Source organism: Pinus tabuliformis, chromosome 8, assembly GCF_031772625.1.
Source record: "Pinus tabuliformis cultivar Carrire ecotype Pingquan chromosome 8, CPIR1, whole genome shotgun sequence".
Lineage (NCBI taxonomy): Eukaryota > Viridiplantae > Streptophyta > Pinopsida > Pinales > Pinaceae > Pinus > Pinus tabuliformis.
In genome coordinates, this window is record NC_142294.1 from 68,427,305 (window position 1) to 68,499,393 (window position 72,089).

Consider the following 72,089-nt stretch of genomic DNA (forward strand, 5'->3'; position numbering starts at 1 on the left):
TTCTTTAAAACTCATAACCTCTTTGCATCATGAACTAGGTAGATAATAAGAAATCATGACAAAATCTATGGGATTTATACGCAACACAAAACTACTAATAATTTCCATTTCTTATGCAGGAAAAGGGAAAAACGAAAGACTGTCGTCCCAAAGAAAAAGGCAGGGCAAAGTTGACTATTGTCCCTTTGGTAGGGAACCACATGTAAATAAGGCGATCCAAATTGAAGCGTATCAGCCAAGGAATGGAAAAGGAGATATCAAATTGGCACAAGGAAACAAATGGATAACTGGGAATTAACAGTTTGGCGAATCCCTCAGGATTCTTTGATCCTAAGGGATCGCTATCTTAACTATTTTCGCATCATTGATATCTCAGCTCAACTGTTATAAAAAGGGGCAGCGTTGCTAGCCTGTGGGGGATGATCTGCTGTTATTTTCTATGTAACTTTCCCTTGTATTTGAAACCTTGATCATCGACTCTCATTGAGAAGTGATCCACTGTAACTCTGCTTTGATGCTTTAATATAAATCTGGTTGTTGTTCCATCTTTGATCCTGGAATAATCTCAAGCGGTGTGTCTCTGGAGGCTAAGGGCCCGGCCCTGGTGGAACACTTGCTCCTGTACCATTATCCTTAATTTGTTCATGGTTTTCATTATCAACTTTCTTCGGTAATCTGATGTGTTTTTTTATTTTACATCACAGTTCTATTATATTTGATTTATGTTCGACTAAGTAATATCGTTCTCTATGACAGGAATGTCGTATTGTTCATTCTGACTTTGTAATGCATTGTTGTTCCTTTAATCATTGATATAACATTGATGGTCCTTATAGAATGCTATTGTTGTTCAATTGCAGAGTAACCGTGTTGTAACATTCATAAGTTGGTATTACTATATTCATCTATGGTTAACACTTAATTGTGATTGTTGTTCAACTGACATTGTTGTTCCATTACAAATTACAATCGTTATTCTTTGTAACTGAGATTGATATTTGTGGTATCGAAGTCAGATTACTATTTCTATCAATATTAAAGTGTGTCATGTGTGTTATTTATTTTGGTTCATTGTACATTTACATTTGGGTCTAAGTGTTGTTCGATATTTCATTGCTAATCATTTACCATTCTATTTATGTTTGTTGTCCGAATTATTCTTAGAGTAAAGATTGCTATCTGATTTCTGTAGGATATGTTTGCCGTACCTATTTCTGTAGATTAAGGTTTTGCTATTTATAAGAACTAGTTGTTGTTCCATTTCCTGTTATTTGCGTTATGATTGCTTTGGTGTGCAGAACGATTTGAAACTATAGTGAGCATTGAAATTTGTTGTCTAGTTCCCAGGTTGATGATCTGTTCCTTGATTATCTTTAGTTACATCAGTTTGCAGAGGGATGAGTTACTGTTACTGTACCCTTGGCTGATAATTTTCTTAGTTTTCTTAATGCACGATTTAAGTCTTAAAGTGCTTTGCTGTAAGTAGATCTTGTTTTAAGCATTTGTATACTCTTGTATTCTGAGCACTATACTACTAGCATTACTCTGACAAATGACTGCCTCAAACTGAGTACACTCTTTGAGATAACAAATCGTTCCTAGATTGATAAGTTAATGTGAGGTAGAGAGAGGTGAAAAAGACCCTTTTTACTGCTCAACATTTTGGCACCATTGCCGGGGAAGAGTGTAGCCATTTGTTTCTTTTCCATAGTAGTGTAAGAACCTGTTAGGAAAGAATTGCATTTTAGAAACGGAAGGTAAGAACCTATGTGTAGAGTATGTAATAGCCCTGCTCCCCTGCCCGCTTTCCTGCAGATTTATTGTTGTTTTGTTTGGGTAGAACTTAACAGTTGATTTGTACACTCTTTGAGATAACAAATCATTCTTGGATTGATACGTTAATGTGAGGTAGATAGAGGTGAAAAAGGCCCTTTTTACTGCTCGACAATAATTACTTCCAATGCTTACAAGATATGGTCGGATTCATTTCTTGATGCTCGATGTGATCTTTCACTTCTTGAACATTTTTCTTCTTGATATGTCGTTGTATCTTGATAGTTTGAGGAGTGGTAATTCCGGCCAATGCATTACAAGATATGGTTGGATTCATTTCTTCTTTCTTGATGTGATCTTTCACTTCTTGAACCTTTTTCTTCTTGATATGTCCTTCTATTTTGAGAGTTTGAGGAATGGTAATTCTTGCCAATGCTTTACAAGATATGGTCGGATTCATTTATTCTTTATCTAGGGTTGGTTCCTAGTGTATATCCTCTTCTTTTGATGTTTCTTGATCCTTTTCTTCCTCCTCTTCATACTCTATAAAATAATTTCTTCTCAACACACTTATGACCTCTAGTGCATTTGCTATCACAATTGTAACAAATCCATTTTTCTCTTTTTTCTTCCAATTGTTTTCGTGTAAACCTTGTACGTTGTGGAAAGCTAGGAGAAGAAACACTTCCATAATTATAGTCGTGAGTGGTGGGATTCCTTGTTTCCATAATTTCGCTTTCAATTTTTCTTTCCCACCTGAATGCCTTCTCCAATGAATCAGGTTCCCAAAGACGAACCTCATGTTGAATGTTATCCTTTAAAGTACTTATGAAGATATCAATCCTTTGCTTTTTTGGAATATCATTTACCATTATATTCAATTTTTGAAAGTCCTCAATGTGCTCTGCCATTGAACACTTTTGTTTGAGATTTATCAATTGGCTAAAGAAGGTGTTTTGCTTTGTATCCTCATAATGTGTTATCATTTCCTCCGTGAAAATTGACCACGTAACAAGTGGTTTACAAGAACAAAGCCCTTTATACCATAAAAATTGATCCGGTTCTAAATATGAAGATGCAATGTGTACCTTTTGTAACAGTTGCACCTCATGTAGATCAAAATATTGCTCCATCTATAGTATCCAATTTACCATATCCTTTCTATCAAACTTCCTCATATCACATTTTCTTGATTTTAGGAGCTCGATCTTGAAACGACTATAACTCTGTAATTTCGACTCCTCTAATTCTGAAATTGTGACCTGCAGGAGCCCTCTGTGTCCTATTTCCAATGCCACCAGTCAGATCGAAATTGGATTCTCCAAGAAAGAGTTATGCCAATCTCCCAAGATGACCTGATTGTATACCATTTCAGAAGAGCGAACTTGTATGAAGTGCCATGTGTCACTGTTTTGACCTTTGGATCTAAACAATATACACAAGAAACTACAGTCTATCCTCTTTCTGCAACTTCTTATGGAATTTCAATTTGGTGCTCAAAGAGACAGTTATGACGGTTTTCCCAAGGTGACCTATTCGGAATGTAATTAAGTGGTCTGCAAAAACCATAAATTCATCAGACTATATCTCTGAAACTATAGCGAGACAGGATCGGAAATTTAGAGCCGAGGTTCAGACCGACCTCTTCTCAAATGAGTTTTTGTTTTAGCTTCTGAAACTTCATAGCGAAATAGTTATAGTGAAAATCCCATGATGACCTATTTTAGTTGAAATTCTGGAGCTTTCAAACACGCTAAATTTCTTAGATCATATCTCTGTAAATATAGAGAGACAAGCTCTGAAATTTGGACCCAAGGTTTAGAGCAAGTTCGTCTCAAATGGGTTTTTTTTGCTCTTATGAAACTTCGCAGCAAAAAAGTTATAGCGAATATGCCACGATGACCTATTTGGAGCATCGGAACCTTAGAACCCAAAGCTCTGATACCAAATGTTATGAAACTAGCTCACAAAAAGATAGAAAAGATAGATGAACGCCTTATAATCAACCTCTTCAAGGGGGAAACCTCCTTTACATTACACAGATGAAAAATTCTTGGATGATAAAAATGAAAATACCTCCTTCTATATATAGGAGTCTAAGGGGTCATACTATAATCAGAGCTGACATAACAATAATAATGTAAGGGCACAATAATAACAATAATGGGCTTCTATGGGGCATAATAATAAAAATATGGGGGCTACATGGGCACAACAATATAATAAGGGGGTTGTACTAATAACAATAAGGGGTTACACTAGTAGTATAGGGGCCTAACAAAAGTTATGAAACACTATGGAACAATTCAACTTAGAACTTATAGCCAAAGAATAAAAAATATATTAAATATGTTTCACATATATGACATGATATTATAATATGCGTAACATCTAATGTTCAGGTGATATCAAATCCTCATAGGATTCAAAACAATTTCATAAAAGTCTATTACTGCTATGTTCATAATGTACATACAAATTACTAGATAAACAACTTGATGTCCAAGTTAAATAATGGTCTCATAAGTTCAATGTATATGACCCTGATAATAAAAAATGTATATACGCATGAAAATTTAAGTGTTCAACTAAAGGAAATGAATCATCTTCTAATTATCCAACACTTCTCCTTGTAGGTATTCTTCATAATGTATTTGACCTAGTTCTAAGCCCACTGATTCCATTTTGGATAATATGTCAACTTTTGAATTTAATTCCATGTGAATGTGATCAAAGGATATAACCCTAAAAATTTTAATAAACTCCATAACTCTAATCATCCACTGATCCACTAAAAAAGTGTTTAAGAAAGTAAAACCTTTCCGCTAATCTATAACAACATTTGAATCTCCTATCACTTGTAAGTTTCGATTGTTGAAGTGACACAATTCAAATGACTAACATAAACGACTAATTCATATTATTGTAGTACTCCTTAGGTTGATCAGGTGCTCATGTCCTAAGTGTCGTAAAATGCTCAAAATTTAAAGTGCTCAGAACTGGTTCAAAGTTGAACGACTAGAATGTGCTCATCTTCCCGATTCCGGTGCCACAAACGGTTTGAAAAACGGTCGCCGTATGAGGACGTTATGGCAAAAAGAAGAATTTGCCCATAACATTAGAAATTTTAATTAAAAAAGGAATATTCCACAGAATATTCCAAGGAATATTCCGTTTTCAACAGCCAATCAGAAGTTGCCACGTGGCAGGCCCAGAGGCCGCCACGTGGCCCCCAGATGACGTCAACAACTCATGGGCGGATGTATTAAAATATTTTGGTTGAATGGGGGATCGAACCCCTGACCTATGGTCTGCTAACCAAGCGATTTACCACTGGACCACATGGTCATATGCTATTAGAAGGGCGAACACGCATTATTATAAATTTTAAAGTTGCATGGGGCGGAAACCAAAGGGGGCCAGCCCCTAAGGGCCAGCCCCCCTCTCATATGACCATGACCCAGGAACCAGGGGCTTAAGCCCTAACTGCCAGCAAACCACCAGCGTGCAATCCGAGGCAACCACCTAAACATTAAATATAACTGCAGTTAAGTTGGCGGAATTTTTGCAGGAGAGCCAAATTTGGTGGACCCGCCATAATTGGCGAAGCTAACTGGAGTTAACTAAAGTTAGCTGGAGTTTTTCTAGGGGCAAACTGGAGAAACTTTAAATGGCCATAACTTTGGCTAGGAAAGTCAGTTTTGGACGATTTTTTATTTTTATTTTCGGTATTTTCGACCTTCTGAAGCCATTGGTGTAGGTCTTACAGCCATCTAAGGTCATTTGCAGAGGTTCTAGAGCCCTGAAAGTTCTAGGAGCCACTAGGGCCCAGTTTTGTGAAGACTGTATAGGGTTGCAGGTATCCATTGGAGGTGATCCAATAGTCAATCCTGAAGGATTCAAGTGTTCTGAATCCATTTTTACCATCTATTTCTCCTGTAGATGCTTCTATTCAGCTGTATTTTCAATTTGATCATTTAATAAAAACAGGACAAGCCTAGTTGGGAGCTTTGGACCCAGCAGACGTAGCCCTGGAGGGGGTGAACTGCTTTATCAACTTCTTTTGCATTTGTGGTTGATTTATTTTGCAGAAAAAATTCATTTTAATGTGTTAAACAGTAAAAGGAAATAAATCTGCTATGCTTAAATGGGTCATGAACAGCTGAAAATTTCATGTCTTTTCTTTCTGCAAGACATGGAAATCTTTTAAACATGTTTAATTCTGAATTGAATACCTTGCAAACAAATTTCAAGTAGTTTCAATTCAGATCAAGTTGGTATCAGAGCTCAGGGTTTTGTGCAAATATCTTCTAACTGTCTTGCAAAGTATTGATGCTTACCAGGTTGAAACTCAAAAGAGGGGAAGGACAGTTGACTAGAGAATGAGAGAATCCTCAGTCAAGGAAGGCCAGAGAGCCATCACCTCCACCTTCAATTTCACCCTCAAGAGTCTGAGCAGAAGCTTCAAGGATGTCTGAACATGAAGGAGAAATTCCTATAGAGACAGATCCAAGAGAAGAAGAAAGAGTCTTCAGAAAGGCTTTCTTGGACCTCACTGAAATGGTGAGGATATTGTACAAGAAAGAAATGAGAAATTGGATGGAGAAGGGTCCAAACATCCACATGAAGGAGAGGGCTCTTCAGGAGGTAAGAAGGATGATGATCATTCCAAGAAAGGACATGGAGGAAATGGTGATCCACCGCCCCCATCTTCACCTTCTTCCTCTTCATCCTCGTCTTCTTTTGTTCATAAGCATAGATTCTCTGGAAAAAGTGCCTTTTTTGAAGCTTGATGTAAAATTCGAATTACCTATGTTTAATGGTGAAGTGAATGCAAAAAAGCTTGACAACTGGATTAGGCAGTTGGAAGTTTACTTGAGGATCCAGAATATGCATGATGATGCCACAAAGATTCAGTTGGCTTCTTTGAGAATGGATGGAGCAGCATTGGTCTGGTGGGAGGCCAAGACTAAAGAGGAGATCAAGAAATTTGGTAAGGTCACCTTAACATGGCCTAAATTTCTGTTAGCCATTAAAAACCAGTTTTATCCTCTTGCTCACATGCAAAAAGCCATTATGAATTGGAAAAATTTCAGACAACTTAAGGGTCAGAGTGTCCAAGACTACACCCAAGAATTCAGGAGAAGAGCTCTCTTGTTAGGGGTAGATTTACAGACCCAGGAAACCTTGCTGAAATACATTGGTGGCTTGCATAGCTACCTTAGACACACCATCTTGATGTTTAACCCTACTACCCTGGACGAGGTTTGTGTCCAAGCTACCCATTTAGAGGCAAAGGGAAAAAACACATTTGAAGAGGGCAGAAACAAGCCCCCCAAGGGGGAAAAAAAAGAGAAAACCTCCAAGGCAAAGAGAAAAAAGAATGCATCTGTCAAATAGGAGAGTGAGAAAGTGATCTGTAAACACTGTTCTAAACCAGGCCATGAGGAGAAAAACTGTTGGAAATTATATCCTGAAAAAAGACCTCAATTTAACAAATCCAAAGGGAAACAGAAAATTGCTGCTACTACATCTACACCACAAGATTTAGGGGAAGATTCAGGTGATGAAACCAAAATTTCAGCCATGGGTTTGAAAAACTTGAAGGGAAAAGAAATTGAAACTCAAGCCAGCACTAGTACCTCAAACTGCCATGTACAAGCTCCTAATGAGGAAGAAAGAATTGAACTGTTTCATGTGAGGGTGATTTCAAAACATACTAAAATTGACACACATTTTGATAGTGGGTCACAAGCAAACCTTATATCAGAGGACTTGGTCAAGCAGCTTAAACTTGAGACTGTTCCACGTCCGAAGCCATATCCACTTGGATGGATTTGCAAGGATGCAAATTTACAAGTTTCAAGAAAGTGCACATTGCGCTTTGCAATTACTGCACATTTTATTGACACAGTTGAACTTGATGTGGTACCTTTTGATATAGCAGGAATTGTTTTGGGAAGTCCTTACTTGTTTGACATGAAAGCTATCTTTCATCACCATGAAAACAAATATCATATTTTCAAAGATGGCAAGGATTTCATTGTTAGAGCTCATCGCAAGAAGACAAATATAGCGATGGTGAATGCAGGACAAGTAAAAAGGCTGGTCAATTCAAGTAAGAATTTTTTTCTTCTTATGATTAAGCCCAAGGTTGATGTGAATCATGAGTCATTTGACAATTGTGATCCAAAACTTAAATCAGATCTGTATGATGTAGTTGATGCATATCATGAGATGTTTCAGGAGCCAACAGGTTTGCCTCCTAAGAGGGAGATTCAGCATGAAATCCATTTGCATCCAGATTGTCCTCTTCCAAACATAGGCATGTACCGCATGTCTATTATGGAGAATGCTAAAATAAAGAAGCAAATCAAGGACTTGTTGGACAAGGGTTTCATAAGGTCAAGTACTTCGCCATGTGGGTCACCGATTGTATTGATTCCAAAGAAAGATGGCACTTGGCGTATGTGTGTTGATTTCAGGGCCTTGAACAAGATAACGGTAAAGAATCGTTACCCACTCCCAAGGATAGATGATTTGCTAGATCAGCTGAAAGATGCTCGATATTTCACTAAGCTAGACTTGTGCAGTGGATATCATCAAGTAAGAATTGAAGAAAGTGACATTTGGAAGACAACCTTTAAAACCAAACAAGGACTCTTTGAGTGGCTTGTGATGCCGTTTGGTTTGTGCAATGCACCTGCAACTTTCATGCAGGTAATGGATGATGTCTTGCATGCTTTTCTTGATGATTTTGTTATTGTCTACTTAGATGACATCTTAATTTTCAGCAAGTCTAGAGAAGATCATGTCATGCACGTTAGAAAAGTACTTGATGTTTTGAAGAAGAATCAGTTATTTCTTAAAATGTCAAAGTGTGAATTTGGAAAGACTTCTTTGGTTTATTTGGGACACATAGTAGGAGGAGGTGCTTTGAGAATTGATCCTGCTAAGATTGGGGCTATTGTGAAGTGGCCTACTCCCAAATCCATAACAGAGGTAAGAAGTTTTTTGGGTGCAGCTCAATATTGGAGGAAGTTTATCTCTAACTTCTCTTCTATAGCAGCTCCTATGCATGCAATGACAAGTGTGAAGCATGCTTTCCAATGGGGAGGCAAGCAGCAAAAAGCTTTCGAATATTTGAAAGAGAATATTAGTTCAGCTCCAGTCCTTGCATTACCGGATTTGAGACAGCCATTTGAGATACAAACTGATGCTAGTGATTATGCTATGGGTGCAGTTCTTCTACAACATGGTAATCCTATTGCTTTTCATTCTGAAACTTTTAATGGTGCTGTTGTAAATTATCCTACATATGATAAGGAGTTGTATGCATTGGTACAAAGCGTCAAAAAGTGGAAACACTATTTGATGGGCAAAGAAACTGTTATACATACCGACCATCAACCCTTACAGTACTTGCAATCACAAAGCAAGTTACAACAGTCACGACACTTCAGATGGATGGGCTTCTTGCAACAGTTCCATTTGGTAATAAGGTACAAGAAAGGTACTTTGAATAAGGTTGTTGATATGCTTTCAAGGCCTATTATTGGTGCTGTTACTTTACTTAAGAATGATTCCATTGTACATGATAGTTACATAGAACAATATGTATCTGATGATGACTTTAAAGATGTGTATGCTAACTTGAGTAAAGGGAATCATGTAGAGGAAAATGACTATCACATGCATAACAATTTGCTGTTTCATTTGGGCAAGTTGTGTATACCACAGGGGGAGAGGATAAATGTCATAAGAGAAGCTCATTCTTCTCTTATTGCTGGCCATTTGGTGTGAGCAAAACAGTTGCGCATCTACAGAGGTATTGCTATTGGCCTCGCATGGTAGATTCTGTTTCAAGGTTCATAAGAGGTTGTTCATTATGTGCTACAAGCAAGCTAGCAATAGGAAGCTTGGCTTGTATACTCCTTTGCCGGTACCTTCTAGACCATGGGAGAGCATCTCTATGGATTTTGTAGGAGGTTTTCCAAAATCTAGAAAGCAGCATGATTATTTATATGTAGTAGTTGATCATTTCAGCAAAATGTGTATACTTATGCCTTGTAAGAAAACTATAACTGCTGAACAAACTGCTGAATTATTTTTTCATCATGTATGGATTCACTTTGGTTTGCCTACTTCCATTATTAGTGACAGGGATTCCAGATTTGTGGGGAATTTTTGGTCCAACCTATGGGAGATGATGGACACAAAGTTGAAGAAAAGTACTGCTTTCCATCCGCAAACAGATGGACAAACCGAAGTTGTGAACAGAACCATTGTGCACCTCTTGAGAGGTTATTGCAGCAAGCATCCCAAGCTTTGGGACGAACATTTGCACTACATACAACATGATTACAATCGTGCCAAGCACTCTTCCACAAACACCTCACTGTTTGAAGCTTGTTTTGGTTACTTGCCAAAATCACCTCTTGATTTTGTTCTTGAGAAAGATGTTGCCATTGAGGGACATAGTGATATTGACAAAGCTCGTTCATTCATTGAAAGAATTCAGCAAATACATCAGCAAATTCAAGAATAGCTTGAGAAGAGTCAAGGCAAGTACAAGGAAAGACACGACAAGCATAGAGTCGATCACAAGTTTCAAGAAGGGGATGAGGTATGGCTGTACATTAGTAAGGAAAGGATGCAAGGAGAAGGTAAAAAGCTGAAACCTATTCGTTATGGTCCATTCAAAATCCTCAAGAAGGTTGGAAATAATGCTTTTCAACTAGATTTGCCTTCCTACATGCAAATGTATTCTGTTATCAATGTGGAGAACTCACGTTTGTATGAACCTACTTTGGTTGCTGATCATGAAAGTGTTGTTCAGCTTCCATCTATAGAAGATTTATCACCAGAATTCATAGATGAGCTGAAAGAAGATACAATCCTTGACAGAAGGACACGCACTTCAAGGAGGGGCAGTGTAGATTATGTTCGGGTTGGTTTCAAAGGCAGCAAACTGAACAAGGCAAAGTAGATGGAGGTGGACAGAGTGAGGGAGCTATACCCTCACCTCTTTAACAGGTAGTTGAAGGCTTTTAGGATCCAAAAGCTTCCCAATGGGGAGGCGTGATCAGGTGCTCATGTCCTAAGTGTCGTAAAATGCTTAAAATTTAAAGTTCTTAGAACTAGTTCAAAGTTGAACAAATGGAAAGTTCTCATCTTCCCAATTCCGGCGTCGCAAATGGTTCAAAAACGGTCGCCGTATGAGGAAGTTATGGCAAAAAGAAGAATTTGCCCATAACATTAGAAATTTTAATTTAAAAAAAAAATAAAAAAGGAATATTTCCCAGAATATTCCAAGGAATATTCCCTTTTCAACAGCCAATTAGAAGCTACCACGTGGCCCCCAGATGACGTCAGCAGCTCATGGGCGGATGTATTAAAAATTTTTGGTTGAATGGGGGATCAAATCCCTGACCTATGGTCTACTAACCAAGCGCTTTACCGCTGGACCACGTGGTCATATGCTGTTAGAAGGGCGAACAGGTATTATTATAAAGTTTAAAGTTGCATGGGGTGGAAGCCAAAGGGGGCCAGCCCCTAAGGGCCAGCCCCCCTCTCATATGACCATGACCCAGGGGCTTAAGCCCTAACCACCAACAAACCACCAGTGCGCAATCCGAGGCAACCACCCAAACATTAAATATAACTATAGTTAAGTTGGCGGAATTTTGGCAGGAGAGCCAAATTTGGCGGACCCGCCATAATTGGCGGAGCTAACTGGAGTTAACTAAAGTTAGCTGGAGTTTTTCTAGGGGCAAACTGGAGAAACTTTAAATGGCCATAACTTTGGCTAGGAAAGTCAGTTTTGGACGATTTTTTTTTTGATTTTGGGTATTTTCGACCTTCTGAAGCCATTGGTGCAGGTATTATAGCCATCTGAGGTCATTTTCAGAGGTTTTTGAGCCGTGAAAGTTCTAGGAGCCACTATGGCCTAGTTTTGTGAGGACTGTATAGGGTTGCAGGTATCCATTGGAGGTGATCCAATAGTCAATCCTGAAGGATTCAAGTGTTCTGAATCCACCATCTATTTCTCTTGTAGATGCTTCTATTCAGCTGTATTTTCAATTTGAGCATTTAATAAAAACAAGGACAAGCCCGGTTGGGAGCTTTGGACCCAACAGACGTAGCCCTAGAGGGGGTGAACTGCTTTATCAACTTCTTTTGCATTTGTGGTTGATTTATTTTGCAGAACAAATTCGTTTTAATGTGTTAAACAGTAAAAGGAAATAACTCTGCTATGCTTAAATGGGTCATGAACAGCTGAAAATTTCATGTGTTTTCTTTCTGCAAGACATGGAAATCTTTTAAACATGTTTAATTCTGAATTGAATACCTTGCAAACAAATTTCAAGTAGTTTCAAATTCAGATCATAGGTAGTCATATTTTTGTTCCTAGACTAAATTAGTCATTCATGTTAGACATTTTTAGTTGTATTAATTATTATCTAGTCGTATATTTTAACCCGAGACTAAATTAGTTGTTTATGTTAGTAGTTTTTACTTGGGTCAGTTAAGATTGCTCATTTTTGGTAGTATTTCACTTGCAAAATTTCTGGTGACTAACATTTTTATTCACCTAGTCACTAATTTCTCATTTTCCACTAGTGCACCAGCTAAATCATCTTCACTTGAATCACTTTGTTCTAGTTTCTTTATAATGTGTCTATCATCAATAATAGTGATATATTTTTGTACGACTTAGACATTTTTCATCCTTTTGTAAGCTGGAAATCATGTACAACACAACATTTTGCATCAAGGCATATAGGTGTGCTTGCATCCCAGATACATTCTACAATCATTGGTCCCAAGGTAGGGAGTATGAATTAAAAGTGATAACATTCTGCTTTGCAATAAACTTAAGGCATCCTAGAGCTCTTCTGTTCACATCGTTGGCTATATATTATAATGTTTTTTAAACTCATTTGAAATACCAAACTTGATAGTAGATGCACCATGAAATCATACTACCAGTCAGATGCAGATACAAAAATTATCTCCATAGAAATTGTACAAAAAAAGAGTGTGAATCCATAAATGAAACATCTAGACGTTGTTGATATTAACCATCATAACTAAAAATTCGACACCATATATGGAAATGCATATGAAATATAATGAAGGGAAAAGAGAAAGTGAAAAACATTGTTGTAAATTATCTCAGAGTCCAATTTGAAATTCCACAACTCAATCCATCCCAAGTTGCCACACATATTCAAACATTTTTATATGAATATTCTTATGTAGTTTCAAAGTAAAACCTGAAGGTGTTTTACTTTTGTGTTGAACATAAATGGTGGTTTGAAATTATACTCCACTTTCAACTAGAAAAATAATTTTGTCACTCTATCCTGATTCAGTGACCCACTTCTCTTCATAAGCTTGAACATATATGTCTTTGGTGACAAATTATAAACATTTGAAGAGTTCTTTCCCATGAGTTTTAAAAGAAATTTCACTTGAGCTGCCACATGGGCAGTATTCATGTGAATCTTAACCATTTTTCTGCAAATTTATCTTGGTTGCAAAAAATTAAAATTTATTTCTTCATTAATTAAACTCTTTGTACCCTTGTTGCAACAGAGGCTAAAAGATCCTTATGATATCTAGAATATAGTATGAATTAACCATTTGCCCCATTCTTCATTTCTAGCATTGTAGTTTGTTTAGTAAAATAGCCAAACACATATGTAAGAACGTACTTTAAGAAGGAAGTTTTACAATCGTTTGGTAGTATAGGGAATTTGATAGGTGTAAAAGTGTTCCCAAGCCACATTCCAAAAGACATGTAATCTATCGAGTCACATTCTTCAAAATCTTGTACACACTTCCTTCACATCCTTTGAACTCAATCGATCCACTAGCTTGGAGTATTTAATTTGGAGACTCATAAATAGATCAAACCAATGAGTTACATGACCAGATACATGTGACTCCAACAACCCAATCAACAAAATGACCTTTGACCAAATCAAGGATGATAGAAATCAATGAACAAATGTGCTTAACTTAGACCATATCAAAAATATAATCTTGAAATTAAAGCAATCCAGTACTAAACTCATACCAGAACTTTCAACGCATTCTAGATGCTACACTCTCCATTTCAATCGATCAAACCTTCTTTGACCAGATCAATGCACACATATTCAAATCAATATTCTCATAGTTAATTAGACTAGGAACCATACATATACCATATCAATGCATTCAAAGCATTCCATGACTTGTATATGACTAGATCAATTCCAATACAATGATTAAATAATTAAAGCATGAATTCCACTCATTAGAGACCAATTCAAACAACCTTCAATGATTATTTTGTTAATAGATCAGCACCATCAAAATTCATACATTCTTTATTATCCACGTTGGTAGTTTCATTCCTTTCAGATCGATCTCTTCATAACATATGAACAATGCCCTTATTATTCTTATTGAATTTGGGACTATACATGTGATTCCATCAATTAAATCAAATTCCTCATGTCGCAACCATGATTCCAAAGTACATCATGCAATTAAATAACAACGCACACTCACCTTCTATTTAAAATGTTAAGCACCGATTTCTTTGTGCATGTATCCAATTGCATAAACCCTCACTAATTATTTTTATTTGTATTTTTTCTCCATTGTTTGTAGATGCAAGTGTGCATATTGAGATTTCAATAATATTTTACTGCCAACAGTCTCAAAATTCTCCAGATCACATCAACAAAAAGAAAGTTATTAAAAAATCTTTCAAGAGCATGGCATATCAAATCATGGTGTTGCATACTCTCATATAGGGCCATAAAGAAAACATTCTACAACTCAATTCAAATGATAAAAATGAAACACGAAAAACCTTTTACACTGGAACAACTTCCTTTTCTTAGAGGAGATCTCCCTGAGCTTATGCATCTTTTGTTACAAGATCCCTCTAAGGCTGAGCCGACCTCTATTTTTCTTTGGGATTTCATAATATTACTTCTTCTTATAGACTTTGATATGTTGTTTTATATTTTGATCTATTCCTTCATTTTCTTTTCTTCTCCAAATTCTTCTTTGACCAAATTCCTTTAGAGCTACAGGCAGCTTGCAATCTTTGGCCATATGGCCAATATTATCACATGTAAAGCATATAATGTGATGAAGGAATGGTGGAACATTATTAGATATTTTATTGATCAACCTTATATTCATTTTCTTCACTTTTGCATTAGCCCTGCAATTCTTAGCCTTATGCCCAAAATCATTACATAAATAACAATAACCAAAAAGGAAATTTGTGTACCTAAACATTGGTGAGAGTGATCTTTCTTGACTAATTGTTTGAGAATGCTCTTTATTCATTCTCTTACTTTTCTAAGAAAAGTTGATCTTTTTACTCCAATGGTTAGCTAAAATGTGTCAATATTTTTGACACCTTAAACATGTAATATCCCTTTCACCTTCTCTTGACACATTCTTTGGCTCCTGGTTTCCTTTCTTATTGTTGCAAGATTTTGCTTTAGGATTTTTGACTTCTTCCTCATTAGCTCCCTTTGAGAAATATATACTCTTTTAAAACTCTTCTCTTGATGAAACCACCTCAACCTTTAATTTTCACAATGGTTGATATGATCTTTGAGCTAGCTGCCAATATCCTCTTCAGTTTTCATTTCTTCCTCCAACTGGGTTTTTAGACCCACAATTTCTTTCTTGAAATTGTGACTCTCTTTCTTCAATTATTTGGAGAAGCTTTTCTAGATCTTAATTTTATGCTATGAGTTGTTGTATTTCTACCAATGTTGAGCTACGTTACGTTTGATCTTCAATCGATTTCTCTTTTTCTTCATAATTTTTCCATATTTATTCTCCATGTAGTACATGCAACCTATTCTACATATCTCTTTAATTATTGAGATCCGTGATTTTCTCAATGTCCTGATCATGAATATTACCATACATTACACATCTGGCTTGTACATCCAATAGTTGATCTTGTTGTGAAAATTATTTACATTCATAACCATTTATCACCATTTTCTGAACTTCAAATACTCGAGTAGATACTTCTAATTTCACTTTCTCTCTCCATGCTCAATAATTTGTGCCATTGAGTCGCAGAGTGTCTTGATAACCCATGATTTTCCTAGATCCACCTTCCAGCAATTATGTTTCAACATAGGCACTGACTCTAATACCACTTGTTGCAAAATGATATCACTACTAAGAGGTGGGGGGGGGGTGAATCGGTAATGCCAAGGGGTTATAAAAAAATAAAAATATTTTACAAAAATGATAAATGATTAGTAACCCAACATATCAAAACATATCTAAATATGTAAAATCAACATAAATTTAACCCATAAACACTATAATAAAATCATGCACAAGGAGACACAAAGTTTTTTGGTGAAAACCCTAAAGGGGAGAAAAACCACCCTGTTTTTGTTGCACTGCTTTGATTTTATATTATTTATCAAGGAAATATTTGCATAGATCAGTTAGCCACTACTAGATAGGACATACGACCCCAACTACACTTTGCTAGCCACCACCAGCTAGAAAGCCTCAACTTTCTGTCAACTGTTAGTTGGCCGCTACTAGCAAGAAGCCATACTCCTATCTTGAAAAGCCACCATTTACTGGAGACCCCTACCTCCTCAGCCTCTATGTATACCTCATTTCAAAATTATCAGCCTGGGCCTAATATGATATGCTCAAGATCCACACAACAACAAAATCTCAAGTCTGCAAATATATCTCTGAAACTTTGTTGATCAATGCTATAGGTATACAAGAGGCAGCATTATAAAATATAGTTATCTCTCTCTCTCTCACACACATACTCCAATACTAGCATAATATATTTATGGTATTTCTTTTCATCAAAATAATTAATGACATTGCATACTTGTTAGCGGTGCTGGAAATTCGTCAACCAAAGGGATCTCCTCGATATGAAGTCCCAATTACACCTCACACTATTTGGTGTAGGAGTACCATCTGTATAATTGTCCGGTTTCCAAATCCTCAAATATCTACCTTGGCTCTAGATGTGATTGTGCTTGGTGAGTGTGAAACACAACTATGTCTAAGTTCTCTTCGAATAGCAAGGTGAGTGTGCTTGGTGAGTGTGCAACACAAACTGTGTCTAGGTTCTCTTACTAAATAAAGGGGGGAGAAAAGTGAGCCTCTAAGTGATAGGTAATAGTACCACCTAGGAAGAGACACACATGAACGAGAGGGACCTGTCTAACATCCACCGAAATAGTCCACAACGGATGTGACAATTGTTACAACTAATGAACAAGGGAAGATTATTCTAACATCCAATGGAATAGTCCACAATGGATGTGATGGTCATTATAATCGATAAGTAAGGAAATTATTGTCTACTATCCTGCGGAATGGTCAACAAGGATGAGACAACAGTGAAAACCATTACGGTACATTCCCAACAAGATAAGCACTAAAATAACTGAAATAGTTCAACTATCTAAGTACATGTGAAGGAAAACATGAAATACAAGCATTTGCATAATAGTCTTAAAAATATCCATAATTCATGCATGAAAATGTGTTGGCATGAAAAGGCTTTTGTAATTAAGAAAAATTTCCAAGACACATATTTACGTTGTACATCACTAGCCCTAGTAATGGGACATTGGAGCCACTCCTTGCTCCTCGAAGAACTAACGGATCTCTCTAATGCTTTGTGGGAGGAACCAAGGTGACAATTCCTTTGCTCATACAATGAGGGATATATATAACCATGGGGTGATGCTTACCCCTTGTGAATCTTTGACTACCCTCATGACTATTCAACTTCCTATGACTTTTCAACTTACATGACTCTTCATATTCATGTGTGTCTGTAAGACTTCCACTTTATAACACATTTGATTTACAATATACATGGCCCACAATAGTGATGTGGAATATGACAACTCATGACACAAATTGACATGACACTGTTGACATGGTCTGGCTTGATTATGTGGCAATTTCACGCTGCTATTGTTATTGAGTGATAGACGTGTTCTTGGATATGCTTTCTCTTCTCCTATGCATAGCTTGATGATGCAAGGTCTTCACTGATCTTCAGACTTGGAAGGTGGTTTCACACGTGTGCTCCTTTTACTTGCTTTTGGTAGGTCCAATCCTCTATTCAGCTACAAGTGAGATTTAGGCATGCTTCCTCTTTCTTCTTCATATTAATAATCTTTCCATTACTTGATAGTGTACCTGTTCCTGCAATTCATTAATGACAGGATGACGTCAATCCTGAAAACTCCCTAGTCTAAGATGATAAATTATTATCCATGAAATGAGATCAGGACCGGGATAGGGTGGGAGAGAGGGCCCAGTAACTGTGCATTGCACAATTCTAGGTGACAAGGAGTGGGGTTGATCACTGAGACTGCACAGAGCACAGCTCACGCTCGATTGAGGAACTTTTGAGCACAATACTCACTGAGGAGAAAACTTGCGTAGTGACCATTGGGAGTTAGGATTTCACAGTTTAGGTAGACTGTGGCTAATACAGGATGGGATTTTGGGAGACACATATGCAAAGTTTTTAGAGGCAAGGAGGACTAGGTAGTAGAGAGACTTGGAGGAAAAATCTGCATAGTTCTTGAGGTAAGTGAGCTCTGATCGAGGGAGGACATTTGGGACACCTCTGCATAATTCTTAAGGCCAAGGCAGGTTGGGTTCTTTATGTATTATTGGGTTCCATCAGATAAGTGGAAGAGCTTGAGGCTTGACAGTGCAAAGTGCGCAGTTCAAGTCAGACTAGGAGGAACTATTGCACAATTCTAGTTGTCAAGGAAGGCTGTTGAGCTCTAGAATTGTGCAATGCAACTTCCTTGAAGGACAACGATTGTGAACTGTGTAGTTCCAAGAAGCAATATCACAACACTCAGGGCTGAGACTACGCAGTTTGTAGTTCATTCAAGGTATGGTGCAATTGAGTTTCTAGGTTGGGAATATTTTCAGAAAAATGGCCAAGTGCGACAGGAAGATAGACTTGTGATGAACTTGAAATGTGATCACACACTTAACATACTTTGTTGACACAACAAAATAGACCATCGTGGAAACAAACAACGCATTACCCTTTATGTGACCACCTCATGACAAGAAGTGACAATTGCAACACTTGAGATAGGCTTTAAGACAATTGTGACGACACTTGTGTGACAATGATCAAGATTTTTTGTATGAGTGCGAAAGGTGTTTACATGACTACGACAACTCGTATACACAAAGACCAAAATTCGAACCACTAGAAAATTATCACAACATTACATATCAGTAAAACATACCAAGAAATGACAGTTAGCCCAACTTGCAAATTGGAATGTAACACTTATCCAAAACACATGAAATGACTTTCAGTGTTTGCAACCATACATGTCATTGAATACATAACGATATGATTTGTTTCCGTACCTACCCTCCAAATGGGTGTGATTCTGATGGATTTTTCATGCGATCCTAATCTCTGATCTTCTATCATACCTTAGGGTTCCTTGGTCTTCTTATCTAGTGATTATATTTTCTCCTCAGCTCCTTGAGTATTAATATCCTTCTTAATCATCTTGCCATAACCTAGTAGAATCACTATATTTGTAATCCACTCATGACAAGATTACAACAGTCTAATAAACTCCTAGTCTAAGATGTTGCATGATAATCCACTGACTATGTCAGAACTGGTATAAGGTCAAGGGGGAGAAAGCTTGGTGAGTAGGCTAGAATGAGGGATAAGACTGCACATTTCCTAATAAGGGAAACATTTTCATAGTGCCTACTTAAGGTCATAATTATGCAGTCTAAGTAAATAGTGGTTGTTGTAGGGTAAGGTCGTGGACGACAAATCTGCGCAATGTTTAGGGGCAAGGGGGTTGGGCAACAGAAAGGCGTGAAGAAAAATCTACGCATTTCTTGAGGGAAGTGAGTTCCAGCTGAGGGAAGGTCATTGGAGGTAGCCTCTACCTATTTTTAGATGCTAAGCGATGTTGGGATTTCTGCGCATTATGTAGTTCCAACAGGCAAGGAAAAATCTTGAGGGTTGTATATGTGAAGTGTGTAGTTTAGGAAGGCTGGATGAGGCTAGGTTGCTAGGAATCCTTCAAAATTTGGGTAAGTACAGGATTAGTGGAACCGATGTAATTAGTGATATAAATTGACAATAATAAAACACTTGGACACTTAGTGATACAACATAGATCATCCATAACATATGAAAACATACTTCTCTTAATGCAACAACCTTTGTGGTAGCTTATGGCAAGTGTGGCGCCGACAATAGACTTTGTGAGGATAATGACGACACTTATGTAATAGTGCATGAAACTTTGGAAATGAGTGTGAAACATGTCTATATTATGAGAATAACTCATTTTCACAAAGATTTCCCCTTGAAACATACCAAAACTTCCCCTTGCATTACTAGCAATAACGTTGATGCCTGAAGATGACTCTTGTTATATAAAGATAAAAAGGTGAATGGTTCTTGAGATCGAAGAAGGGAGCTTGAAATCATCATCTTACAAATAAGAGAATAAGGAATGACATAACAAGATCCATAGTAGGCTCCAAAATTTGAGTGTACACCAAAAATTTGGAGAGTGTTGCAGTCGCTACAACACTTGGCAACACACTGGTAGAATCCAACTTCTCTGTTTTAGTTAACTCCTTCCGTGTAGGGCCATGATTCTTTAGGAAGTATTGATTCATTGTGAAAATTACCTTGGACTTCCCACTTACCCTGTCAATATCCATGGCCCCCTCTATGCCTTATCAGTCAAACGCTACATAATATTCAACATAATCACACTATTTCGAGTTGGGAAAGGTAGTGTAGCTTGCAAGCTTAAGATTTTGAGACTATGATTTTTCATCTTTGGTGTTGCTCTGATGTGAGTAGGGATGGAAACTAACCCGACAGAGTCACGCAGGAGCACAAAAATTTCTCCACTGCTAGTGAGCCTGGATAGTATCCCAGCGGAGTTGCTTGCTTCACCTCTCTATGCAGGAAGCCTTTCTCTTGTTTCACCTTTATTTATTTCTTCAAAGAGAACTATGCATTGGCACTTATTAATTTGGGGTGGAAGAGGGATCCCAACTTATTGACAAAAGAAGAGGTTCTTCCTTCAGAGAATCATATAGAGACCTCTGATTTATGTTTTCTCGTTTATATTTTCCCCTTCTCCACTTCTACTAGTCGGAAAAGCTTGAGAACACCAAAGAAAAAAAAGAGAGTATAGGAATGAGGTTTCTAGACTACAAACGGGTTGATGGTTGGACCAAAACTCTCCTTACATATGGATCACATTTTCCATCAGAATTTTATCAGTCAAGATGTGTAACCAACACAAGGAATACAGACGGATGGCTAGCCAAATGCTGAGGTGTCACATGACTTTTTATAGTTCGGCCACACATACTAAGAATCCAAATAGATGTAGGAACAACACTTATACACATAATGAAAACAAAAGGAAAACTCAACAAGAAAGAAAGCAATACAAAAAGAAAGAAAACAAAGAACCAGGAAACAAAACTAGAAGACAAGAGAACAAAATGGCTAAAGAAAACATGGTGTAGAACCCAAATAAGAAAATGAGGAAAAAATACAAGGGACAAGTGTTGAATGAGCGCAAGAAAGGGAAAACTAATATGCAACTAATCATACTCCTAACCTACCAACTAGAAGTTCATGGTCACATATAATGGAATTTCCAGTGAATCCACTGTAGTTGTACCTGACCTGCATCCATAAATATATGAACGATTAAACAGATATAAAGTGATGTGAAACAAAAGATACGAAAAACCTCGAAATCTTGCACAAGAAAATGAATGTCTTGCCTATGGCTGGAAATGTGTGTCACACCCACTACTTTTATCCAATTCAGATGCTTACCTTTTCGATGAATACCATTTTTTGACAAACCTCGGAAGCTTATTGTAGATGTGTCTTCATATACACTAAGCTCCTCAGCAAGGGAGAGAAAAGATTGAAACTTGATGTTTTCTATAGATCTTTCCAAGTAAGATTGTTCCAACCATTCAGTAATTGGATCATAAAATTCATGATGGCCCTCTTGAAAACTCTAAAATCTTGAAAAAGGTGAGTTTTTAATTAGAAGAGCAAGATCACGATGGGAATCATTTGAGGAAAAATAGATCTGATCATATGTGACAGTCACGTTAAGATAGTGAGGACCTACCATAATCATCGACGAAGGTTGAAGTGCATCACCTACTTGACAAAAATATGAAGAGAGAGATGTTGAACAATGAAGATCAAGTGGTGTGAAACAGCTGTCATTGGATATGTTGATGGGAAAATGATAAGTTGAATGACAGTCACCCAAGACAGAGGAATGATTAGATGAGATAATTGAAGCATCATATTCCCAGTTTGCAATAAATAAGAAAAATTAATTTGAAAAATCTTGTGAATGCTCTGAACAATCGAACCAAGTTCCTTGCGAGCCAAATATGATAGACCACCTTCGTGCAACTAGGGACAAAATGTACAAGAATTGTAGTCATTGAAACTAGCACCATAAATGTATGAAACCAGTTGTGACATGCTGAATGAAAATGAACTTGATTCATGTTACAACTTGTGCATTCATTATCAATCAAGAAGATTTCTAGTGTGATGAGAGGAAAAATTTGCAATAAAAAAATTGCAAGAAGAACGAGGAGCTGACCATTAAATGATGAATTCAATAAGTATGATTCCTTCGGGAAAAGATATTCCTTGAGATAATACACTTCTCAATTCCATGACTCTATGAGAGATGCACATTCCCAACCCCAGTTTGATGTGAGAGATTTGCATGAAGATGAATGAACTGTAACAGATTTGTGAATTCACTCAGAAGTAAAATCTTGAAAATTTGAGAGGACACACTCGAAATACCAAATTGTTTTTACACAGGAACTCACATTGAGTGAAACCATGTAGATAGACAGGTTATGTGAGAGAATCCATATCTAATTTAGTTTCGAGGGATCACCAAAGTCACGAAGTCCTAACATAACCATCAACGGAAGTTGAAGTTCCTTGCCTCCCTGGCAAGTCCTGGAACCTTGTAGGATTGTAAAATCAATTTTTCAAGCTTGAACCAGATCATGCATGGTTTGAGGATAACTTCTATTGTAGATTTCAAAACTTCTCGTCGGATGGCAGCCATCCCTGTCACAGGTTTCACCAGATGTTTCAACTTCAATAGTCAGATTACTAAATTGGGGAAGCTCTTCTAATAGCATATTAAAATACAAATGAATAAGTGATATATCATGAGCTAGCTAATTTGAAGAGTTGTCTTCATGCAAGAGAGGAGATGACGGGGAATGGGAAGGGTACTCTATGATTTGATTCTTTGCAGTTTCATCATGGATAACCTCACATCCTTCTGTTAATCGATGGGATAACTCATCGGATGAAGAAAATGAAGAGCATGGAGTATCTTAGTCATAAGTAGATGTGTTGCAAAAGGTAGGACACAAGGGATAGTAAGGTGAAGAGGAAGTTTCAATATGAACATCTTCTTTGACTGAACCAGATTCTAGATCTAAATTAAAATCTTCATGAGGAACCAAAATATCGTATGATGTGCTTGGGCATTCATCACAACATACAGAAATAAAGATTTCATCATTTGAATGATCACTGCCCAAGGTTGGGGGTTGATTGAAAGAATTGATTGCATTGGATTTTCCACTAAGATTAGTAGATTGAGAATCATTCAAGAATGGAAACTCATTGTTTTGACATGGAAAATTCTGAAATAAAGAGGAAATATTGGAAGCACCTTCACCTTGCTACTCTTCTACCTAGGTACTGTGACTTCTTTGTTGAAAATAAAAATAAGAAATGTTAAAAATAGAATCCATAAATTCTAATTTAATTTCTCCTTGAATTAAATTGTGAATTAAAATTGTAATTCTATTCTCATAGCAACTTGTAAATAATTAATTAAGTTTAATTAACTTAATTAGCTTAGTAATTTCAAGTTGGAATTATTTATGTAGTCACGTATATGTCTCCCTAAATTTTAGGGGTCTAGTATGAGTTTAAATTGAGTTGTAATTAGATAACTCAGTTTACTGAGTTATGGTTAGTTAAATTAGTTCTAACTGTTTGTGGAACTAATAGATGACTAACAGTCAGTTGGTGCACTAATGCGTCCACAAGTGTTACTCTAGTTAACTGAATATTCCCTCATGAGAAACTCCTGCATGACAGCTTAGAGAATGACCTAGTTGAGACTAGAGTGTAGGGACAATGTACTATCAGTTGTATAATTTTCCAACTTGTACAGATGGTGCATGCAATCAGTTGAGGACCTATGTTTCGATTACGTAGTTTTGGAAGCATGAATTCCCTTTAGATATAGACTACTCATCCTAGGAATTATGCAATAGATTAGGGGCTTGGAGAGCTACAAAATTGGCTAAGTGTTGGCCAAGAGCTATCTTGTGAGTTGAGAGATTTTAGCATACTTGTGCAGAATGTTTCTAGTGAGAACAAGCTTTGTATCTTCACTCATATTTCTAATTAATGCAATACAAGTAGCAAGGTTTTGAGCAGTGGATTTCCCCATATACATATTGTGTTATGTGACATTGATTTATCTTCTTATTGTTCATATTGTTTTCATCGATCTATTGGCTTATGCTGGTTGAAAGTAGAAATAGATTCTCGTCTTGCTTTAGTACATTACATGAGCTTGTGAATCTATAGGATTTTCTACATGGTATCGAATTTGAAGACAATATAGAAGAGAATAATTCGAATCTTTCCTTGCATATTGATGGATATCTAGTTCAGGGCAGATCCATAAGACCCTATTTGCAGACTTCTTAATGGAGCTAGAAGGTTTCTAGTGGAGAGATTGAGGAGTAAGAATTTTTGGAGCGACGAGTTTGCAGAGAAGATTAGATTTATTTTTTTTTTGAAAAAATTAAAAACAAATAACATATTTGGATTCCTTGGGAAAAAAAATACCCAAATTCAAAAAACAAATCATTCGAATCGGAGTTCAGAAGAGGGAGATATCGTCAATTTAAAATCAACTCTTTTTTTTTCAGAAAATTTTGTGACGGTGGCACAGAAGAAACAAATTGGTGTGCAAGTCAAGAACATGTATGCACTTGAGATACAAGATGCATGTAAATCCTTGCAGAGTAAGGAAAAGGCTAGAGACTTGGTGGTTGAGAGGGAAAGTGAATTACCTCACAACATGCAGCTCCAGAAGAAGCCTCACAAGCAGTCGCAGACAACTGTGGAGGAGCCATAATTGGAGAAGAAGAGAGGAGACTGAGTGGAGAGATCCACTCAAGTAGAGAAGAAGAAACCTCAGAAGTAGTCTCAGAAAATTGTGGAGCAACCACAATTGGAGAAGCTGAGAAGAGACCGAGTGGAGGCATCCACTCATGTAGAGACCTCTAGTAGGGGGGAATTTCGAGCCAAGTGTGAAGAGGTAGGACATACAGCCATACCTCCAGGTGAGAGGTTGGGTGATGTGAAGTGATAGTCCCAAGAGGGCCGAAATTGGGTAGGGTCCATTCATAGGTTTTATCTCATGGATCATACCTTGCTACCGGAACCCAAAGTACATAGTAGCGAATGGAATCATTGGCGATTGATCAATTCAGAGATCAGAGTAGCAGAGACTAGATAATTTAGATAATAGAAGGGTTGAAAATAGTGCAGAAAGGTAGAGTCAACAGAAGCATAGAGTTTTCAGTCGACAGAGGCAGTAGCAGTCAGATACTTTGATGACAAATGCATCATATTGATTCAGGTTGGATGTTTTTTAGTTTCAAGAGTTGTTATAGAAACAACACTAGAGAGAAGTGTTGCATGCAGAATGTTCCAAAGGTTCAGGATCAAGATCGAGTTGAATTCATTTCTTGTTGAGAGGGAGTGTTTAAAATAGCAGCAAGATATTTTAAAAATAGAATCTAGAAATTCCAATTTAATTTGTCCTTGAATTAAATTATGAATTAAAATTGTAATTCTATTCTCATAACAACTTGTAAATAGTTAATTAACTTTAATTAACTTAATTATATTAGGAATTTCAAGTTGGAAGTCTTTCTGTAGTCATGTATATGTTATCCCCAAATTTTAGGGGTCTAGTATGAGTTTAAATTGAGTTGTAATTAGATAACTCATCTTACTAAGTTATGGTTAGTTAAATTAGTTCTAACTGTTTGTGGAACTAATAGAGGACTAACAATTAGTTGGTGCACTGGTGCATCCACAACTATTACTCCAGTTAATTGAACATTCCCTCATGAGGAACTCATGCATGTCAGTTTAGAGAAAGACATAGTTGAGACTAGAGTGCAGGGATAGTGTACTACCAGTTGTATAATTTTTTGAGTTGTATAGATGGTGCATGTAATCAGTTAAGGACCTATGTTTGGATTATGCAGTTTTTGGAAACATGAATTACCTTTAAATATGGGCTATTCATCCTAGGAATTATGAAAGAGATTAGGGGCTTGGAGCACTGCGGAATTGGCTAAGTGTTGGCCAATAGCACTTGTGCGGAATTTTTCTAGTGAGAACAAGCTTTGTATCTTCACTCATATTTATGATTAATTAAATATAGGTAGCGGGGTTTTGAGAAGAGGCTTTCCCAAAATACATCTTGTGTTATGTTCCATTGATTTATCTTCTTCTTCTTCATATTGTTTTCATTGATCTATTGGCTTCCGCTAGTTGAAAGTAGAAGTAGATCCTTTTCCTGTGCTTTAGTACAGTGCATGACCTTGTGAATCTACATAATTTTCTACATTCTTTGTACATGATCGCAATCTCAACCATCATCTTAAGAATCAAGTGAATGTGAAGAATTAGTTAGTGAAGTAGTTTGATCAAGTGGGTCATGGTACAAAGAGTTAGGATATGTAGATGATATAAGACAACAAAAATCTAGATATGCTTTGAGACTAGAGTTGTGAACCATGATGTCATCTTGCAGAATGGAGTGAGTCTTCACCATAGGCTTCATGATCCATTCTATAATTTTCTCCATTGAAGTGGAACAAGAATGAGAATATGGATTGGATATTTGATTCACAGATTTCCCAATATTACAATCACTACAAGGAGGCACCCTCATCGGGACTAGAAAAGGAGGAGGACAAAGAAAAAAATGGGTAGTAAACTCATCTAAAATTTGAGGTTCCTCATGATTCGCAAGAGTTGGAGAAGAAGGAAAACCAGGAGGTTCAGGCTCATCGTATGAAGAGACATGAACCAAGCGCATAAAATCTTGCTTCAAGAAATACCAGGTCAAATGTTTTTGAGGAATTTCACAACAGAGGTGAAGGAACCAACCAGAAAAATCCTCATTTGATTCATCATTCTTCATTCTTAAAATGATTGACTCTTCCACAAATATCTCGGTGGTTATACCTATCTAAGGCTTTATGAATCTTCCTAGCAAGTTGGTCAAATGAATGGATAGAAGAAATGGGTAATGTATAAAACCATTGACTAACGCGACCTTCGAATGTGAGGTGAGTAATATAGCAATGACATCTATGGAATATATTCTGTGATAAATAAAAGATGAAAAACTTGAAACGGATGTTCATGAAAAGTTGATTCACCCTCACCATCGAACTGAAACTCGAACAAGTTATGAACAACTTTCGTAGGGATGGTAAAATTAATCTCTTTAGAAAAAAATCATGGGATTATGATTTGGGGAAGAGATATTCTAAATAAGATATTCAAACAAAAATCAACAAGCACAGTCTATCGTCCGGAACTCCTTCTAGTGCCATTTTGTTGACGATACTGGAAATCTGTCAACCAAAGGGATCTCCCCGATATGAAGTCCCAATTAGACCTCACACCATTTGGTTCAGGAGTCCCATCCGGTATAAAGGCCTGGTTTCCAAATCCTCAAAGATAGATCTTGGCTCTAGTTTTCAACACATGAGAGTGATGCAATGGTGTCTTCAAATAGCATGGTGAGTGCGCTTGGTGAGTGTGCAGCGCAACTGTATCTAGGTTCTCTTACAGCAAAAAGGGGGGAGAAAAGTGAGCCTCTAAGTGAGAGGTAATAGTACACCTAGGAAGAGACACACATGAACTAGACGGACCTATCTAACATCCAATAGAATAGTCCATAGCAGATGCGATAGTCATTACAACTAATGAACAAGGGAATATCCATCTAACATCCGGCATAATAGTCAACATCGAATGTGACAGTCGTTATATCCAATAAGAAAGGAAAGGTCTATCTAGTATCCTACGGAATACTCCACAAGGATGAGACAAAAGTGAAAACCATTACAACACATTCCCAACAAGATAAGCACTAAAATAACCAAAATATTTCAATTGTCTTAGTACATGTGAAAGCAAACATGGAATAAAAACGTTCACAGAATAGTCTTACAAACATCCATAAGTCATGCATGAAAATTTATGGCCTAAAAAAGGCTTCTGTAATTAAGAAAAAGTTCCAAGACAAATATTTACATTGTACATCGCTATCCCCAGTAACTCATTAAAGAATTAATTGATCTCTCTAATTCTTTGCAGGAGGAGACAAGGTGAAAATTCCTTTGCTCATGCAATGAGTGGGTATATGTAACCAAAGGGTGATGCTTACCCCTTGCGACTCTTTGACTACCCTCATGACTGTTCAACTTCCTATGACTTTTCAACTTACATGACTCTTCATATTCATGTGTGTCCATTGGACTTCCACATTACAATACATTTGATTTACAATATACATGACCAAGAATAGTGACGTGGCATATGAAAAATCATGACACGACTTGAAATGACACTGTTGACATGTATTGTCTTGGATATGTGGCAATGTCAAGCCGTTATTGCTACTGAGTGATAGATGTGTTTTTGGATATGATTTATCTTCTCATCTGCATAGCTTGGTGATGTGCGCTCTTCAATGATCTTCGGTCTTGGAAGGTGGTTGCACACATGTGCTCCTTTTTCTTTCTCTTGGTAGGTCCACTCGTTCGTTCAACTATAAGTGAGTCTTTAGGCATGATTCCTCTTTATTCTCCTTCTTCATCATCTTTCCATGACTTGACAGTGTACCTATTCCTGTAATTCACTCATGATAGGACGACATCAATCTGAAAACTCCCTAGTCTAATATGATGCATTATTATCCAAGAACTGAGCCTGAGACCAGTGACAAGCTAGGAGAGAGGGCCCAGTGACTGTGCATTACGCAGTTCCAGGTGGCAAGGAGAGGGGTTGATCACTAAGACTACGCAGAGCACACCTTAGGCTTAAATGAGGAACTTATGAGCGCAACCTCACTTAGGAGAAAAATTGAACAGTGGCCACTAGGAGTTAGGACTGTGCAGCTCAAGAAGACACTAGATGATACAGGATGGGATCCTGGGAGATAGATCTACACATGTTTTATACACAAGGAGGAGTGGGTAGTAGAGAGACCTGGAGGACAAATCTATGCAGTCCTTGAGGCCAATGAGTGTTTTGGGAATAAGTACCCTAGGGCTTTGGGTTAAAACCCCAACAAAGCAGAAGAAAACTACAACAAGAAAAAATCATACAACTTAGGAAAAATGCTTATATAAACAAACTATGTAAGAGCGACCGTACCCGGATTTCCTTCATTCGACTACGTTCCGTAGGGTTCAAACCCTCTGCAACTTCAGATGTTCTTCAAACCTAAAAATAATTCAATTGGAACATACATAACAGTATAGAAGTAAAGCATATTCACAAAATTTAACGTTATATCATATAAGAAAATGATTTATCATACATCAAAACAACATTCATATATGAATTACAACATAATTTGATGAATAAATAAAGTTAATTTTGGAAACAAGACAACATTTATTTTATTGCAGTAAGTTATAAATAACATGGAGAGAATTCACTTGGGTCTTCTTCTTCCAGCTCCAGGCAGAACCGTCCTCTGGATTCATCCTATCCCAACCTTCAACAATCTTCTTCCATAACCAACACCAAGATACCTCAAGCAAGAGGGAGAATATCTATAATCAAGGAAACAAGGGTTTCCTGAAGCTTGGGGAAGTGCATGAGACACAGGGATTCATCAAACTCAGTCAGGGATAGTCTCAGTATAATAACTCTATCTCTTCCTCCTCCTTTAGGCCTTCCCATAAAATTCTATTTATACTTCTCCCAATTATTTTTTTAGTTGGGAAACAATTGGGCCATGGGCAATAGGAGGTAATCAATAGGTAAAACTCGTGAACTCCTTCCATAATTAAGGAAATTTAATTTTTTAAGTGTTTTAGCACATATATGTGGGTTGGGTATTGACTAACCCGCATGTACATGCTTTTATCTTAGGGAAAAGTAGCGTATAGGGAATAAAACATTGTTTTTAATATATTTGGACCAAGTTTGGAAGGAGGGGTTTCCCTAGGCCATAAACCAAGTATCACAAATACCAAGGGTGGTAAATGGTGCTATAACAAATGCCCCCTAATATATGAGGTCAGAAGGGGTACATGATGGCCAAAATGTATTAAGTGTATGGAAAGAATCTTGTCGAGACTAAGAAGGACTTCACCAGAATTCAGCCTACCAAGCCATCAAAAGAGATAAGAAAGAAACTGTTGTCTGAGTCGGGCATACCCATGCTCAGAAAAAGTAAAGCATCTCTGCATATCAAGTAAAAGTGGATCCAATATGTATACAAGTATAAAGAACTGAAAGTACATGATGGATCATCTGATCATGATTGAAAAAAGTACATGTCTAAATATCACATATAAGAAGACGATCAATGATGCTGAAGGATGAAGCTGGTCACTGATGTCAAAAACTAATCACAATAGTACCAAATGAACATGATGGAATAAAATGATACTACATCACAACTCAAATGCCAACATATAAGATGTTGTTGTGTAGAATTGCAACATATAAGGTGGATGGTGTCAACTAGCAGCAACAGGAGCAACTTACAAGTAAACCAAAACATGCTATGCAACCCGAGGTCTTCACCGATCATCACAGTACATTTATACACAATGGAAATAAATGATCTGAGGTCGACCACGTGAGAAATCATTTTATTACCGATCATTGATGCATACCATTAACAAACACGAGACTACTAACCGATCATGAAAATGAGAGTCAAGGTACCATGTACAATCTAACAAGTGAGAATAAATGAGATGAAGTTGAACAAATGGAATAATCTATCAATCAGGGGACAATGATGGTTTCCCACAGCCGATAGTGAAGGAATCTACCATTGATGACTGCAAACCCCAAGATACTGCCCAATGGACTCTAGATCTTTGTCCCAGAGCAAATGAGTTGTAGTTGATAGGAAAAGATCTGCTAGAAGGAAGGCATTAAGGCATCCTTCATCAATCTAGCGTGAGTGTAACCCGTAGGCCAATAATATGGAAGGAATCGGAGGAAAGAGATGTGGTAACCCAACTGAAGCACGTTTTTGGCATAGAAAAGATGTAGTTAGCGTACAATAGAAAGCCTCTGAACCAACCAATAATGAAAGCTGACACAGAGGCGAGGAATCCACCAATAGGGTCAAATGGAAACCAAGGCACTGCATGAATCCTAATGTGTGATAATGAAAGCTGATGTCGAACACAAGGGAAAATACTCATTCAAAGACCCATGATACTAATCGATGTTGAGCACAAGGTGACCTATCAATAATGAAAATAGGGCTAGGGTGCGACTCTAGGCCTTCCCTCAGAGCAATATATCATCATCGATAAGGACAAGACTTGCTAGCAAGAATTCAATGGAGACCTTCTCAAACCGGCATGAGAAAAGGACCAATATAACTGATGTGATGACAAACATGACACTGAAAACCAGGGATGGCTAACTAAAAAATAGGTCAAGAGACACTTGATCCAAAATGGATCTTGAAACCTCAAAGTCTTCAAATATTGGAAACAGAGCATCGCAGAGAAACAATAAGGGAATGGCGGAAAAAAAAGTTAAACAAAGAATGAAGTCTCGTTGCACCAGAGTTGTTGGATCGACCAGATCAACAGACCGAATTGAATCGGAGATATCACATCGAAGTAGGCTAGCGGAGTGTATCGGAGGCAGCCTTATGGAAATTGTGATCGCAATCCAACAATTTAACATGGACTATTGATCGAGCGCGCAGATCAATGGCAAAGATGACGTTTATCGCATTGCAGATTCCAAAGGGGAGGACTTAACCCGCAGGACCAAATACCATGCGATATGCAATTTGTGACTTGTCACATTGCAACACAACAAAGGTAAATGACCCGAAGACTATGCGATATGCACGGACCTGAAAGGTTTATAAATACGGATTTATATAATTTGAGTTCCATGGTAAGCGGTATTTCATGCGAGCTTCAAGCACTAAGTGGTATTGGAGAGGCTCCACCCAATTCCATACACTGGCCGAAACGTAGCACGCCGCAGGAGAGAGAAAACCACATTTTCGGGCGGGTAATCTCCGTGCACGTAGGCTGCCCGAAATGGTTGTCAACCGTTGGATTGGGAGATTGTGGATCAACGGTGGATATCGAGTGAACTACTTGATGTTTCGGGTTGGATACAAACTGTTGGATTGAAGGCAGATCAACGGTGGGCTTGCAACAGCAATAAAAGGTGTACCCGAGAGGATTATAGGGTGGACTTTATATCATTTGAAGTTTGGATTTAATGTTCCGATCAGGTTTTTCATTGGTTTTCAATGTATTTCCATGTATTATTGTGTATGAACGAAAAGTGTATTTTCAGGGATTTTCACCCACTCCCAAAGAACCTTCCATTTGTAAATAGATGCCCTATGCCTTAAGCGTTTTGCAATGATCGTTTAAATGCTCAGGAGGGAGTTGAAGGGACAACGTCGGGAGCTAGAGAGCCTGAAATGGAGGCAAACAGACAGTGCCAATAAGCTTAAAAAGCCATCCCATAACGGAATAGAGATAAGTCGGAGTTCAGAGATAGGGGAGACAAAGAGTTAGAGAAAACTCACAACTAAGAATAGTTGATCAGAGGCACTAAGATAGAGAGTCTGTGCACTCTTTAGACTCGAGGTTTTTGAGTGAAATCCCTGTGTAATATCATTGTTGTTGTGTTATGGCTCTGATTGACATCACACCTGTAAACTATATTCTTGAATACATAATATAAAGGTCAACACTAAAAGCTGGACCATGAGACGTAGCTAGGGGGTTTGGAGAACTCCTTCATTATTTTGGCTGTGTTGATGTGTGTGTGTTATGTTTTATAACTATTCATTGTCTATGTCAATCGCAATCTTTTCGATCCATTACACTAAATAATATAGTCATTCCTACACCTGAGTGTATAATACAGTTTCTCCTTAATTTAGTATTCATTTTGGATCAAGTGGTATCAGAGAATTTGGTTTTGTTATGGTTAGAAAAGCTTGTGCTGGATTTTGAATGCTAACTAGATTAAATCTCAAACTAGGAGAAGGAGAACTTGTTGAGGCTAATACAGAGATTGGAAGAGTCTATTCTCAGAAGGGAATGCCAGAAGAAGCTCCACTGGGATCAGAATCTCAATTTATAGAAATTTTTAAGACACTCCAAGCCATGGTGGAAGAGATGTATTTGGAGTTTAAGAAGGGTCGAGGTGAAAGCACTTCAACACCTAAAATAGAAAAAGGAGTAGAGGAACCTTTTCTATTTGCCCCTCCAGAGGGCAAAAGGAAAGGGGAAATGCCTCCTCCACCATCTCCCCCATCATCACCTCCATCATCTTCATCATCTTCTTTGCATAACACTAGCTCTTCTAAGAAGAAGAAGAAAACTTCCTTAATCAAATTAGGTGTGAAGTTTGATTTGCCAATTTATGATGGAGAACTCAATGCAAAAAACTAGATAATTGGATAAGACAAATTGATGTATATTGCAGGGTACATAACATTGATTCAGAAAGGAAGAAGTTTCAGCTAGCTAGCCTTCAACTTGGAGGAACTGCACTAGTATGGTGGGAAGGCAAGACACAAGTGGATCTGCAAAAACATGGTAAAATCATTTCTACCTGGAATGAATTTGTTTCTACCATCAAAAAGCAATTATATCCTTTAGCTTACATGCAGAAAGCAATGATGAGTTGGAAAACTCTTCGTCAATTAAAGGGTCAAAGTGTATAGAGTTATACTCAGGAATTCAGAAAGAGAGCTTTAACTCTAGGTATATAATTAGATTCACCTGAGACTTTATTGAAGTATATAGGTGGTCTTCATAGCTATTTAAAGCATACTATTCTCATGTTTAATCCCACTAGCTTATATGATGTATTAGTTCAAGCCACACATCTAGAAGGTAGAGGTAAGAATGTAAACCCAGAGGTTGGGAAATCATCTAAATATTCTGTAAGCAAGAGCAAGAGAAAAGAAGAAACTGAAATGGAAGGAGAGGAAAGAAAACAATGTAAAGAAGGATAAACCTTCATGCACTCATTGCAAGAAAGAAGGACATGATGAGGCACACTGCTGGCTTTTCCATCCAGAACTGAAACCTAAGAAGTTCAGTGGAAAGGAGAAGAATAATGTTGTTGCTATTCAGAAGGACTTGGGATCAGATTCAGGCGATGAAACAATAGTTACAGCAACGGGTATTAAAGGTAAAGATTATGAAGAATCCAAAAGTAATTATGCACATTCTATTGATAATGAAAATAATGAGAGGGAAAGAAATGATATTTTTCGTATTAAAGTGATTTCCAAGCACAATAAGATTGATACTTTATTTGATAGTGGATCACAAGTAAATTTGATTTCTGAAACAATTGTAAAGAAGTTGGGATTACAAAAAAAACATCATGATAAGCCATATCCATTAGGTTGGGTGTGTGATAAAACAAAGCTACAAGTAACAAGACAATTTAAACTTAGGTTTGCTATTGGATCAACATTTGTAGATGAGGTTGAGTTAGATATAGTTCCATTGGATATATGTGGTATTGTTTTGGGAAGTCCATACTTGTATGATAGGAAAGCTATTTTCTATAGAGCTGAGAATAAGTATCAACTCACTAAAGATGGAATGGAATATATTGTAAGAGCTCATAAACTCAAAGGTAACTATTCTCTCATAAATTCAGGGCAGATGAAAATAATTGTGAATTCAAGTAAGCAGTTTTTACTAATGGTTGTAAAGGCAATGGATCCTGAAAAATCCAATGCATTTGAAGCTTGTGATTCTAAACAGAAAGCTGATTTAGTTAAATTTGTTTCAGAGTATGATGTTCTATTTCAAGAACCAAAAGGTCTGCCACCCAAGTGAGAAATAGTACATGATATTTATTTGTAGCAAGATGCTCCATTAACTAATATTGGAATGTACAGGTTGCCAGCTTTAGAGAATGCAGAAATAAAGAAGAAGGTACAGGATTTGCTCGATAAAGGGTTTATACAACCAAGAACATCACCATGTGGATCTCCAATCATGATGGTGAGAAATAAAGATGGTTCGTGTAGAATGTGTATTGATTATAGAGCACTAAATAAAATAACGATCAAGAATCGTTATCCTCTTCCTCGTATTGATGATTTATTAGATCAATTGAAAGAAGCAGTTTACTTTTCTAATTTAGACTTGTGAAGTGGTTATCATCAGGTGAGAGTTGCAGAATAGGATGCATGGAAGACTACTTTCAAGACAAAGCAAGGACTATATGAATGGTTGGTTATGCCTTTTGGCTTAACTAATGCTCCTACTACATTTATGAGAGTCATGAACGATGTACTCAGACCATTTATTGATGACTTTGTAAATGTTTATTTAGATGACATTCTTGTTTTTAGTAAGACATGGGAAGACCATGTAAAGCATGTGAAGCAGACTTTAGATGTTTTAAAAAGAGAAAATCTCTATGTAAAACTATCAAAATGTGAAATTGGTATAACATCTTTAAATTACTTGGGTAATATTGTAGGGGGTGCTGAATTGAAGATAGATCCCTCTAAGGTTGAAGTCATTGTGAACTGGCCTAAACCCAAATCTGCTATAGAGGTTAGGATTTTCCTAGGGGCAACATAATTTTGGAGTAAGTTTATTGCTAACTTTTCTTTGATTGCAGCTCCATTACATGCTTTAACAGGATTTAAACAGGTGTTTAAGTGGGCAGGTAAACAACAGAAAGCCTTCGACACCTTAAAAGAGAAAATCAGTACAACATCAGTACTAGCACTCCCAGATCTTCAACATCCATTTGAGATTGAGACAGATGCTAGTGACTATGCCATGGGAGCAGTGTTGATGCAACATGGAAAAACCATATGCTATCATTCTAAGACATTTTTTTCTGCATTAGTTAATTGTCCCACATATGATAAAGAATTGTATGCATTAGTACAAACTGTGAAAAATTGGAAACATTACCTAATGGGTAAATAAACAATCATACATACAGATCATCAACCACTTCGATATTTGCACTCAAAAACTAAATTGCAGTAATCAAGACATTATAGATGGATGGGTTTTCTACAGAAATTTCATCTTATCATCAAATATAAGAAGGGCATACACAATAAGGTTGCAGACATTTTATCAAGACCAATCATAAATGCATCTACTATACATAAGCATAACTCAGTAATTCATGAAAGTTACATTGAACAATATGCTCAAGATGTAGATTTTAAAGATGTATATGCAACTTTAAGTCATGGAAAGAAAGTAGAACAATTGGATTATTATGTAAAGGACCAACTCTTATATCATTTTGGAAAGTTATGCATTCCACAAACTGAAAGAGTTAACTTAATCCGAGAAGCACATACTTCTTTCATATCAGGTCATTTTGGTGTAAGTAAAACAATTGCACAACTGCAAAGGTTCTGTTATTGGTCAAGAATGAATGAGACAATTTCTAGATATATCAAAGGGTGTAATATATGTGCTACAAGCAAGTCCAATAATAGGAAATTAGGCTTGTACACTCCACTTCCAATTCCTTCTCGTCCTTAGGAAAGTGTTTCCATGGATTTTGTTGGGCGATTGCCAAAATCTAGGAAAGGTCATGATTATTTGTATGTTGTTGTGGATAGGTTCAATAAAATGTGTATTTTGATACCATGTGACAAGCAGGTTACAACTGAACAAACAACAAAGTTATTCTTTTAGAATGTATGGGTTCATTTTGGGTTACCCACTTCTATTGTATCTAATCAAGATTCTTGATTTGTTGGGAAGTTTTGGTCAAGTTTATGGGAGTTGATGGACACAAAGTTGAAGAAGAGCACAACATTTCATCCACAAACAGATGGTCAGATAGAAGTGGTCAATAGGACAGTAATCCAGTTGCTTATAGGCTATTATAGCAAGCATCCCTAGCTTTGGGATGAGCATTTTGTGTTATGTGTAGCATGCTTACAACCATGCCAAGAACTCTTCTACTCATAGATCTCCTTTTGAGACTTGTTTTGGTTCTATACCAAAGTCTCCCTTGGATTTTGTCTTTGGTAAAGACATAGTAGTTGATGGACATAGTGATGTGGACAAAGAAACCAAGTTCATTGAACAAATCCAAGAAATTCACTAGACAGTGCAGGAACAACTAGAAAGAAGTCAAGCCAAGTGCAAGGTTAGACATGATAAGCATCGAGTTGAGCATAGTTTCCAAGTTGGCGATCAAGTCTGGCTATACATCAGCAAATACAAAATGTAGGGTGGAGGTAAGAAGCTAAAACCAATAAGGTATGGACCTTTCAAGATACTTGATAAAATTGGTGAAAATGCTTTTCGCCTTTTGCCAACTTATATGCAAATATATTCAATTGTTAATGTAGAAAACTTGAGATTGTATGAACCTACATTGATTGAAGATCCTAAAGAGCAAATTCAATTGCCTTCTATTGGGGATTTGTTGCCTGAGTATCTCAATGAGTTACAGGAGGACACAGTTCTGGACAGGAAGGTAAGAACTACATGTCAAGGGGATGTTGAGTACCTGAGAGTGGGACTCAAAGCTTCAAATCCAAGAAAAGCAGGATGGATAGAAGTTAGACAGGTGAAGTAGCAGTATCCTCCCTTGATCGATGCCTAAAACCAACTTTTTGTGGTTCAAAATCTTTTCAGTGGGAAGGCGTGATCCAAAATGGGTCTTGAAACCTCTAAGTCTTCAAATATCGAAAACAAAGTATCGTAGAGAAACATTTAAGGAATGGTAGAAAACAGAGTTAAACAAAGAATGAGGTCTCATTGCACTAGAGCCATCGGATCAGTCATATGAACGGACCAGATTGAATCGACGATATCGCATCGGAGTAGGTCAGTGGAGTGTATCAGATGCAGCCTTATCGGAATTGTGATCGCGATGTAGTGACTTAACGTGGACCGTTGATCAAGCGCGCAAATCAACGGTGGAGATGATGTTTATCACATTGCAGATTCCAAAGGGGAGGACTTAACCCACAGGCACGAAGGCCATGTGATATGTTATTTGTGACTTATCACATCACAACACAACAAAGGGAAATGACTCGAAGACTCCACGATATGCACAGACCTGAAAGATTTATAAATACGACTTTATATAATTTGAGTTCCATGGTAAGCGGTATTTCGGGCGGGCTTTAGGTGGTAAGTGGTATTGGAGAGGCTCTACCTGATTCCATACACTGGACGACACGTAGCAGACCGCAGAAGAGAGAAAACCGCTTTTTCGAGTGGGTAATCTCCGTGCACATAGGCCGCTCAAAATGGTTGTCAGCCGTTGGATTGGGAGACCGTGGATCAACAGTGAATATTGAGGAAACTACTTGATGTTTTGGGTTGGATACGAACCGTTGGATTGAAGGCAGATCAACGGTGGGCTTGCGACAACAATAAAAGGTGGACCCGAGAGGATTATAGGGCAGAATTTATATCATTTGAAGTCTGGCTTTAATGTTGTGGTCGGGTTTTTCATTAGTTTTCAATGTATTTCTGTGTATTGATGTGTATGAATGAAAACTGTATTTTCGGGGATTTTCACCCATGCCCAAAGAACCTTCCATTTGTAAATAGCTACGCTATGCCTTAAGCATTTTGCAATGATCGTTTAAATGCTCAGCAGGGAAATGAAGGGACAGTGTCGGGAGCTAGAGAGCCCGAAATGGAGGTGAACAGACAGTGCCTATAAGCTTAAAAAGCCATCCCATAATAGAACAGAGACAAGTCAGAGTTCAGAGATAGAGGGGAGATAGAGAGTCAGAGAAAACACACAGCTATGAACAATTGGTCAGAGGCACTAAGAGGGAGAGTCTGTTCACTCTTTAGACTCGAGGTTTTTGAGTGAAATCCTTGTGTAATATCACTGTTGTTGTGTTATGGCTCTGATTGAGCTCACACTTGTAAACTTTGTTCTTGAAGACATAATATAAAGGTCGACACTAAAATCTAGACCAAGAGACACACCCAGGGTGTCTAGTGAACTCCTTCATTATTTTGACTGTGTTGATGTGTGTGTATTATGTTTTATAGCTATTCATTGTCTATGTTATTCGCAATCTTTTCGATCTGTTACACTAAATAATATAGGCATTCCTGCACATGAGTCTGTAATACCTTTTCTCCTTAATTTAGTATCCATTTCAGATCAACACCGCAGAGAGGCTGACTCAGGCTTACTTCCCTTGAACAAAAGCATGACTCAATGATGAGTATATGTCAACATATGATAACTTTGTATAAGTTAGTCATGCAGGAGGCATGAGAAAACTCTCCATATGATTGGAAGAGGTAACCAATCGAAGGAGTACTGACTCAATAACAAGGTTAAGGCATACCTAGGTCAAACTAAATCCCGCCCAAAATGGAGGAGAGACTTTCTTTTCAGTGCTTTGTTCAAGGGCGACACGACTAACTCTAGCTGCCAACAAAATAGGGAAATGTTGTCACGTTCCCACTCTTTTTGGAATATATAATTTTTTTGTCTTTTTCTTTAAGCTGGAAAAAGAATAAAAGAATGCTATAGTACAGTGGAAAGAACAAGTGTCAGAGAAATAGGTGATCTAGTTCTTAGAAGGGGAACATTCCTATGGTCAATGCAGGGAGGTGAATCTGGTCAAGGACACTTAAAAGGATGCTCTTTCCATGAGTAAAAGGATGTGTAAGGTTGCAGAAGCTAAGTGATTGCATGGTTGATTTTGCAGAAGGCATGGTCAAATAAGTGGCTTAAACACAAGTCCAAGTGAAGCCGTCTCAAGGCTAGAAAGGTGCAAATAGTCAAAATGCAATGCAACAGTACAAGTCAACGCAAAGGAGTCTCTAGAGTATAAGGCCAGAAATCACCACAGAAGAAAAGAGAATGTGTCTTCAATGCATAAGTCATGGCAGGACTAAAGAGGACTCCCGAGCCTACTCAATATAGCAACATGGGAAACCAATGTCAGTGAGGTTCTAACTAAGATGCCCATGTAAAGTATGGCTCTACCATTGTATCATGATTTCAAAATCAGCGAGTGAAAATGGCTTTCTAACCAAGATACGATGGGGTCGACCCTGTGGCTAACGTATCGCTGAATGGAGGTTAGAATGTAAGATGCAGCGGAAAAATGGCTTTCCCTAACCTAAATTCCAGTGAGTGAACGATACCTGCCATGACGGGTCAGTGATCATGGGACAAAAATGACATCTCGAAGAAGGTCTCCAAAATATCTTGAAACAACAACCGATTCTTGACAATCCAAGCCCACAGGTCAAAAAATCCATGAGACAAAAATGAATTTTTGAAAAAACCTTTTGCAATTTCAATGTTATATAATGACTTTTGGACTCACAGTTTTTTCATTTTTGTTTGGAGCAACAATCTGTGGAGAAATAGGGAGAAAGCTTTCCTCTGAACAACTGGACCATTCAAATATTACCAAAATTATCAAGTAACCCTCAAATCATGCTTGTAATGTTTCGTGATATTTTTTAGAAGTTTTCCTAATTTTTTAACCGTAGGAATTTATGCCCAAAAATCCAACTCTGCATACACATGGGTTGGATGTGATCAACTCGCTTATACGATGGCCCTACATGTGACTATATGTAAAGGGAAATCGTGTGTACACGAGTTAAAGTTTAAACATAAAAACTAACAGTTGAAACTCAAATTTTTTGCAGGCTGACCATCACATGGAGAGAACATGAAAGCCAACATACGTTGGCTCGAACTATTGATCCACTACTAGAGTGCAGAGGATGACGCCTTCAGGATAGACAAGATTCCTCTACGGATTGAGGTTGAAGACATCTACTTTATTACAGGTCTCTCCAAAAGAGGGGAGGTCTTGCATTCGACTAGCAGGACAAGAAGTAATCTTTCAGTAGAAGACTATGTACATATATGCTGTCTTAGACACCCAGAGAAGATAGGAAGTCAGACTCCAATCAAACACATGGAAAGTTTATCTCTGAGGATTCTACTATTTACCATTGCAAGGGTAAATGGATGAGCTTCACTGCATCAGGCATCATGAGTGTCCATGGGCCTGGCAGTGGAATGCCTTACCAAGGTATTTGACTGGTGCACGCCTCTTTTGACTAACATTAAGAGCCAATTTACCTTTATTCAGAAGGATTAAATCAAGAACTTTGGGTATGGGACTATCTTATGCTCATTCTTCTTTGAGAAGGTACCTGGGCTACGTCCCAAAGTCTATATCTCCATTAGCAGCCCTACAGATCCATGGATGGGCAGATGGGCAGACTTGATGAAACGCCTTAGAGGCAGGGACGTGCCTAGGACGACTTTTGATGATGCATTTTTTTCCTGGCGGGACCAATAGATCATTGTAGTTTACAACTACCCGTATGCTGGTATGGATTTCCGAGGAGATCTAGACTTAATGTTGCCACCAAATGCAGCATGGGGAGACATAGGTAACATTTTTTTAAGTTTTTTTAAATTTTTAAGATTTTTTGGATTTCTTAATATGAAATGAACTTAGAAATATTTTTGATGAGACAAAATACTAACAAAATGACTATGCTCTAGATGTGGGTCCAGTGAGACAAGATGGATTTCCGAGGCACAGGCATTGCGGAAGGGGAGCCAAAGAGGCAGTAGCTGAGATAGAGAGAGTCCTATATGCATTTCAAAGAAACTTGGTGAGACTAACTCACCAGGTACCTATGATAGCCATAAAGGATCTACCTGAGGAGATGCAGCGCCGCGTGGTGGGGGTACCATGGGATTAGGTCCGCATACTACGGCGTGTAGCCAATGCAGTAGTTAATGTTTTAGCTGCTCATCGTGTGCCTGGTCGATAGACAGACCTATGTATGACTGGACATGATTATGGGCATGAACCCAAATTTTGAGGGCATTTCGTCCCAATTTTGTATATTATTTTTTGAACATTTTATCTATATATAGGTGATTTTATGATATATATATAGATTCAAATTTTTTGATGTTGTTTAATTTGATGAATGATTAATATGCCAATCTAATGCTTGATTAGTAATAGAGTATACTAATGAATTCTAAGATCGTGGAATGTGAACATATGTAATATAAAAAAATGATCGTTGCAACATTCTCACTCTAAAACATTGGCGATATAAATAAGGATCTTGAACCGATAAATGTTATTTAACTGCAACACCACCATCTGCGAGTCTAGATAAAACAGTGGGGCTTCACTGGGGGAGAAATATCATACCACGTACGTTCATATTGGGGGATATTTATTGAGGAAAAAATGACAGAATATATTGGGGGATATATAAGGGGTAAAGGGTTTTTATATTGACAAATATAAAAGTTGGAGCTTAAAGTTAATGAAAAAATATAAAGGGGTATAAAAAATGTTAATGAAAAAATGAATACCTACAATATCTAGTGAAAGTAGGGGCTTTCTAAATTGGGAAGTTGTATTTATTTCATATTGGCAGGGGGTTAAATAATGTGATTTTTAGAGGGATTTTCCAATATGTAGTCAAATTAAGGGTATTGTTTAATATGCCATGAACGCATGTGATATGTCAGAGGTTCACTGAGTGAATCCCCCATGAGATAAACTTCCAATGAATCAATCCCATAAGAAATTGCTTCGGATAGTAAATTAATAATGAAAGTATATTTGGCAATGTTATTCGAAGCAGGGCCAATACATACTCCCCTCGACACCATCAACTAGCCAGATGGATAATAAATCACCCAAGCTACGGAAGCGAGATTCTGAGTGTGTTGACTAGCACCATTGGTGAACCCAAAGTATATAAAATCATCTAGCAACACCTGCCAAAGCAGATAAAAAAATGTCGATATCACAAAATGTTATACAAATATGTATAAGATACAATATATACGAACAAGAAATTGCTTGGCCAAAGCCTAAGAAAAATACTTCTTAAGGTAGAGCCCATTTCGGGGCTCCACTAGCTTGTTCCCTTCAAAATCAATTAATCGCTTGACTACAAAGGGACCATACCACATAGACTTGAATTTGCCTATCCCCAGTGCGCCTTTGTCTTGGTCATAGAATAAGACAAGGTTGCCTTCAAAAAAAACCCGAGGATGGATAACTTTATCATACTGAGATTTAACCCTCTTCTTATGGCCTTCGTTTATTATGGATGCATCTCAACGGTTCTCATCGAGATGTTACAAATGAACGAGGCGTCCTTCGAGACTAGACGTCTCTACTAGAAGTTCTACAGTAGCTCGAGGGACGAAATTTCACATTCAATAGGAAAAATAGATTCCAACCTGTAAACTAATTGAAAAGGAGTAAAACTGGTGGTAGTCTTCACTGAGGTTCAGTATGCCTAGAGGGCTGGGTACAACATGAGGTGCCAATTGGATCGATTTTTGTCAATTGTCCTTTGTAGGATAGTCTTAAGGGACTTATTCACGGCTTAGACTTGCCCATTGGACTGAGGATAATATGGAGATGAATTCTCCTGCCGGAAGCCCAACTTGAGAGCCAATTCAGTCATTAGTTGATTCTGGAAGTGACTGCCATGGTCAGTGACAATCTCTCTTGGGATACCAAATCGTGAAATAACCTGGTTGAATAGAAACAATGCTGCACTATTTCACTATCATTTTTGTAAGTAGGCATGGCCTTAGCCCACTTCGTAAAGTAGTCTATGGCCACAATGATGTACTTGTGATTCGTTGCTGAAGGTGGATTACAAGAAGTAAAATCAATGCTCCACCTCGTAAATGGACCGACTGTGATAATAGGAAAAATTGGAGCTAGATCTGCGTGCATTTTCTAAGTATAGATTTAACAACGGTGGCAACGTTTGACCACTTCAATATAGTCTTTGAAAATTGAAGGCCAAAAGTAGCCTGCATGAAAAAAAATTGGGTTGTTGCAAGCCCTAATAGATGACTGCTACAAGCTCCACTGTGGAAATCATTAAGTACAGACTCGACTTCTTCCAAAGTTAAGCAACGCCTGAGGATTGAGTCAACCTCTCTGCGATATAATGTATCACCAATGACAACATAGTTTTTGGCAAGGTGACGTAACTTTCGACACTCATATTTGGAGAAATTTGGTGGGAACTTCAAAGTTTAGAGATATATAATGATATCTCCATTCTAGGGATCTTGTGAAGAAATGAGGAATAAATGTTCTTCGGGAAAATTTTCCTCATAAACAATGGTTTCCTCACAAGGCAGCTCTGAAATTAATTCTGAAAAAACCAATGACTTCTTAGATTTGGCTGACAGGAAGTCGAGATTGAATTCTTGCAAAATAAAAATCCATTGATTATACTTGCCCCCAATCACTCACCTACTGAGGACAAACTGAAAAGGATTAAGAGTCGTTAAGACGAACGTTTTCCGCAGAAGAATGTAATGATGAAACTGTCGGAGAGCATGGACAGCTGCCAAGGCCAATTTCTCGATAGGAGAATAGCGTAGCTTAGGTCCTACTAAGCCTCGACTCAAGTAGTATATTACATGCTCATTGAGAGCATCATCTTCCTGATCTAGAACCATACCAATGGTTGACTCTGCCGTCACGAGATACAAAATGAAATCTCTACCATAATCTGGTGGACTCAATAATGGAGCAGAGATTAATGCCTTTTTCAAAGCATCAAAATATCATTGTGCAAACTAGTCCCATAAAAATGGAACACCTTTCTTAAGAAAACGCATAAATCCTTTGGTAATCTCGGCGTAATTTGCTATAAATCTCCTCAAGAAATTTGCCTTTCCTTGGAGACTTTGAAGTTGACGAATGGAAGACAGGGGAGGCAACTAAACTATTGCCTCAACCTTGAAAGGATCAACTCGAATCCCTTCAGTTAATACAATGAATCCTAACAGCTGACCAGATGTCGCTGTAAAAACACACTTATTCGGATTCAACCTGATTTTATAAAAATAACATCTCTCAAAAACTAAAGAATGTGGTTGGGATGATCAATTCTCTTTTGAGAATGAGCAGCTAAGTCATCCAAGCATGGTTCGAACATGATTGATGTCGTGGAAAGCATAAGACAAGGCCCGCTGAAAAGTAGTTCCAACATTTTTAAGACCAAAATGCATCTTCTTGTATGCAAACGTGGCCCAGGGACAAATAAAGGTTTTCTTGTGCTAGTCCTCTGGATGGATAGTAATTTGATTGTAACTAGAGAATCCGTCCATGAACAAAAAAATTTCACTACCCACACATTCATCAACAATTTGATCAAAAAACGGTGTGGGGTAATTGTCTTTTGGATAAGATTTATTCAAATCCCTAAAGTCGATACACACTCAGATCGTTCCTTTCTTCTTATCTATTGGGACTGGATTGGAAACCAACTTAGTTAGAGGAACAGGGTATATGAAACCTACCTTAATCATCTTTTCAACTTCAACTTTAATAGTTTCCGCTTTTCAAGGATTGACCAGTCGAAGTTTATGATGAATAGCTTTGGCATTTTCGTATGTCTTGATCTCATGCTGGACTATAGATAGATCAATTCCAAGCATTTCCTCATAAGACCAATCGAACACATCTCGAAACTCTTTAAAGAGATTAGTGTAGATTTGAATTTCTTCAGGGGAACAACCGACTCCGATGAAGACATTTTCTATGACGTTAGGATTCCTAGAGATGTTTATAGGTACAGTTTGTGAGATAAACAACATGTTACCTTCGACAAAAAATTGTGTTGGAGCCAAAGGGTTTGAAACTATACAAACATCACTAGTAAGCATATTGGAGAACCTAGATTCAACTTCATGCAATGGAGGAAGATAATGTGAATGATGATGTAAATATTCCCATGGTCGATCCACACCCATCATTGCTTCCAAAATTGTTTCTTCAGATGGTAAGACTATATCCAGGCAATTGAGAGCTGAAGTAGAATTGAGGGTCCAAGCTGGAGCCACATTGCCATCTAACTCCTCTTGTGAAAAAGGAGTGGGATGGTTATCTGCAAATTTAAGGATAGATTGATAGCTAAGTTCTATTGCAGGAATGGGAAATTCCATTCCACCAACCTAGCCTCCATCTAATGTGGTGGTAGATGAAGGTAAGGTCCAAGGTCCGGAAATGATGAGTTCGAAAGAACTCTTTTCATGAAGGTCCCCTGGAAGATGAAATTGCATTAATTCTAGCTGTAGGAGCGGGAAGAACAAATATGCCCATTAACGAAGAGTACATCTCGACTCCTAAATTCTCAATAGGTTGATGGAGATTGTCCACCAATGGGAAGTTATAATCCAAAGTTGCATGGGAGTCACCTGGAGAATAATCCAACTGAACAATTTTAATAATCCTCCCCTCATGAGGAAAACAGAGGATGCAGAATAAAGTTGAAACTATGGCATCCATCTCATAAATCCAATTCCTACCTAAGAGGAGGTTACAATCCAAGTTGACATCAATGATTTCTACCTCAATATTTACGACCTTTCCCCCAACACATATAGGAAAGGCCAGGATAATCCCATGTGGCCTATGAGAATGTCCATCAAATGCTATCAAGAGAGTTGGTGGAGGAATAGCTGAAGGTGATCCAATATTGGCCTTCCAACATGACATAGACATTATGCATGTGGAAGCTCCCTCTCTATAACTATCCAAAAAATATTCATTTTTTGGTAAGTGGACTTTATCTAGAAATCCATATGGTGAGGAAGTCTCTTTTTGACATTCATCATATCAAAAGTGAGCACTAAAGAATTCTTTCGATCTACTGCACCGATTACTGAAAGCAAAGCACTTCTCTAAGCATGACATGACTGGAGTACCTCCAATGCAGACATAGCACAAGTACTTTGAGCTAGATCTTCTATAATCGAGTAGTTCTTGGCTGCCCTAGCATTAGGGCTAATAGTTGAGTGCTTTACAGAACCTTTCGGTATCCAAGGTATAGACTCAACAGAGGTTCGCTAAATATGAAGTGGGTCTGTGGTTTCAGGAACAGATTTAGCCTTAGATGTTTCCATTTCACCATAATCACATGCTCGCATAGCAATGTTAACATGAGATTTCATCATATAAACATTTTAGGAATTTTCCTCTTCCTGGTTGCCTCCTGTGGAGGTACCAGCATTTGAATTCGTGCCAGCAAGTAATTGTTGCCCTTGGGGAAAAGGATTAGTCAGAACATCTTGGGAGCTAGAGGACCCTTGGTTCACTAATAAGCACTGAGCATCTTGTATCTTAGGGCAGAGGTGAGTCAAATGATCTCCATTGCATAACTTGCATGGAAACATAAGCTTTTTCTTGGAATCTTTTCTACCCTTATCGGTAACTTTCTCAGGTTTGTTTGCATTGCCTTTCCCTTCCTGGTTTTTCTTATTACCTCACCCCTTCCTCTTCCCATCAGATTGTTGATTTCCTTTGGGGTTAGAGGCCTGGATGGCATTTATAGAGGTAGGTTGGGAAGGTGTAGGTGTAAACGGTGCTTCCTGGTTAGAAGAATCGGTTTGTAGAGACAACTGTTGCAATTGATTCAAAAGGTTCACCATATTATCATCAATTGATCCAACTATACCATTGACGTGGGGGCCTAGTTTTTTTTGGCTAAATCTACCTTAGACCTCACAACATCAAGTAAAATTTTCTGAAGATTCCCAGACTGAGAGTTTATTAATTCTAATTGATGGGCTCAAAAAATAGCCTACTCTTCCAAATAAACACTAGAAAGAGAAACATCCTTTGAGATCTCAGGCTGTAAAGATTTGAGAAACCATTCAAGAAGGAACTCCGGTGGAATTTCAGCTTTGATTAGCCTTTTTCTCCTTCTCCATTCTTGGATGTGATTCGAAATGTGAGTTGTGATGTCTTGCCAAAAGTTAGCCAGAAGTTCAGTTTCGGCTTCATAGCGGACATGCAACTGAAAATGGTTCAGGAAGATTCTGGATTTAAGACCTCTCTCGTTTATTATTTTCCACTTAGTTACCAGAGAATCCACAGTAAGAACCATTTTCTGCCAACGTTTCAAATCCCAACCGGGATCCATCATCAGGACAACTTGAATGCTGGATAGAAGAAGAGCTTATTTGAGGGATTAAATAGTAATGAGGAGAGAAAAAGAGAAGGATGTCGGCTGTCAATAATTTTTTAATGTCGGCTGACTCAGATTAATTAATTTTAATTTTTTAATTTAATTTGATTTTTTTTTTTTAATATTAATTCTATTATTAATTATTATTAATATACTAATTAGTATTATAATAATTATAATTAGAATTAATGATATTATCTTGATTATAGTTAATGTTAAAAAGTATTAATCCAAAAAAATTTGAATTAATATTAATATTTATAATAAATGATTGATCACTATAATTATTATTATTTATTATTAATATTAATTGTAATTATTATTATTATTATTATCATTAATTATTATTATTAGTATAATAATTAATAATAATAATAATAGTTAGAATTATGATAATTGATAATAATAATTAGAATTAATGATATTATAATGATCAAAATTAATGATTAAAAATATTAATTTTGGAATATTGAATTAATACTTAATATTTATTATAATAAATGTTGGTACAATTTATATTAATAAATTTTAAGAATAGGTTACTATTTAGCTTAGTAAAGAAATTTATTGTTAATTGTGAATATTATTGATAATTCTTATTTATTAATATAATAATTAGTAATAATAAAATTAAAATTCATAATTAGAATTGATCAAAGAAATCCTAGAATATTGAATTAATATATAATATTGATAATATTAATCCTAAAATAATGAATATAATATTTATTATTTATTATTTAATTTATATATAACACATGAGTTAGTACGATGTAATTTTTATTTTTAATTAGAATTATGAGATAATATTAAAACTAGTTAAACTATTTAAATGTATAAATATTAATAATTATTATTATTATATTAAATAGATATTTTAATATTAAGAATTAAAGAAATTAACATGGGTAATTAATTAATTAATTGATGATAAAGGTCATTATGGCTCTGTAAGGAAAACCCTGCACCTAGGGTTTAGCACTGTTCTGAACAGGTTCACCAATAGTTCTGGCAGCGCACAGAGACCGATTAGTTGATCTTCTTCTCAGAGGCCGTGTACTGGCCTGACAAATGGCAGACGGGGGGTCCACTGGGACCCCATCTTACAGGGAAATAGTCATGCAGAAACACAAAGCACATGAAGGTTTCAATATCTCTGGGTATGAAGCCCGAAAAGACAGCTCTGGGACAAGCAGCGGAAGAGCAACCCAGGGGCAGAAAGATCCAAATCATGGATCAGAGATGCCAGGAAAAGTCAGTAACAAACAGGAGAAGCACGGGAACAAACCGAAAGCAGGCCAAAACAGCTCAGATCCAATAATCGCTCTGTTAGATGAAGAAAAGGAACATAGGGAGGGAAAACGCCCTATAGAAAACGAGGATAAAACAGAAGCTTCCAACCTCAGCCCCAAAAATACCCTGCAAGGAGTCTGCAAACCCAGAAAGAAGGAAGCCCTCCGTGTGGTCTTCTCAGATCCAGATATTCAGGCCTACAAAGACCACATGATGGAGCATGCAATCATATGTAAGTTTATGGGACTGTGGCCAACAGAAAGAGCTCTCTGTCAATGGATCAAGCAGCACTGGCGACCAAAAGATGATGTCAAACTACATCTTGGAGCTAAAGGTTTTTTTACTGTTGTCTTTTCTAACCTAGAAGACAAAGATAGGATCTTCGATGGAGGGCCTTACTTCCTTTCATCAGCAGGCCTCTACATGAGGTCATGGAAGGCGAACTTCGTGCCTGAAAAGGAAACCTTCACCCAAGTCCCTGTGTGGATTCGCCTCTTCTCATTACCTATCGATTACTGGGGTCTAGCAACCCTAAAGCGCATAGGAGACAGACTTGGCACCTTCATTAAAGCCTTGGAGGCAACGATGCAAAGGAAGTACACTTCCTGTGCCAGGATCTGTGTTGAAATGGATGTCTCAGGTGCCTTATATGAAGGACTGTGGCTAGAGTTCAGAGATGAAGATTACTTTCAAGCCATCGACTATGAACAGATCCCCTTCCGGTGTAGGAAATGCCATGAACACGGTCACCTTGTCAGGGAATGCCCATTAATCAAACCAGTGGAAGAAGCCAAGCTTGAGCAGCCAGCCAAGAACCAGGAGGTTTTCAAAAAGCCAAAATCACGACAAAGGGCTTACAGGAAAAGAATAAGCAAAGCAGTGACAGATCCCAGCAAAACTCTTAATCCCTTCAGCATTCTGGACTCAGAAGCAGACTCGGAAGGTAACAACAAAGAGACAAAGCTACCAGAAGCTCCTCAAAAAAATAAGACAGACCACAGATCAACGGATGTAGAGGAAACCACTGAAAACACAGAAATACAAACGCATGAAGTAGCAGATGAACGAGATGAAGACACAGACATGCTAACAAGCGATGGGGGAAGCGAAGACCTAGAACTCAATGAAGTTCTAGAAAAAGAAGGGGTAAACCTGTCAGATATGGAAAAGCACTGGAGAACACAAGGGCTGGAAAATATCCCGGAGGAAGAAATAAAGAAGATCCGCGACCTCTTCATAGCAAGACAACAAGCGGCGCTAGACAAGCAAAAGAAAAGATTAGGAATCATGAAAGGCACAGGTAACCAATACAAAAGTCTTTTTCTTCATTCATTAGGACGGAAGCAAAACAAGAAAAGAGGCCGAAGGACGAATGGAGAGGTTCTTCATGATTTGGGTATCTTTATGATCAATTCAGGCAAAATGAAGGATTTACACGCCTTCCTGTCCTACCAATAACCTCATTATTATTAATGAAAATCATCTCCTGGAATACAAGAGGGCTCAACAGCCACGTCAAACAACGACTTCTCAAGAGGAAGTTACAACAGGAAAAGCCAGATATTATGCTCATTCAGGAAACAAAATGTGCCACTGATCAGCTGGAGAACATCACCAAAAATCTAGGAAAAACTATCAAATATATAGACATAGCCAGTCAAGGATGGGAAGGAGGCATTGCAACCCTCTGGGACTCCAGAGTCATCGAAATCACCTCTATGGAAGCTGCCAGATCATACATTGCCACAGAATTTCAACTAACAGGTAATTCTGAAACCTACCTCTGTATAAATGTCTATGGGCCTCAGCGTTTAGAAGATAAAATTTCTTTCCTGAACTTGTTAATGAAGTTAAAACTAAGATACCAACATTCAAAGATCATAATGGGAGGGGATTTCAACATGATTACCACCCTCCTGGAAAAAAAAGGAGGCCTTAGGTGACTAAATAGAGACTCAGAACTCTTTGTTGACTTCATGGAATCTGCCCAACTGGTCGAAATCCCCCCAAAAAATGGGCTCTACACTTGGAACAACCGAAGAGGAGGAGAAAACAGGATAGCCTCTCGCCTTGACCGTTTTTTGATCTCAGAAAACATCTTACTGGAAGGAACAACAGTTGACTCTGATATCCTCCCCAGTGGGGGATCAGACCACTGGCCCATCGCCCTGGAAGCTTCCTTTCTTGAGACCCCCAAAAACAGGCCTTTCAGATTTGAGAAATTCTGGCTAACACACCCAGATTTTCCTGAACTGGTGAAAAAATGGTGGGAAGAGCCCAGGAATATAAGGGGGACCAAAATGTTTAAACTCCAATCCAAACTAAAGCACATCAAACACAAAATCAAGGAATGGAATGCAACCGAGTTTGGTAATATTTTCCAGGAAAAGCACAATATAGAAGACCGACTAAGTCAAATTCATAAGGACTGGGCTTCAGGGATTAAGAGGGAGGACTCAAATGAATAGGAAAAGATACTAATGCAGAAATGGCAGCTCCACTGCCAACAGGAAGAAATCCTTTGGAAGCAAAAATCTCGCATCCAATGGTTGAAGGAGGGAGAGCAAAATACAAAGTTCTTCCATAGATCGACGATGGATTACAAGGGGGCTAACAAAATCCTTAATCTTACCAATGCATCTGGAGAAGTTATTCAAAACCACAATGAGATCTCAACTTTGCTTACTAGTCACTTTAAGCAAATTGCCCAGGAATCTCAAGAAGATCGATTGGAAGCCAGAGAGGAAATAATTCAGGCCATACCCCAAATCATTACTCCAGCACAAAATGCCTCTTTGTTAAGAAAGATCTCAATGGAGGAGGTGGAGGAGCCTGTTAAAGACATGCCAAATGATAAAGCTCCGGGCCCAGATGGTTTTACTATAAACTTCTACAAAGCTTGTTGGCAAACAGTCAAAACAGAGGTCTAGGAAGTAGTTGGAGATTCAAGACGATCTGGCTCAATTCTTAAAGGCCTAAATTCTACTTTCCTAGCCCTAATCCCCAAAGAAGAGGAAGCACGAACTCCAGAAAAGTTCCACCCCATAGCTCTGTGCAATGTGATTTATAAAATCATCTCTAAGGTCATCGCTAACAGACTTAAACCTATCCTCCCGGACATCATCTCGGAGGAGCAGTCAGGCTTCGTGGAAGGCAGACAAATTCTGGACAACATCCTCTTGGCATAGGAGATGATACATACTTTGCAGTCCAGAAAAATCCTCGGTATGATGATTCAACTTGACCTTTCAAAAGCTTTCGACAAAGTGAATTGGAATTACCTGGAGGCCACATTAAGGGCTTTTGGTTTTGATAATCGGTGGACCAAATGGATTCTTGCTCTTATCAAGTCAACAAATTTCTCTATTTCGGTTAATGGATCACCCTCGGCCACCTTCTCTCCTTCCCGAGGCATAAGGCAAGGAGACCCCCTGTCCCCCTTCCTTTTTGTGATCCTCATGGAAGGGCTTAGCAGATATATTCACAGAGCCAAAGCGGAAGGGAAAATCAATGGATTATGCCCTCTCCCCTCCACCCCTGCAACTACTCACCAGCAGTTTGCCGATGATACTATGCTGCATGGCTCTCCAACTGTCAAAGAGGCCAAGGCTTTCAAATCTATCTTATCTCTTTTCAGCATGGCATCAGGTATGGACATAAACCATTCCAAATCGACTATTTTTTTCTTTAACACTCATGTTTCTATTCAGAACCATCTCACCAGCATCCTAGGCTTTCGAAAAGGTTCTCTACCCTCGAAATATCTGGGAGACCCGCTCACCACCAAGCCTTGGCAAAAGGTTCATTGGGAAAGGCTCATAGCAAACATGGAAAAAAGATGCAAACATTGGACCCACAGGGCTCTTAACTTTGTGGGACGCCTTGTTTTAACTAAAGCCATCCTGCAGGCCATCCCTCAGTACATGCTTTCTATCCTCTCGGCGCCCAAGGCCATCCTGCAGAAAATCCGATCCATCCAAAGATCCTTTTTATGGAGTGGCAACACAGAGAAGAGGAAATGGGCTCTCGTGGCCTGGGATAAGATCTGTAAATCGAAACTTGCTGGAGGTTTAAACCTAATAGACCCCGATATTAGCAACAAAACTGGGGGAGCCAAACTGTGGTGGCGCTGGCTGAAAGAGACCAACCTCCCCTGGGCCAGACACTGGAAGGAGAAATACATTCCTAATTGCAGAGACCAGGACCTCATAAGACTTTAGGAATTGTCGGAAGGTTCTCCAATCTGGAATCTAGCTAAAAGAAACTGAAACCTTATTCAGGACCACATCTTCTGGGAGATCCGAAATGGGGAATCAGCCTTCTTCTGGGAAGATGCCTGGCAACAGCATCCAAAGCTTGAAAACCCAAACCTTGAAGATTACAAAATAAACTGTCATAACAAGGGAAAATACACTGTTCATCATTACTGGATCCCCAATGGCATTGACCAGGATTGGAGAGAATGGACCCTTCCAGATACTGAAAACCCTAATGAGGAAAATAATAACATTCAAGACCTGCTCCAAGTCCTACACAAACGAAAAATTAGGATAACCTCGGAGGCGGACAAGCTGAGGTGGGGTATGAAGGGCAATGGCAACTTCACTCTTAAAGAAGCCAGAGAGCAGTTGGAACTCACAGAGCAGGGGGAGACAGCCCCATGGTTCACCAAGGTTTGGGATCCCTTATTCTGGCCAAAAATTCAAACCTTTCTATGGCTCCTTATGAGGCGTAAGACGCTCACCTGGGAGAACCTGTGAAAAAAAGGCTTCGAAGGCCCCTCCTTTTGCCCTATGTGTAATCAAGCAGAAGAAACTATGAATCACTTATTCAATACATGCAAATGGGCTAACCGCATTTGGCAAGGGATAGAAACTATCATGCAGCAAAACAGAAGAGATATGGACTCCATCCAAAACACCATCACCAATTAGCAAAGAAATTACTCTGAAAACCCTCAAATCAATAGCATATGGAAAGTTCTGCCAGGTTTTATCACATGGACAATATGGAAAGAAAGGAACAGAAGAATTTTCCAAAATGATCACAGGAATATAGAGCACCTGAGAATTACCTTAATGGAGAACATTCGCCAATTGATTCTGGTAAAAAGTAAAGTAGACCCATCCAACCAAATCTCTACGGAAGACCAGAGAATCCTGAATGCTTTGAACATTCGCTATGATCAAAGCCAAAAGCCCCAAGCTAAACAGCAGAACATCAACAACACACCAAAGGAATGGGCTCGGCCTCCTGAAGACTTCCTGAAACTGAACTTTGATGGGGCCTCGAGAGGTAACCCGGGACCAGCTGGCATAGGAGGCCTCATTCGAAACCAGAGAGGTGAAATAATCCATATTTACAGTCAAGCTTTGGACGAGGGCACTAATAATGAAATGGAATTCGCAGCAATGGAAAAAGGTTTAACAATTCTTCAAATAAACCAGGCAGAAAACGCAGTAATTGAGGGTGACTTTGAGATTTCCATTCTGGTGGCAAGGAAAATCTATGGGGGAACGTCGGCCAGCAAGGCAACCAAGCACTGGCGCCTGGCTATGGTCACAGAGAGCATAGGGAAATTGCTCGGGAAAATGAAAGGCCTCATCTTCCAGGAGGTAAGGAGGCAGGCTAATTCGGTTGCCGACCACTTGGCAAACCATGGGATCGAGAACCCAAACGAAATGGTGGACAGCTGTTGGCATCAGGTCGAGAGTAATCAATTAAAGGAACGGTGCTCTCACCTCGCACAAATAGATTTGGTGGTAGCTGACAAGGTAGAATGTCATGCCGCCTAATTCACTACCACAAGAGTATGGATAGGCCGACGGGACGAGAGCCATCAATTCACAGCAAGCATCGAAGGACAACCTGGTTGAGGGAAATAATGCACACCGCAGGCCACAAACAATTGTACAGTATCAAGATCCGGAGTGACATAAGCCGCCGCAGAACCGCAGGACAGAGGGACACTTGGCACATTCAGAACTATGCAGGAGGAGGTGATCGAAAACATTCTCAATCATCGCAATTGCCCTCCACAACTCCGAATTGCAGCATTTATGTTGATCAGACATGCAAATTTCATGTCGCGATCCGCTCCACCACCCGAAATCTTCCCGCTATTATCTATATATCCTTCCTTGCTCTCCATTGGAGCATCACTGCTCCGGTGCTCAACAATCAGAGATCATTGATTTGCATTATCATTCAGGTAAGCAATAATCAGGAGAGGGCTCCCATGGCGGGGGAAGGTTGTCGAAATCAATCTGCAAACAACGACCTACAACGGGCTAGAGATATGTTCAAGCGGAGAACTTCCTAACGAAACAAACGGAAAATCATTGACCTGGAGGCCTCGGCATAGGAGGAATAGAGCAAGTTATCTGACCATCAGTTAAGCCAGGAAGTAGGCTGGCTGCAAGATCCAGGGACGACCAGCACTCGGGCAACTCAGTTTGTTCGCACTCAAGCAGAAGCGTGACGCATGAAGACCATCTTGGCTAAGGCCATGGATGTCCAAGCTGAACAGGCTGAGCAACTGCGAACTCTCCAGCAGTTTGTTGCCACAATGACTAAGGAGCACATGGCTGTGGTTCAAAGCAGTGAATTTAAACTCACCGCTCTGCATGAGGAGGTTGATACTATAAGCAGAAAGCTCACTGTCCTGATCAAGCTGCTCAGGAAAAGCATTGAGAAAGACAGCAAGCCTCCAGAGCTGCAACGGGGTGGTCCGTCGAAGGTCAACCAGGAAAATGCACTCAACTGCAAAGAGATGCGCACAGTGCATGACTCCCCAAAAAAATTCTAATCTGTCTTCCCTGTCCCTCTGTCGGACTTTGTCATGTATGTTTTGTTTTCATTTTCTCAGTTATGTGCTAGCCAGTTTTTTTGGCCTAAGTCGCCCTGCGTGGTGCACTTTTTGGCAGCACTTTGTCTCTCATGTTTGCTACTCTCCCAGTCCTAGGTTTCAAACTGTTTTTAGCTGGTAAGGCCTGCCTCAAGGCGGCCAGTCAACTGCTTCGGCAGAATTTTTGTACTATATGTTACTCTTGTTAATATCAAAGCTTATTTACACAAAAAATAATAATAATAATAATTACAATTAATAATAATAATAAATAATAATAATAATTATTAGTGATCAATCATTTATTATAAATATTAATATTAATTCAAATTTTCTTGGATTAATACTTTTTAACATTAACTATAACCAAGATAATATCATTAATTCTAATTCTAATTATTATAATACTAATTAGTATATTAATAATAGGATTAATAATACTAATTATTTTTATTATTAATTAGTATATTAATAATAATTAATAATAGAATTAATATTAAAAAAAAAAAATTAAATTAAATTAAAAAATTAAAATTAATTAATCTGAGTCAGCCGACATTCAGAAATTATTGACAGCCGACATCCTTCTCTTTTTCTCTCCTCATTACTATTTAATCCCTCAAATAAGCTCTTCTTCTATCCAGCATTCAAGTTGTCCTGATGATGGATCTCGGTTGGGATTTGAAACGTTGGCAGAAAATGGTTCTTACTGTGGATTCTCCGGTAACTAAGGTTCAAGAAGATATTAGCCAAATCAGAGAAAGAAGTATAGGTTCCCCCTAGCAACTCCATATACCAGTTGGCCACATTTCTGGTTAGGGTGCGCTGAGATAACCTCAACCTAATGGAATCATCTATCAGGGAGTTGGATGATCACCATAAGTGAAATGTGGTCACATGGTCTCCCGGCTCTTCACCACCCTTCCCTTTGAACTTTGGAATATCCGAGAGAAGTTTAGTTGGGACCAGAGGCCAAGCCGGATTGTACTTAATTGGATCATTCATCAATTTAGTTAAGTTTGACAAATTAATTGTGGCTAGAAAAGGAAGTCATGGGGGACATTGGGATTTCCATCCAGAGCGGGCGAGGTTCCCAAAGGTTTGAAAAGATGACCTGGATTTTGAAAGGCACCATGTTGCCTGAAGTAACTCATAGAGCCTGCTAAACCAAAAGGTGGTCCTTGTGGTCCATCAAAATTCATAGTTTGACCAACTCCTGCTAAAAATCCTCCGTAACTAGTGAAGTTATCCCCTAACGAAGTATTGAAAGGAGCTAATAGCCCATGAAAAGGATTCCATGCGTTAGCAAAGGATGGAAACTATAAAATTAATTAACCGAAGAATATGGCACATTCCTTGTTGGCCAAAAAATTGATTCTTAGCTCCTATCCCACTAACCGCAGGTTTTGTCCAACTCTAGAAGGGGTTACTACCTTGACTTGTAAAAGGAAAAGGCATTGACCCTATTGTCAGATTGGAATGTCAAATATGACCACTTCCAAATGAGAAACCCTGAAAAGAATTTGATCCACTCATCATGGATGTAGAAGTGGTCGATGGTATGTTCAAACGAACTAAAGGAATCCCTGGAGATGGCATTCCAAAAGGGAAGAATCCAAGACTGGATGCAGTAGCTTGAGAACTTCCACTCATTGATGGAATGGAAGTAGACCCAAATATAGTCATGTTGGGAGTAATAGAAGGGATGGAAATAGTTCCTCCCCCTTGTACAAATATGGGAGTCTATATGCTCACAACACTCATCGTAGATGCCATGCTTCCAACAGTGGTCAGCGAAGGAATATATGTATGTAAACCTGGGCTCGAAGGCCTATGAGTCAGATTTCCAACATATAACAAAATGTCTGTATGGTTAGGAGGAAGAGGAGAATTCGGAGCCGCAAACGACTCTAAAAGCTCTTCAACTTCGATATTATCTTCTGACTGGAAGAGTACTTGAGAAAGAGTTTGTGTGTTCCTTTCTAACTCTGTACTGGTGCCAGGTCTATCTTGTGAACTAAAGCCCCCAAGCAGAGCATCAATCTCTGATGTGCCTGCTGCCACTGGTTGAAAAACACTGGTAGAATCACTCCTACGCCTTCTAGGAGAAGGCTCCGGACTCATAGGTGATAGCCCACAAAGTCTCCTATACTGTCGAGATGGTCGGTCAGCCACTTTGAATTATTTAAAATATATACTTAAAAACTCAAAAAATTATAAAGCTAGACTGACTATGAGCAAAGAAAACTTACGGAAAATGTCCCTAAAGATATCAACAATCAAACAACTATCAATTGTTTATGCCTTGGGTGATTAGGATCAGATACCAAAATACGAGAAGGTTAATAACAAGGGCCTTCCAAAACTAGAGTAGGGTAATTACACCCCAAGCCTACTAGTGAAGGTATCAAAGGTAGTTATGGTGACCTCCAGACAACAGCCTTTGCTGGTGCAAGCTCCCAAGCTTCGCAAGGGTGCCCTCTAGAAGTACTACTGAACGTGATACAATGACAACCTTAGGTGCCACGGGATTCCCCTCTGTAGCCACCTGTGTGGTCCCTAGGATAGTCAACTATGGTCACCAACTCGTATCAGAAGCTAGGCAGAACAGTCGTGAGGTAGGATCCGACAAGTAAGAGAGGGGGTATCTCTTGTCCTTATCTTCACTAACCCTTGTGCTTTAGTCCTAGTTACGGAGATTTCCCGGTCTCCCTAACACTATTGGATATCTCTCATTAATCAAACTTCTATGTTTAGTAATTTAGAGCGGCCTTGAAGAGTTAACTCCCCCCCCCACCTAATCCAAAGCCCTAATAAACCTAAACTTGTTTGTGTATTCTGATGACAATACAAAAGTTCTAGTTTATTTTAATTAAGTGCTTGATTTTAATGTTTGTTCTTTTAATTCAAGGGTATAGATGGAAGTGAAACCAATGGTGTTTGTATGACACAAAATAAATCAATGAAAAACTAACTACATGAATGCAATTATTTGTTCTTCGATTGAAAGAGATCTCTATATGGGTTCTACGAGACTTCTATAGAGCAAAATAATTTTTCTTTTCTTTCCTTGAAACACACTTCACATACTCAAAAACTAAAAATACTACGAATGCTTTAACAATGCAAACTACCCTAATGCAAGGTATAATGAAGATGCAAGATCCTAAATCACTCTAAAAAAGTGAAAGCAATTGTTTATAACTATCAATGAGACAAATTAAGTATTGAAGAGGATACAAATTTTGAACACAAAATTCTCTCCAAACAAGGACAAATCATAAAAGATTGCAATTCAATTTCAAAAACCAAAAGAAACCAAAATAAAACTTGGCAAAAGAAAACAATAACAAAGTTTTTTGAGGTCGTTTCTTTTTCAAGAAACAACCAAAACAACTTTTTGAAATCACTCAAAATGCTACTAAAACTCAAAGATTGAAAAGAGAGCACAAGGAGTCTTTCCGAGTTACAAACTTGAAAATGAACGAAAAACTTGAGAAAAAAGGCTTCAACTTGTATTAAACGACCCAAACAATAGCAAAGAGCTTGACAAACTGACCAAGAAGCTAGGAAAGAAATACTTTCAAATTCGTCAAAAAGACTTTCAAAAAGCAAGAAAATCTATAAGGCCACAAAACAAAGGAAATAAAAGCAAGTAGATCCAAAAACCAATCTTGTCAACAAAACTAAAAACAATCTCTTGTTTTGGAGGATCAGAACAATCAATAACTTCTGAATGAAGTCTTGTGTGCCAAAACACCAATTACAAACTCGTTCAAAAAGAAAACCTAGGTCAAATATTTTCAATGAGGAAGAGACTTTGAAACAGTAAGCTTGCAGAATTATGAAATCCTTTACACAAAAATTGACCACATAGAGACTAAACAAACTAGGCAACAAATCTATCTAGGCAGAGAGATTTGATAAAACAATGCAAAAATTGCTATACGTGATTGTGTTCAAGCACAATGGCATGTAAACGCGCTTCTAATATATGAAACTCATGTACATGCGGGTTCACTTCACAAAAAAAAGAGTGTGTACGCTACTGTAAACAAAGTAAAAGGTGTATACAAAGCTTTGCTAGAAAGGTAAAAAGCAAAGCTAGATTAAAAAAATCAGACTTAAGGTTTGAGACTCTAGTAGATCAAATAAGACTGTAACAATAAGAAAACCAAAGACTGAGCCCTGATTGACACTGAAGAAACCAAACTTGGAATAACAAGATTGTTATCCCCAATGGAGTCGCCAATTCAGTTTCAGGAAAAAGTACCCTAGGGCTTTGGGTTAGAACCCCAACAGAGCAGAAGCAAACTACAACAAGAAACACTCATACAACTTAAGAAAAATGCTTATATAAACAAACTACGTAAGAGTGACCGTACCCGGATTTCCTTCATTCAACTAGGTCCCACAGGGTTCAGACCCTCTGCAACTCCCGATGTTCTTCAAACATGAAAATCATTCAATTGGAACATACATAGAAGTATATAAGTAAAGCATATTCACAAAATTTGACTTTATATCATATAAGCAAATGATTGATCATACATCAAAAGAACATTCATATATGAATTACAACATAATTTGATGCATAAACAAAGTTAATTTTGGAAACAAGACAACATTTATTTTATTGCAGTAAGCTATAAATAACATGAAGAGGATTCACCCGAGTCTTCTTCTTTTGGCTCCAAGCCGAACCATCCTCCGAATTCATCCTATCCCAGCCTTCAACAATCTTCTTCCATAACTAACACCATGATATCTCAAGAAAGAGGGACAATATCTATAATCAAGGAAACAAGGGTTTCCTAAAGCTTGGGGAAGTGCATGAAGCACATGGATTCATTAGACTCAGTCAGGGATAATCTCAGTATAACAACTCTAACTCTTCCTCCTCCTTTAGGCCTTCCCATAGAAGTCTATTTATACTTCTACCAATTAGTCTTTTACTTGGAAAATAGTTGGGCCACGGGCAATAGGAGGTATCAACAGGTAAAACCCATGAACTCCACCCATAATTAAGGAAATTTATTTTTTTAAGTGTTTTAACACATACACGTGGGTTGGGTATTGACTAACCTGCATGTACACGCTTTTATCTCAGGTCAAAGTAGCATACAGGGAATAAAACACTATTTTTAATATATTTGGACCAAGTCTGGAAGGAGGGGTTGCCCTAGGCCATAAATCAATCATCACAAATACCAAGGCTGGTAAATGGTATTATAACAATGAGCTCCGGCCAAGAGAGGAAACTGGTGACACATTTGCATGGTTATGGAGGCCAAGAGAGACTGGGTTCTATGTGCATTATGGGATTCCATTAGGCAAGGGGAAGAGCTTGAGGACTGGCAATGCGAAGTGCACAGTTCAAGTCACACTGGGAGGAACTGCTGCGAAAATTTGGGGGTACTACTGAAATTTGGAATTGAGCAGTGCAACTTCCATAGAGGATAGTGACTGTGCACTGCACAATTCTAGGAAACAAGGTCACAACACTATGGGCTAAGACTACATAGTGTGCAGTTCAGTCAGGGTATAATGTAGTTGAGTTTCCCAATCGGGAATATTTTCAAAAAAATGTCTAAGTGTGGGAGGAAGATAAAGTTGTGATGAACTTGAAATGTGATCACACAATTAGCATACTTCAACAACATGACAACATAGACCACTATGGAAAAAATCAAATCATTACCCTGTCTGTGACCGTATTAGGACAAGAAGTGAAAATTGTGACACTTGAGATAGGCTTTAGGACAACCATGACGATACTTGTCTGAGAATGCTCAAGACTTTGTGTATGATTCTAATAGGTGTTTACATGACTAGGACAACTCGTATACACAAATACCAACATTCAAACCACCAGAAAAGGATCGAAACATTACATATCAATCAAACATGCAAAATATGACAATTAGTGCTACATTCAAAAGGGAATGAAACACTTAGCGAAAACACATGAAATGAATTTAAGTGTGTTATCACCAAAATAAGAGTTTACATTGTTCCTAGTCATGGTCTTAGATAAGTGTCAAGTCACCCTATGTTTTAATGGGTAGGTGATATGTTAGGAGTCTCAAAGGTCTCATTTTTCATATCCAAATAAAGTCTCACAACCTTGTCCCATGTTTATGAGTCTTACATTCTTTTTAGAAACTCATGGCCTAAACCATTTTGAAAATTTTTGGAATTAGCCCCGAAACCATGTTTTTGTAGCAAAGACAGTGTAAAATGTCTATTTTGCGCCACGAAAACACTGCTCTTTTTGTAGCACTTTTCCCTGTGTGCTACGAAAGTGTGGATTCGTAGAATAGTCTTGTCAGCACATCAATACGTTAAAATTCCATTAAATTTTCATTATTAGGTGTCATCTAGGAGTCGGTTCTCAAGCATGCCACCATCCAAAACTCATCATTTCAAATTTAGGGCTCATCATGATAGGTAATTTCAAATTTGAAAAGGGTTGGCCAATATCTCATTGTAGTTTGCATGCAAACCCTCAAACAGAATCATTTTTCAAACGGTAAACTTTTGGTAATTTCTTACTAGGGTTTCTTTCATCCATAATTCAAGCAAGGATGACCACCATAGGCAAGCAAGGCTGATAAATAGAATTTTCAAGCTAGGTTGTTTTATTACAGGAATTCAGAGGCAAAGATGACAGAAGAAAGGAAAAGTCATAGGTCTGGCCATTGTTTAGGAACAGAGCCTGAAAGCACCGAGGTCTTAGCTAGAGATAAATCAGTTGTGGAAGCCTTCAAGAAAGCATGATGTTGGAAGTTTTGTAAAAAATTGCAGGGAGGACACACTAAGGTGACAAAGGAGTTTACACTACATTTCACTGGCTCAAGTACAAAGGTTGGAATCCTAAACATTGCAAATTTCTTCAGGGATCATAGCTTTGGTGATAGAGATTCCTAGGGGGCAAGATATATGGTTCAAAAACTTTAGATTCGACATGGAACCATGTAAAGTGTTTCTAAAGCCAGAGTTTACAGAAACAGACTTAACCAAGGCAGTTCCCAGGAATTACATCAAGGAAGGCTATGCCAATTTTCTCTTCAATATTCAACATTATTTTACCTGTGAAGGTATACATCAAAAGGTTTATTCATATCATTTTAAACTTATGTTTCATTTTACTAGTATGATTTCTTTAGATTTTCCTTACTTCCTGTATTGAAGTGTAGCTAAGATGGCATATAAAGTGCCGTTGAAATCTCAAGGATATGAAACTTCCCTTATTCATCGTGGTCTAATTAAACTGATAGTTTTACATGAACTCAAAAGGATCAAGAAAGAATGGTCTTCAATTATGTTTTTATGTTATTTTGGAGTTGAAAATCAAGATTTTGGCATTAGCCCTAAGGTTAAAGAAACTCCATCAGCAAAAACTAGCAAGTATGTAATCTCCAGGGCAAAAAGATTTGCTAAGTTGAAACCTAGGAAGCAGGTGAAAGAGCAAGTAAGCAAAACACCAGTAGTTATTCTTGAAACTCCTAAATCCACAAAGGAAAAGATAGATGAGGTTAAAGGAATGACACAAGAACAGTCAGCCACCAAACCAATTCAAAGGAGATTGACTAGAAGTCAAATTTCTAAGGAGAAGGGTAAATCAGTGATCTCAGGAGAAAGTCCAAGCTTGAAGGGTAATTTAAATGATATTTTAAAAGCCATTGATATTGTAGAATCCCCTTTGGTGCAGGTAGATGTCATAGAGTTTGATAAAGGAAAGTCGAAGAAGATGAAATCATCTAAGAAACTGGAATTTGAGGATGATGATACAACATTTGTGTTCAAGCCCAAAAAGCCCTTAACCAGGCAATCCAAAATGATGCAAGGGTCCAATATTGAGTTAGGGAAAACAGAAGAAGACTCCACTGTTTAGGAAGAGTTGATAGACTTTTCATCACCAAGACCTGAAGGCGACAAAAACAGAGTTTTTTCCACTCAAACAGAAAAATCCAGTTACGAAGACATGGAAGAAAGGTTAAGAGCAGCTAATAATGAAATTTCTAGATTAAGGGTGAGAGAAAGAAGCCATGCTACCGAGAAGACAAATTTCAAAAGGATAAAGGCTCTCTGGGAAGTTGAAAAAGTTTCCAAACCAGAAATAGTTAGCAGTGAAACTCAATACTTTACTTGGACTATTACTGCAATCAACGAAGCCGGATTTGTAAGGAGGATTAATGCTCATATGAGAGCTACTAACATGAGATTGAAGACCTATAAATACAGTTAACGAAATCTGGAAAAAAGGCTACAGCAATAATGAAACAACGTGATGAAAAAGGGCAGTGAAGGATATATCTTAAAACAGTTTTGGCATAAAAAAGAAGAACATCTTATAAGTGTAAGTTGTTTTGATTTTTGGTGATCATATCAGTCTTTATGAAATTTTGAAAATTCCCAAACTACCGATTTTTGAAGGTCGTGTTGAAAAAAGAGCATACACCGCAGTTTCGTAGCGCGCTACAAAACAACTAAAGGTGACCATTTAGCACCTTATAGATGTATTTTGAAGGTAAGGTCTGATAAATTCCAAGTTTGATGATTATTGGTAGACATATGCGGATCATTGATGAATTTTCACATGGTAGTGATGAAGCATGGTTCAAAGAAGTATTCCATAAGTGATATAAAATCTGTGCTACGAAAACAGGCTATTTTCATATCACAGTCATGTTTCATTCTTTTTTTCATCTATTTGAGATTCCCTTTCTTGCATAGGTGGATAAATGAAGTTTAAATGGATTACTAACACATGCCACTTATATGAAATTGCTCGAAGATAAGCATAAAGGATTTAGGGTTGGAGAAACTATCTCTCCTTATTTTCAGGACGGTTAGGTCATGACTCAATAGGGTTTGCAACAATATTGGAGACATCACAAAGCTCGAAGACATGGATTAGCAGTTGATTAAAGAATGTATTTAAGTCATAGATAACGTTGTTGAAAGCATGTTCTAGGAGTTTCACTCCTATTCATATTAGGACTCTTAAAGATAGCTAGCTGTCAAGTTGTAATTAAGTAGTTTGTTTTATGAACAGATAGGTGTCAATGTTAGGAATTCGAATTCCCCTAAAGATGGATCATAGTATCCAAGGTTTTAAAAACTATATATAAAGCATGAGAATCGAATTCCTCGAGGTGGGTAATTTCATTAGCAAAAGAAATTTGTGTTATTGTACGAAAATGTTGTTTTTCAAACTTAATACAGAGATTGGTTTGACTACTCAAGATTCACAAGGAGTTTATGTGTTTGATGTTCTTATGACCTTTTTCAATTACTTATTTGCAGTTGTATGAGCTTGTGATACTTAGAATTCATTGGGAAATTCTATAACTTCCTTCACGTGCTTGTAAACTGTGTTGATTCATTGTGTTATTGTTTTACTTATAAACCTAAACTCTAAGTGCATTGACTTCCATGTTTTGCTGACCATGTTGTTCAGTTAAGCAACGCCTGAGGATTGAGTCAACCTCTCTGCGATATAATGTATCACCAATGATAACATAGTTTTTGGCAAGGTGACGTAACTTTCGACACTCATCTTTGGAGAAAGATGGTGGGAACTTCGAAGTTTAGAGATATATAATGATATCTCCATACTAGGGATCTTGTGAAGAAATGAGGAATAAATGTTCTTCGGGAAAATTTTCCTCATAAACAATGGTTTCCTGACAAGGCAGCTCTGAAATTAATTCTGCAAAAACCAATGACTTCTTAGATTTGGCTGACAAGAACTCGAGATTGAATTCTTGCAAAATAACAATCCATCGATTATACTTGCCCCCAATCACTCACCTATTGAGGAAAAATTGAAAAGGATTGAGAGCTGCTAAGACGAACGTTTTCCCCAGCAGAATGTAATGACGAAGCCGTTGGATAGCATGGACAGCTGCCAAGGCCAATTTCTCGATAGGAGAATAGCGTAGCTTAGGTCCTACTAAGCCTCGACTCAAGTAGTAGATTACATGCTCATTGAGAGCATCATCTTCGTGATCTAGAACCATACCAATGATTGACTCTGCCGCAACGAGATACAAAATGAAATCTCAAACCAAATCTGGTGGACTCAATAATGGAGCAGAGATTAATGCCTTTTTCAGAGCATCAAAATATCATTACACAAATTAGTCCCATAAAAATGGAACTCCTTTCTTAAGCAAACGCATAAATCCTTTGGTAATCTCGGCTTAATTTTCTATAAATCTCCTCAAGAAATTTGCCTTTCCTTGGAGACTTTGAAGTTGATGAATGGAAGATAGGGGAGGCAACTAAACTATTGCTTCAAACTTGAAAGTATCAACTCGAATCCCTTCAGTTAATACAGTGAATCCTAACAGCTGACCAGATGTGACTGTAAAAACACACTTATTCGGATTCAACAGGATTTTATAAAAATAACATCTCTCAAAAAATAACGAATGTGGTTGGGATGATCAATTCTGTTTTTAGAACGAGTAGCTAAGTCATCCAAGCATGGTTCGATAACATGTTTGATGTCGTGGAAAGCATAAGACAAGGCCCGCTGAAAAGTAGCTCCAACATTTTTAAGACCAAAATGCATCTTCTTGTATGCAAACGTGCCGCAGGGACAAATAAAGGTTGTCTTGTGCTAGTCATCTGGACGTATAATAATTTGATTGTAACTAGAGAATCCGTCCATGAATGAAAATATTTCATTACCCGCACATTCATCAACAATTTGATAAAAAAAAGGCATGGGGTAATTTTATTTTGGACAAGATTTATTCAAATCCCTAAAGTCGATACACACTCAGATCGTTCCTTTCTTCTTATCTACCGGGACTGGAATTGAAACCAACTTAGTTAGAGGAACAGGGTATATGAAACCCGCCTTAAGCATCTTTTCAACTTCAGCTTTAATAGTTTCCGCTTTTCAAGGACTGACCGGTCAAAGTTTATGACGAATAGGTTTGGCATTTTCGTATGTCTTGATCTCATGTTGGACTATAGATAGATCAATTCTAGGCATTTCCTCATAAGACCAAGCGAACACATCTCGAAACTCTTTAAAGAGGTCGGTGTAGATTTGAATTTCTTCGGGGGAACAATCAACTCCAATGAAGACATTTTCTATGATGTTAGGATTCCTAGAGATGTTTATAGGTACATTTCGTGAGATAACCAACATGTTACCTTCGGCAGAAAATTGTGCTGGAGCCAAAGGATTTGAAACTATACAAACATCACTAGTAAGCATATTGGAGAACCTAGATTCAACTTCATGCAATGGAGGAAGATAATATGAATAATGATGTAAATATTCCCATGGTCGATCCACACCCATAATTGCTTCCAAAATTGTTTCTTCAGATGGTAAGACTGTATCCAGGCAATTGAGAGCTGAAGTAGAATCGAGGGTCCAAGCCGGAGCCACATCACCATCTAACTCCTCTTGTGAAAAAGGAGTGGGATGCTTATCTGCAAATTTAATGATAGATTGATAGCTAAATTCTATTGCAGACATAGGAAATTCCATTCCACCAACCTAGCCTCCATCTAATGTGGTAGTAGATGAAGGTAAGGTCCAAGGTCCGGAAATGATGATTTCGAAAGAACTCTTTTCGTGAAGGTCCCCTAGAAGATGAAATTTCATTAATTCTAGCTGTAGGAGCGGGAAGATCAAATATACCCATTAACGAAGAGTACATCCCAACTCCTAAATTCTCAATAGGTTGATGGAGATTATCCACCAATGGGAAGGTATAATCCAAAGTTGCATGGGAGTCACCTGGAGAATAATCCAACTGATCAATTTTAATAATCCTCCCCTCATGAGGGAAACAGAGGATGCGGAATAAAGTTGAAACTATGGCATCCATATCGTAAATCCAATTCCTACCTAAGAGGAGGTTATAATCCAAGTTGACATCAATGATTTCTACCTCAATATTTACGACCTTTCCCCCAACACATATAGGAAAGGCCAAGATAATCCCATGTGGCCTATGAGAATGTCCATCAAATGCTATCAAGAGAGTTGGTGGAGGAACAGCTGAAGGTGATCCAATATTGGCCTTCCAACATGACATAGACATTATGCATGTGGAAGCTCCCTCTCTATAACTATCCGAAAAATATTCGTTTTTTGGTAAGTAGACTTTATCTAGAAAGCCATATGGTGAGGAAGTCTCTTTTTGACATTCATCATATTGAAAGTGAGCACTAAAGAATTCTTTGGATCTACTACACTGATTACCGAAAGCAAAGCACTTCACTAAGCAGGACACGACTGGAGTACCTCCAATGCAGACATAGCACAAGGACTTTGAGCTAGATCTTCTACAATCAAGTAGTTCTTGGCTGCCCTAACATTAGGGCTAATAGTTGAGTGCTTTATGGAACATTTCGGTATCCGAGGTATAGACTCAACAGAGGTTCACTAAATATGAAGTGGGTTTGTAGTTTTAGGAACCGATTTAGCCTTAGATGTTTCCATTTCACCATAATCATGTGCTCGCATAGCAATGTTAACATGAGAGTTCATCATATAAACATTTTAGGAATTTCCCCTCCTTGGTTGCCCCCTGCGAAGGTACCAACGTTCGAATTCGTGCCAGCAAGTAATTGTTTCCCTTGGGGAAAAGGGTTAGTCAGAACATCTTGGGAGCTAGAGGACCCTTGGTTAACTAATAAGCACTAAGCATCTTGTATCTTAGGGTAGAGGTGAGTCAAATGATCTCCATTGCATAACTTGCATGGAAACTTAACCTTTTTCTTGGACTCTTTTCTACCCTTACCGGCAACTTTGTCAGGTTTGTTTACATTGCCTTTCCCTTCCTGGTTTTTCTTATTACCTCATCCCTTCCTCTTCCCATTAGATTTTTTATTTCCTTTGGGGTTAGAGGCCTAGATGGCATTTATAGAGGTAGGTTGGGAAGGTGTAGGTGTAAACAGTGCTTCCTGGTTAGAAGAATCGGTTTGTAGAGACAATTGTTGCAATTGATTCAAAAGGTTCACCATATTAGCATCAATTGATCCAACTATACCATTGACATGGGGGCCTAGTTATGTTTTGGCTAAATCTACCTTAGACCTTAGATCATCAAGTAAAATTTTCTGAAGATTCCCAAACTGAGAGTATATCAATTCTAATTGATGCGCTCGAAAAATAACATGCTCTTCCAAATAAACACTAGAAAGAGAAACATCCTTTGAGATCTCAGGCTGTAAAGATTTGAGAAACCATTCAAGAAGGAACTCCAATGGAATTTCAACTTTGATAAGCCTCTTTCTCCTTCTCCATTCTTGGATGTGATTCGAAATGTGGGTTGTGATGTCTTGCCGAGAAAGAAGTATAGGTTCCCCCTAGCAACTCTATATACCAGTTGGCCACATTTCTGGTTAGGGTGCACTGAGATAACCTCAACCTGATGGAATCATCTATCAGGGAGTTGGATGAGCACCATAAGTGAAATGTGGTCACATGGTCTCCTGGGTCTTCACCACTCTTCCTTTTGAACTTTGGAATATCTGAGAGAAGTTTAGTTGGGACCAGAGGCCAAGCTAGATTGTACTTAATTGGATCATTCATCAATTTAGTTAAGTCTGACAAATTAAGTGTGGCTAGAAAAGGAAGTCATGGGGGACATTGGGACTTCCATCCAGAGCGGGCGGGGTTCCCAAAGGTCTCAAAAGAATGACCTGGATTTTGAAAGGCACCATGTTGCCCGAAGTAACTCATAGAGCCTGCTGAACCAAAAGGTGGTCCTTGTGGTCCATCAAAATTTGGAGTTTGACCAACTCCTGCTAAAAATCCTCCGTAACCAGTGAAGTTACCCCCTAATGAAGTATTGAAAGGAGCTAATAGCCCATGATAAGGATTCCATGCATTAGAAAAGGATGGAAACTATAAAATTAATTAACCGAAGAATATGGGACATTCGCTTGTTGGCCAAAAAATTGATTCTTAGCTGCTATCTAACTAACGGCAGGGTTTTTCCAACTCTAGAAGGGGTTACTACCTTGACTTGTAAAAGGAAAAGGCATTGACCCTACTGTCAGATTGGAATGTCGTGTATGACCACTTCCAAATGGGAAACCCTGAAAATAATTTGATCCACTCATCATGGATGTAGAGGTGGTCGATGGTATTTTCAAACAAACTAAAGGAATCCCTAGAGATGGCATTCCAAAAGAGAAGAATCCAAGATTGGATGCAGTAGCTTGAGAACTTCCACTCATTGATGGAATGGAAGTAGACCCAAATATAGTCCTGTTGGGAGTAATAGAAGGGATGGAAATAGTTCCTCCCCCTTGTACAGATATGGGAGTCTGTATGCTCACAACCCTCATCGTAGATGCCATGCTTCCAATAGTGGTCAGCGAAGGAATATATGTATGTAAACCTGGGCTCGAAGGCCTATGAGTCGGATTTCCAACATATAACAAAACGTCTGGATGGTTAGGAGGAATAGGAGAATTCGAAGCTGCAAACGACTCTGAAAGCTCTTCAACTTCGATATTATCTTCCGACTGGAAGAGTACTTGAGAAAGAGCTAGTGTGTTCCTTTCTAACTCTATACTGGTGCCAGGTCTATCTTGTGAACTAAAGCCCCCAAGCAGAGGATCAATCTCTGATGTGCCTCCTACCACTGGTAGAATCGCTCCTAGTGGCTGTTCTTTCCCGGTCTCCCTTAATGGTTGTTCTTTTAATTCAAGGGTATAGATGGAAGTGAAACCAATGGTGTTTATATGAAGCAAAAATAAATCAATGAAAAACTAACTACATGAATGCAATCATTTGTTATTAGATGAAAATAGATCTCTATATGGGTTCTACGAGACTTCTATAGAGCAAAATACTTTTTCTTTTCTTTCCTTGAAATGCACTTCACATACTCAAAAACTAAAAAGACTATGAATGCTTTAACAATGCAAACTACCCTAATGCAAGGTATAATGAAGATGCAAGATCCTAAATCACTCTAAAAAAGTGAAAGCAATTGTTTATAACTATCAATGAGCCAACTTAAGTATTGAAGGGGATACAAATTTTGAACACAAGTGTAGCTAAGATGGCATATAAAGTGCAGTTGAAATCTCAAGGATATGAAACTTCCCTTTTTCATCATGGTCTAATTAAACTGATAGTTTTACATGAACTCAAAAGGATCAAGAAAGAATGGTCTTCATTTATGTTTTTATGTGATTTTGGAGTGTAAAATCAAGATTCAGGCATTAGCCCTAAGGTTAAAGAAACTCCATGAGCAGAAACTAGCAAGTATGTAATGTCCAGGGCAAAAAGATTTGTTAAGTTGAAACCTAGGAAGCAGGTGAAAGAGCAAGTAAGCAAAACACCAGTAGTTATTGTTGAAACTCCTAAATCAACAAAGGAAAAGATAGATGAGGTTAAAGGAATGACACAAGAACAGTCAGCTACCAAACCAATTCAAAGGAGATTGACTAGAAGTCAAATTTCTAAGGAGAAGGGTAAATCAGTGATCTCAGGAGAAAGTCCAAGCTTGAAGGGTGATTTAAATGATATTTTAAAAGCCATTGGTATTGCAGAATCCCTTTCGGTGCAGGCAAATGTCATAGAGTTTGATAAAGGAAAGTCAAAGAAGATGAAATCATCTAAGAAACTGGAATTTGAGGATGATGATACAACATTTGTGTTCAAGCCCAAAAAGCC